At 37.0% G+C, this 72089-nt stretch overlaps 4 protein-coding genes across 6 annotated transcripts; 2 read left to right on the top strand and 2 right to left on the bottom strand.

Moving 5' to 3' along the window:
- Positions 1–6462: 6462 nt before the first annotated feature.
- On the top strand, positions 6463–12700 carry LOC113322210 (glucosidase 2 subunit beta-like). The gene is made up of 16 exons (XM_026570255.1): positions 6463–6722; positions 6829–6942; positions 7153–7248; positions 7864–8103; positions 8418–8596; positions 9498–9572; positions 9669–9767; positions 9900–10221; positions 10343–10447; positions 10533–10634; positions 10750–10807; positions 10912–10980; positions 11210–11297; positions 12093–12154; positions 12237–12288; positions 12383–12700. Exons 1-16 carry the CDS (start codon positions 6599–6601, stop codon positions 12443–12445), a joined length of 1848 nt encoding a protein of 615 aa, XP_026426040.1. The 5' UTR covers positions 6463–6598; the 3' UTR covers positions 12446–12700.
- Positions 12701–14233: 1533 nt separating this feature from the next.
- On the top strand, positions 14234–15269 carry LOC113324448 (probable serine/threonine-protein kinase At1g54610). Its single transcript, XM_026572769.1, has 4 exons — positions 14234–14365; positions 14450–14707; positions 14880–15034; positions 15215–15269. The coding sequence occupies exons 1-4, from the start codon at positions 14234–14236 to the stop codon at positions 15267–15269; spliced, it is 600 nt and encodes a 199-aa protein (XP_026428554.1).
- A 5908-nt stretch (positions 15270–21177) lies between these two features.
- Positions 21178–23426, bottom strand: LOC113323015 (E3 ubiquitin-protein ligase SIRP1-like). Of its 2 annotated transcripts, XM_026571245.1 has the most exons (3): positions 23284–23426; positions 22973–22999; positions 21178–22607 (listed from the first exon to the last, which is right to left on the bottom strand). In XM_026571245.1, the coding sequence occupies exon 3, from the start codon at positions 22564–22566 to the stop codon at positions 21451–21453; it is 1116 nt and encodes a 371-aa protein (XP_026427030.1). In that variant the 5' UTR covers positions 22567–22607; positions 22973–22999; positions 23284–23426; the 3' UTR covers positions 21178–21450. The 2 variants fall into 2 exon arrangements, with proteins under 2 accessions (XP_026427030.1, XP_026427031.1); XM_026571246.1 differs by lacking the exon at positions 23284–23426 and having other exon boundaries at positions 22973–23223.
- A 25805-nt stretch (positions 23427–49231) lies between these two features.
- LOC113320407 lies at positions 49232–53172 on the bottom strand. 2 transcript variants are annotated; one of them, XM_026568322.1, is made up of 5 exons: positions 52678–53172; positions 52378–52571; positions 51052–51373; positions 50704–50806; positions 49232–49576 (listed from the first exon to the last, which is right to left on the bottom strand). In XM_026568322.1, exons 1-5 carry the CDS (start codon positions 52774–52776, stop codon positions 49449–49451), a joined length of 846 nt encoding a protein of 281 aa, XP_026424107.1. In that variant the 5' UTR covers positions 52777–53172; the 3' UTR covers positions 49232–49448. The 2 variants fall into 2 exon arrangements, with proteins under 2 accessions (XP_026424107.1, XP_026424108.1); XM_026568323.1 differs by having other exon boundaries at positions 50708–50806.
- Between the last annotated feature and the right edge of the window lie 18917 nt (positions 53173–72089).

Genomic DNA, 72089 nt, shown 5'->3' with positions numbered 1-72089 from the left:
ATCCATCTGACCAACTCAGACATTTACCCCAAATGCAAAAATGATCCAGAATCCGCAAATCACTGCTACTTCACTGCCCAATAGCGGTTACATCTTGGAAGATCTTATTTCACTCAATTCACATCCACATTTGATGCAGGGCATAGTACAATTCCAGAAGATTCCGCTTAGAGGTTTGGCTTCCATGGTTTCCTAGTTTCAGTCTTTCTTATTTTTAGGATTCTTTTAGATTTCCTTTTAGTTTTCTGTTTCCTAGTTTAGTTATTCTTCAAGGCTATATAAAGGCTAGATTAAGTCTTGTAAGAGTTATCTATTACTCAATCAAATTATTAAACACAAAACTTATCTTTCTCTTCTTGCTTGAATTCTCTTCTCTTCTTGCTTATAACAATCTAGTATTGCTTTCTTTTACCTTGTTCTACATTAGTTGGTATCACCCGCTTAGTTTTAGGTTTTTCATCCTATCACTTGATCCTTTACTTCGCTTCCGCAACACCTTTTCATTCCTTTTAAGTACACAAAAAAAAAATGACTGCTCAACCAGTTACTCTAGCAGCAATCGAAGCTCTCATCAAATCTCATACCGAGATTTTGGCAAAAAACATTACTGAAACTCTTGAGAAGTCCATGGAGGAAAAATTAGGGTTAAGAGATAACAAGCTTGAAGCAATGCAGAATCAGCTTTTCAAGGTTGCAAAACACATAAATATAGATTTGGATATGCCTGAGCTTGTAGACTTAGAAGAAAACACTAAAAACGATACACTTCAGTTTTTACAGAATGATGAAGTACCTAAAGATGTATTGCGTACTTTAAACATTAAGAAACCGTATGAAGGTTTCATAGGTCATTCAAAAAAGAAGCTAGTTTCTCTTACACTCGACAGTGATGATGAAGATGAACGTGAGAACGATCTAGAGAAGAATTGGATTGAAGAACGACGTTTAAAAACTGGTCACAACCCTTACAGTTATTTACCCGAATATAAGCTAAAAGCTGATATTCCCAACTTCTCTGGAAATTTTCGTATTGAAGAACTAACTGATTGGTTCTTTGAGGTAGAAGCTTTTTTTGAATTTATGGAAGTCCCTGAAGATTCTAAGGTCAAACTTGTGACTTACAAGCTCAAAGGAGGAGCTGCAGCTTGGTGGGATAAGATCTGTGATGATCGTAGAAACGCTAACAAACCGAAAATACGTACTTGGACACGTATGAAAACTTTGATCAGGGATAAGTTCTTACCTAGAGACTTTATGCAGCAACTTTTCATCAAATTGCAGAACATTCAGCAGTGGGCACGCACTGTTGAAGAATATGTGTCAGATTTTTATAATTTGGTGACACAAAATCAACTCAAAGAATCTGAAGAACAGTTAGTTGCAAGATTCATTGAGGGGCTGAATAGATTAATACAAAATGGTATGACTCATTCAGTTTTTACTATGGTCGAAGCGGTGCAGCAAGCTATTAAGATAGAAAATCGCCTTCTTCGTTCTTTTAGGACTTATCCATCCAGACAAGGGCGTTATCAAAATAATTCCAGGGGTACCAATTCATCTCAAAACTTTTCTCCAGATACTGTTTTGACTATTCCCAGGCCTCCTTATGATGATGTTAGCCATTCACATCGACAACCTAGCCATATTGTGCCTTATACTCCACCTCTGGCTACACCTATCTTAGCCAATCCAGTTGATCTTCAGCCGGGTCAGCAGTCTCACTCTCTGCAACAAACTCCTCCTACTACAGGGAATCGGTTTCATAACAGGCAACAACAATTTCCACCGCAACAGAGAACTACTAATACTTATGCAAAATTTCGTGGAGATAAGTGCAATAAATGCCAGCAATCGGGGCACACGTCTAGTGATTGTCGGAAATTCAATGCTTTGATTGGTGAACCTCAGTTCATTAATGAAGTCACTGGTGCGCTTAATGAGTTCGAAGATGAAGACTCACCTGGTGATGACGATGAGTTTGTTGGGATGATTCGTCCATTATTTCTTACTCAACAATGCGAGTCTCAGCGACACAGTATCTTTAAATCCAGATGTTATATTGGGGGTAAAATCTGCAAGATGATAATTGATAGTGGCAGTGTGGATAATTATATTGATGATCACGTAGTTAAGAAGCTTGAACTACCAGTAACTTCTCATCCAGAACCTTACACTGTAGGATGGGTTAATGCCTCTAGCACACAGAAGATTACTCTTCAGTGTTATGTGTCATTCTCTTTTGAGGGTTATGAAGACATAGTTCTATGTGATGTCATTAATATGACGGCAACCCATCTTCTTATTGGCAGACCTTGGCAATATGATCTTCACGCAGTTCACAATGGATTCGAGAATACTTACACTTTTGTTCATAATGGGAAAACCAAGGTTCTTAGTCCATCCAATTCCACTTCAAACTCTTGTGCGCAGACTGATGCTGTCGTAGCCACTGTTATTCGTTCTTTGCACCCAAAACATTCTTTACATTCCCATGAAGATTCTAAGCCTATGATTGAGTTGCATGCAAAGGTGAAGCCCTTATTATTTCAATATAATGTTTTATTCCCAGATGAACTACCAACTGCATTACCTCCTTTACGGAATATTCAACAGTGCATCGATTTTATTCCTGGAGCCTCTTTACCAAACCAAGCACACTATCGCTTGAGTCCTGCTGAGCATGAGATATTACAGGGACAGGTAAATGATTTGCTTACAAAGGGTTTGATATGACCTAGCAACAGTCCTTGTGCCAGTCCTGCCTTCTTGGTTAGTAAAAAAGACAATGGATGGAGGATGTGTATCGATTGCAGAACATTAAATCGCATCACCATTCCTTATAGATTTCCGATCCCGCGTATTGATGATATGATTGATTTACTGTCGGGATCTATTATTTTTACTAAGTTGGATTTACGCAGTGGTTACCACTAAATACGCATTCGAGGTGGAGATGAGTGGAAAACAACATTCAAGACACGTGAAGGTTTATATGAATGGATGGTCATGCCATTTGGGTTATCTAATGCACCTAGTACTTTTATGCGACTTATGAATCAGGTTCTCCAACCCTTTCTCAGTAAATTTGTTATTGTTTATTTTGATGACATACTAATTTTTAGTCGCAGTGAGCCAGAACACCTCCAACATCTTTCACAAGTGTTTCAAGTTCTTGCTGACAACTCTTTATATGTTAATTTGAAGAAGTGTACCTTCATGGCTTCTTCAGTAACATTTTTGGGATATGTGATTTCTACTGATGGTATTCATGCCGATCCTTCTAAAGTTCAAGCAATTGAAGATTGGCCAGTTCCTACTTCTATTCGTGATGTTCGTAGTTTTCATGGTTTGGCTTCTTTCTATCGAAGATTTGTGAAGAACTTTAGCTCTATTTCTGCACCTTTGACTGACTGTCTCAAGAAGGAGAAGTTTGAGTGGACGGAAGCAATGGATAAAAGCTTTATTCTTCTTAAAGAAAAGCTTTGTACGACACCAATTCTTGCACTTCCGAATTTCAACAAGCCTTTTGAAATAGATTGTGATGCATCTCTTGTTGGTATTGGTGCAGTATTATCACAGGAGGGTCATCCAATTGCATATTACAGTGAGAAGAATTCAGATGCACAAAAGAAATGGTCTACATATGAATTAGAGTTATTGGCTCTTGTTCAATCTCTTAAGCAGTGGCATACTTATCTTATACATAGGGAATTTGTTGTCAACACTGACAACCATGCTTTGAAGTTTTTGAATACTTCTGCTAAAGTTAACAGGATGCATTATCGATGGCTTTCCACACTCAACAAATACTCCGTGAGACATAAAAGTGGCAAATTGAATCAAGTTGATGATGCCTTAAGTAGAAGAAGTCATCTATTAACAACAATTCGTAATGAGAGTTATGCATTTGACTATATCAAAGACATTTATCCAGAAGATGAAGATTTTAGCAAACTATGGGATCAATGCAGTTCTCAAACTCATGGGGTTGATGATTTTCTTATACAAGAAGGTTTTCTTTTTAAAGGGAATCGATTATGTATTCCTCAAGGGTCTTTACGTTTACATCTTATGCGAGAATTACATGGCAGTGGTCTTGGTGGTCATTTTGGGAGAGATAAAACCATTGCCCTGATTGAAGAAAGATATTTCTGGCCATCTTTAAAACGTGATGTACAAAAGTTCGTACAAAAATGCATGGTCTGTCAGAGAGCAAAGGGTACAATTCAAAATACCGGGTTGTATACTCCTTTACCAGCTCCTGATGCACCTTGGGTTGATATAAGTATGGATTTTATACTTGGTTTACCTCGTACTGCTAGAGGTAATGATTCTGTTATGGTCATAGTTGATCGTTACTCTAAAATGGCTCACTTCGTAGCTTGTAAGAAATCAACTGACGCTTCTAATGTTGCTTCTTTGTTCTTTAAAGAAGTAGTAAGATTGCATGGGGTTCCAAAGTCGATCACTTCTGACAGAGATACAAAATTTTTGAGTTATTTCTGGAAAAGTTTATGGATGCGCTTAGGCACAGTTTTACAATTCAGCACAACTTCACATCCGCAAACTGATGGACAGACTGAGGTTTTTAATAGATCACTTGAGAATTTGATTAGAGCTAAGTGCCTGGATAATAGTAAGCAGTGGGATGTGTTATTGCCACATATGGAATTCGCTTTCAACACTTCTGTGAATCGTTCTACTGGGAAAACTCCATTTTATATTGTGTACTCTAAAGTACCTAATCATACTCTTGATTTGGTAGCCTTACCCACCACACAGAGTACAAACACTGCAGCCGACTCTTTTGTAGACAAAGCAACTGAATTACATAATGAAGTAAAATCTAAACCTGAGAAGTCCAGTTATAAATATAAAGAGGATGCTGATAAACACAAGAGGTTTAAAACCTTCAAGGAAGGGGAGCTCGTGATGATACATCTAAGAAAAGAGAGATTTCCAGTGGGTACTTATAACAAAACCAAGATGAAGAAATATGGTCCTTTCAAGGTTTTAAAGAAGATCAATGATAATGCTTATGTTATTGATCTACCAAATGATTGGAATATCTCCAACACATTTAATGTTCAAGAGATTTTTACGTTTCATGGTGACAATGAACTTCTGGTTTGTTTGGAAAACTCGAGGACGAGCTTTACTCTAGAAGGGGGGACTGATGCAGGGCATACTACAATTCCAGAAGATTCCGCTTAGAGGTTTGGCTTCCATCGTTTCCTAGTTTCAGTCTTTCTTATTTTTAGGATTCTTTTAGATTTCCTTTTAGTTTTCTGTTTCCTAGTTTAGTTATTCTTCAAGCCTATATAAAGGCTAGATTAAGTCTTGTAAGAGCTATCTATTACTCAATCAAATTATTAAACACAAAACTTATCTTTCTCTTCTTGCTTGAATTCTCTTCTCTTCTTGCTTATAGCAATCTAGTATTGCTTTCTTTTACCTTGTTCTACATTAACATTAAATTTCAATTATACCCACATAATTTCTATAACACCTCAAACAACCATTTCCCAGATCTTACAATAATCAACACCAAAATCCTCCATCTCATCCTTCTGTTTTTTCTTTTGGACCTTATAATTGGCAAGGAATGAGCTAGTATATCACCAAAAGCAAACATCCTCAGATGAAATTGTGGATTGGGCTCTAAAAAACAAAAGTATTATGAGGTTCTAACAACAATACCTCCCTTAACCAGGCGACTCTCCGGTAACTAACCATCTCGGAAGCACCAAAAGAACATCGATAATCTTTGTGGGATGGTCCAAACCGAGCATAAACTGGATGAAGATCAATACAGATGGGGCTGCCAGGGTTTGCAGGTGTAGATTTCATTTGTATAGAATTACGACTGCCTTAACAGCGCTCTATTTTTGGCTTCCAGAACCGCAACAGAAAGGCTATGGCCAAAAGTTTTATTCGAGACAGATTCAGAAAGCCTCCTCGTATTCATCATCCTCACCTTCTGCTCCACCTTCGTACATCTCAGGGATGATCGACGAAATAAAGAATATAATGAGTCAGATTCCTGAAGTTGCGATCCAATACAATTATTAAAAAAAAATCGGACGACAGATGATATGGCCAATCATGCGGCAGACGGTAATCAAATGTGAAATCTCTTAACCAAAATTTAGGATCAGACAGCCCCTACATTTATTAGTTAAATTGTTTTCCATGTCCCCATGAATACCACATACCCGCCTAAAATTGTAACCTAATCATCACATTTTTTTTATACAAATTTTTTCAAGAAAAAAATTCTATCACGCTACCGCTCGGCCGTTATTTAGCCGCACTACCGCGATACGCGAATTTCTTTGGACATATGCGGTATGCCAATCCATTTTGTCCATTTGAGCAACCCGCAGTGGTTCAAGATTGGCAAATTTGCTAAACGGTGCAGCCCATAATAAGACTTGCCAAGTTGCCCTTACGAATTTAAAACATAAAACAAAAACGAGGAAAATCAATTGAAGAAAAAGATAGAAAAAGAAATTAATCTACTTTGTAATGTAATTTGGTTTTGAGTAGCAACAACAGTCTATTGAGAATTTCATAATTCTGGTTTTATCAGAAGAGAATGAAACTCTATCAATTTCTTCACCTCTTCCTTCTCTTTGGGCTCTTTTGTTTGCTTTCAATCCCTAGATCATATTCTTCTTCTCCTTCTCCCTCTAGAGAATCACTTGGAATCTCTCCTGAAAGTACACATTTTTTTTGGTGTACTTTTCCTTTGTTTTCTGTAAAGATCTCTTAACTTGAAATTGATCGAGTAACTTTTTTTTCTTTTTTGCTTCTTATTTCACTCAGATGCGAACTACGTCAAGTCGGATATTATAAAATGTAAAGATGGATCTAAGAAATTTGCTAAAGCTCAGCTCAATGATGATTTCTGTGATTGCGCAGACGGAACTGATGAACCAGGTCTGCTTTCTATTTAGGGTTTCTATTTTATACTCATTTCCATGGCTCGATGTTTTACTTTACCCTTTTCTAATTTTGATAAGTAGACGAGAGAGAGATTAATGCATATTGTCTCGTGTGTTCGGTTTGCTTTTGTTGATAGATTTATCTCATGCAGAAACATAATGGTTAATGCCGCATGTTGATGTCTTTACCTTCTGTTTATTGCAGGAACATCAGCTTGCTCCAGGGGAAAGTTCTACTGTAAGAATACTGGACATGTTGCTCTTTCATTATTCTCTTCCAGAGTGAATGACGGTATTTGTGGTAAGTAATCTTTAACAACTAATGATACTATAATTTGATTGGGGTAATTGTATGGCATATGTCTGCAGTTCCCCTTCTCTTGAAGGATAGTTGGTTTACGAAAGTTAAAACTTAGGCTCTAATGCTATCGAACAAAGTAAACAAACACCCACAGAATGCCAATAATTGTGAACTGTGTTGTTTCTTGTTGACATGTTGGTTTATATCAGGATAACAAAGATGGGGTTTTAGCTGTGTTCTCGTTTTGTGTTTAAATCTGTGTCTGTGTCTGTGCTGTTTTGGTGTTTTTGCATAAAAACCGTGACTGATAGTTTACACCCGACCTGACCATCAATCTTGTTGTTCAATAATCCTTGACCTGTAGCAAGACTGACGTCACTGCTGTGTGTTCTTTTGGTATGTTCATTTTAGGCATAGAGTTACTGCTGGACCTAAATTGTCAATTTGCTTTTCTAAAGATTATACTTCACCTCTTGGTACTTCCATAGACTTCCAAACTTTGGGAACTTGACTCTTCTATTGAACTATACTAGCTTCTTTTCAAGAATTTTTCATAGCTAGCCATCTCGATAATTCCATTTTCGTTTTCTTAATTTTGATGGACAATGTGGGCAGATTGCTGTGATGGTAGTGATGAATATGATGGTAAGGTGAAGTGTCCAAACACATGTTGGGAGTCTGGCAAAGTGGCTAGAGACAAATTGCAGAAGAAGATTGCAACGTATAAGGAGGGTGTCACTATACGGAACCAGGAAATTGAACTAGCAAAACAAGGTATATCAAAAGGTGAAGCAGAATTGTCAAAGCTCAAGAGTGAAGAAAAGATACTCAAAGGGCTTGTTCAACAACTAAAAGGTGGTGTTCTGCCCCTGCATTCTTTTTTATTCTTCAAAAACTATCCCTAATGAGGTGTCTGGCTTTATATGCAAAATTTATTCATTCGACTAAAAGCCAGGGACTGGGTATTCCAGCATATGTCTTCTCTCAGCTTGCACTAAATGGTTGGCTTGCGGAGTTTTGCTTTAAATAATGTAAACAGTGTGTTCTCTGGATTTAAATAGCTAACAGACTTTTATGTGGGTTTTGAAACATTGTACTTATTTTGCATAATCAGTTGGTGATATGAATACATGTCCTAACTGACAATTCTTCCTTGGTTATCAATATAGATCGCAAGGAACAAATTGATAAAGCAGAGGAGAAAGAGCGCTTAGAAAAGGAAAAGGAAAAGGAAGAAAAGAAGAAAAAGGAATCTGAGGAGAAAACAGATGGAGAAGAAAAGGATTCCAAGGAAACACAACATGAGGAAGGTCAGAGTGGGACTTCGGATGAACCTTCATCAGAACAGGTTTGAGTTGTTTCTTCAGTGTTATGATCTTTGTTGACAATTTTATGTTACTTTTCTACTTCTATATGTATCTACTTTTATGTACACAAACTAATACTCATTGCCTTTGTCATCTTGCGCTCCATCTATTTAGCGGTGTTATGCTACATTCAATACTGAGTGATAATATGACGTTGCCGGTTTCACTGCACATGCATGCCAACCTGGTGTATGAGAATTTTCTGATTGTTCAATTCATGTCTAACATTGTTTATGTTTGAGACAATTATGTACATCAAGTAAATATAAGCGGTAAGAATATTACGTGATATTATGAAGCATGTTGTCTTGGGATATGGTCCATTTTCAACTATTTTACACCTAAGAGAGTATTCTGACTAGTGAATCTAATTGCAAAATGCCAAAGTTTCTTTGACTTCAATACTGATGGGAACTGAAGCTGTTTAACATCCTTCGAAATTTTGAATAACGAAATCAACCTTGAAAAACTTTTAACCTTGACGGTGATGAATGTAGTTTGTTATCTGCTGCTTTTGTAATTAGCTCTTATGTGGTTCCTTTCTCCATATCATTGACGATTTGCGTTAGACATGATGTCAAGCTTTGGTAAATTCATGTCCAACAACTCAGGCAATTAGGAAGAGAGATATGTGTTCAATGAGGGCCTACATGTTACATCTTGGTCCTCTTCACAGTGTCACTTCATTGCCAGTGTGCTTTTTCTAATCTAATCCTGGAACTTGGATTCTTGAAGGGATACCAACTATACTGTACGCGATGTATTTTTGGATGTAGTGCAAGTTCGTCAGCCACGAGCTCTATCAGTGTTTAATGTTATTTTAGTCTCAGTTTAATACTTTGGAAATGGATTCTATTTCTCACATTTGTAGTTTTATGATAGGATGTGTCAGAATTTAATCCCAATGATGCTGTTGGAGCTGAAAATGAAGCATCTCACAGTGACGGGGTAGAGCAGGTACATGGAAAATTGCTATGTTTGGGTGTTTCTGACTTCAATAGTAAAATCAATTTGAATCATAATCTCATAATGGCATGTAATTGTTTGCTGCAGGATGCAGCAGCTGATAAGAAAACAACAGTTGAAACTGGAAGTGTTCATGGGGATCATGATGTTGAAAGTAACGAATCTCAGGATGAAGCAGCTGAACAGGTATCATTTCCTGTTAAATGTGTTTTGGACATTGAGAAGTAAATTGCATGCTTTTAACGTCTAAATTGCTTAGTTCCATTGTTTACGCACATGTGAATATGTGACTCAGTTACATCTTATATTAAATATCAGGAGAAACATGGGTCAGAAAATACAGAAGGATTGTCAAAGGAAGAGTTGGGTCGACTTGTTGCGTCACGTTGGACGGGGGAAAATTCAGGAGAGAAAAATAGGGAAGTAGATGATGCGAAAAAGGAGGAAAAGATAGGGAAGTCAGAGACACAAGAGAATGAACATAATGAGGATGATGACGGGTATAATTCATCAGAAGATAACTATAAATATGATGAGGATTCTCCTGAGGAAGATATCGATGACGACTTTGAAGAAGATGATCACCATAACGCTGATGCCTCGTACAAATCTGACTCAGAAGACCAAACCGACTATTCAGGTTTGCTAACTTTAAGCTCACCTCTTGACGTATGGTTTTTCTCGTTTTTTGAATACAGCCTACCTTTCACGACTAAGAAATGTATTTGAAGTTGGTCCTGCTGATTTTGCTACACTTACAGATATATCAACCACAACAAGCCCATCATGGTTGGAGAAGATACAACAAACTGTTCGAAACATTCTGCAGGCAGTTAACTTGTTCCAGAGCCCGATAGATAAATCAGGTAAGCAGTATAATATTAAAAGAGCTGCAGCATAAAATTTTAAGTGCCTGTGAATGACTTATATTTGCGATTTCAACTTCTCCAGAGGCTGCTCACATTCGAAAGGAATATGACGATGCCAGCTCAAAGTTGTCTAAAATACAGTCACGAATATCGAGTCTGACTAAGAAGCTTGAAAGTGATTTTGGTATGTATAAGGGCAAGATGGTTTAAAAAATGTTGGACCATTTCCGTGTGGCTTGAATTAGCAATAGTCGTTTGCATTGTTATTTATCTAATTGGTCTTTGTTCTTCAACTCTAGGGCCAGAGAAGGAGTTCTATACTTTTTATGACCGTTGTTTCGAAAACAAACAGAAGAAGTAAGTGTACGTTTCAAATATTGTCTGGTTTGACTTAGTGCTCTTTCTACTTTCCCTTCAGTGATGTTGGGTACTTGAATAGTCTTCTTTGCTTTCTGCTCCAGATATGTTTACAAAGTATGCGCATACAAACAAGCTTCCCAGGTGGAAGGCCACAGTTCAACTCAGTTGGGGTATGTTTTCATGACTAATCTTTCGTTGGAATACATGTCTTATACGTGTTCTTAGTGTCAGTTGCTACACTCAAACTTTACATGGTTTGTATCTCCTAATTTGTGGCGGGTGAAAAGTGGTTTAAGCTTTGTTTGATGTTGCTTACACGCACAGTTCAAAAAGCACCATGAATTGAGAGAGGTCCATAATGGTTGAATCTATGCTAATTTCTGTACATTTTGAGTACAGGCATTGGGAGAAATTTGAGGACTCATATCGAACAATGTTGTTCTCAAATGGTGATAAATGCTGGAACGGCCCTGATAGAAGTTTGAAGGTACTGGAAAAATTTCTCGAAAAGCTTAAATTGTAGATTTCTGTTATTTTGACAGCATTCCACATTCAGTGTGTTTTGCTGGGTAAACTCATTGATATACACCTTCTCATAAACATGTGAAGGCGCAAGTGCAATTTCCTGGATATTTAATCCTTAAAATTCACTTGCAATCAGGCAAAGCGAGGTATCAGGAGATTGTATTCTCAATGCTCAATGAAAGCATTGTCACCTTCATTTTCCCTTTCCTAGAAGATTGCAGTATTCTCAATGCTCAATAACTGCATTGTTACCTTCACTTTAACAGCATTCTCAATCCTAGAAGACTGTATTCTCAATGCTCAATGAAAGCATTGTCACCTTCGTTTTCCCTTTCCTAGAATATTGCAGTATTCTCAATGCTCAATAGCAGCATTGTTACCTTTCTACTGTCCAAAGCCGGTGGGATAGGGTTCTGTAATTCAAGAGCTGGCTAATAGCTTTGATACACCAGTTGGATTCTCCATACAGAAATAGTAGCATAGGTTTAGAGGTGGCAACTAGGCGAACAGGTTACCAAGTAATGGCCCGATGTTCAGCCCTCCCAATAGTTGTGTGGGTCTTGTAGGTTAGTCATGTATCCCGACGACCCATACCTGAGGAAGCCTGTCTCTAATGCGACCTCCTCTACCTGGGTACTAAAAAATGTTTGTGCATTTGCATATGAGACCCAACTAAGGTGCTGAAGCACTCTAATTTAGGGGATCCCAGTTGCAACATGATTGCCCTTCAAGGTGCTAATTCATATTGCTTTTACAGGTGAAGCTTAGGTGTGGACTGAATAACGAACTGACCGATGTTGATGAGCCGAGTCGTTGCGAGTAAGAATCCATCTCGCTCACTCCTCTCCTTCAGTCTCAAGCCCTATGTTTTACTATATAATTTATATGTTTATCATTGCAGATATGTGGCAATATTATCAACCCCTGCTCTATGCCTAGAAGAAAAGCTCAAGGTACATACATATCACTGAAATGCCATTTATGTCATCTTTCTAAGTACTGAAACTATTATTACTGATGGATACTTGGAAACTTTGAATGTTGCAGGAACTACAACGAAAATTAGATTTAATGAACATGGAACAACCGCAGAGTCATGATGAACTCTAAAATCTTATCCTTCTCAAGATTATCTTGGGTACAGTTAATTTAATCATACATACCTCACAAGAGATTCAATTAGGTAGAGCTGTTTGAAAAACGGCCAGTTCGACGGTCTTGTCCTAAAGTTATCAGTCTTCAAAGGTTGTCCTACCAAATTTTTTGTTCTTCTTGAGCTATGATATTTGTAACCTTGATCCTGATATATTAGAGAACGAGCTGAAGTAAACAGTAAACTTCCTTCAATTCATCTTTTTCAACCTAGGTATGTTCTCTGACTTTGTAGTCAACAACACATGGATGTCAAAAGATTATAAGCCGCATTTCAGGAGAAAAAAAAAAGGATCTGTTTGTATTAAGCGCAACCCCTCAAAAAAAAAGCATTGAATTAAAAGCATTCGCCTCAATGTATTTTATTCCGGATTACGGTGTAGATGGAAGTATATAAGACGTGTGGTAGTGCGTTCAACTGAAATCAAGTCGAACTCGGAACCAAGGAAATTTAGAACTGATTTTATTTGGGTAGGCTCCACACCGGTTGCATATGCATTCATGATTTTGTCGGATCACATTTTGTATCTTTTAACAAAACTAGTGACAAAACCTCTAGGTGAACAAACTAGTGATAAGAAAAAACCGGTCATATTATTTCTACCAAATAAAAACCGTTTCAAATAAAACTGGGACAAAAATCCCAAGTCAAATGATAATGAGCAAATTTAACTTTTTTTATTTTAAAAAAACCCAAATGTACCCTTTTATCTTTTCTTCTTCTTCTTCTTCTCTGATTTCTTCTTTCTTCCGTCTCCTTCTCCCACCACCTTCATCACCAGCAGCAACAATGGATCTCCACGAGAAGAACGACGCTGATTCAAGAGATGAAGAATTCGAGAGACGTTTTCTCTCAATCATTAGTTCATTCATTTCCCTAAAACTGAGAAAAGAAAGAGAAAGCAGCAGCCGTTGCTGTTAAATCCGAGAGACCAGATCGAGACGCTGATTGAGAAATTGAGAAGGAAATAAGATTTGAGATGATGTTCATAGAGCGTAGAGAGGAAGAATCAGCAAAAAACTGTTGCTAGAATTTATTGAGATCGAGAAACAATGAAGAAATTAGGGTTTATGTTTTGATGCTGAGCCGTGGCTGCATTTGATTCAAGAATACAGATAAAGACAGATGGAGAGTTTGGTTTGGTGCTGTTTAAGAAGACCTGTTGCTGTTAATCTCAGAGATGAAGAAGAAATTGATGAAATCAGGGTTTCGATTTGAATCTCCAAACGAAGAACAGGAAGGGAATTGGGTCTGTCGATAAGAGCAGAATCAAACAAGAAATTGGTGATGTTAATCTCAGAAGACCTGTTGGGTTTGGTGAACAAGTTGTTGCTGGTTGGCCTTATTGGCTTAGTGTTGTTGCTCGTGAAGCTATTCATGGTTGGATTCCTCTTCGTGCTGAAAGTTTCGAGAAATTGGAAAAGGTAAGGGTTTTTTCTTCTTCTTTTGTTATTTTGCTACGATTTTTTATTGTTCTTGAATTTCTCATTTCTGGTCTAATTTGTGTCGTTATACATCGGAATGTTGAAGTGGATTAGTACGTCGACAAGGTATTTTTGTATTTGTTCATGTGCTGCAATTATGTGAATACTGCAATTTTCTGACTGTATCTTTAGATTGGACAAGGTACATACAACAGTGTTTTCTGAGCACGAGAGCTTGCAACTGGGAGGATGCTTGCCTTAAAGAAAGTTCGGTTCAATAACTTTGAGCCAGAAAGTGTGAGATTTATGTCGCGGGAAATAATGATTCTCCGCAAACTGGAGGGACTAATTACTTATAGACTGTCAACTAGTGTATATCTTGTTTTCGAGTACACGGAACATGATATTGCTGGTTTATCATCTTGTCCTGACATCAAGTTCAGTGAATCACAGGTCGTATATATGGAACTCTGGATGTGTGTTCTAGTATTCGGGAATTACCAATGTTAAAGGGTTTGATTTGTTCATGTTGTGTAGGTTAAATGCTATATGTATCAACTACTATCTGGCCTTGAACACTGTCATTCAAGAGGTATAATGCACAGAGATATCAAGGGATCCAACCTTCTTGTTAGTGATGATGGAGCTCTGAAGATAGCTGATTTTGGCCTGGAAAATTTTGTTAGTGTCGGGCACATTCAACCATTAACTAGTCGAGTTGTTACTTTATGGTATCGGCCTCCTGAACTTTTGCTTGGATCCACCAGTTATGGGCAATCTGTTGATCTATGGAGTGTTGGTTGTTTATTCTGTTGATATGTTGTGTGTTTGACTCAAAGGGTTCAGGTTGCTGATGTGGTTGATTGGGTCTGTGGTGTTCAATACCAACTCGCAGATGGAAGGAAATGGAGTATGATAGGAGCAGTTGTTGTTGCTTAAATGAAAGGTTTGCAGGAAGTGGTTTTAGGATGATCTCGGAAGCCGAGGAAGGACAGAATTTGCTGGAGAAGGCAGTAAAAAAGTGCAGCAGAAGTTACAGGAAAGTATGAGAGGCAGTGCTGCTGTTGTTGCAACAGAAGTGCAATGCAGGGAAAGAGGTTCAGGTGATGGCAGTGATTGCAGGTCAGCTGAATGAGTTGGCGTTGCTGCCATGTAGAGAAGGAATGAAGCTGGTGATATGCTGTTGTTGTAGAGAATGTGCAAGAAGTCGAGCTGAATTTGCAGAGAAGCTTATGCTGTAAGCAATGATAATGGCAGTTACATCATTGGTCTGTGATTGGGGTTTTGTCGCATACTGTTCAGGCCAGATTATAAGGAGAAACGAGGGTTTCCGCTACAGATTAGTGAAATTCAGTGAAAGAGCTGGACATGGGAAGAGTTAAGATCTCTCTGAGCTGAGATGCAAGATGGATGGTTTGATTTGGGTTCAGCTGATTAACGGAAGGATCAACAAGGGAGTAGATGCATGTGCAGTGACTGGTGCAAGTGGTGTTAGCTCAAGTGCAGGATTGTGCAGTTGCAGCATTGGTGGTGACTGAGCTAGCCGTGTTACAGGTGGTTGTGGTCATGATAACAAGATAAAGATGGTGATGTGTTGGGGTTGCTTGAAATTGAGATTTTGATTACAAGACTGAGCCATGAAAGAAGAAAACAAGGTCGTGTGCTGGTGGAATTGTAAAGGCAGGGAAGCTAATATGATGCTGGTGGAATTTTTGCTGGTGTCTGAGCATCAAGGAAGCAGTATTGTTGTTACCGAGCTGCTGTAACGCAGCAAGACTCTGCAATGTAATGAAGGTGTTGCAGGTAAGAACTGATGGTGCTGATGAGTTCGTGCTGAAGAGAATGGAAGATTGCGGTTGCGGATGTTGCACCTAGAAGACAGAGAAGTTGGTTTGTTGGTGGCAATGGATTGAAGAGGATATGGAGCAATAGTGCACATTTGCACCTGAACTGAAGGGAGATGCCGCTATTGCCGAGAGAAAATGAAGTTGCAGGAACTGAAATAACAGCTGTTAGTGTGATGAAACCAATTATGGTTTCATCTTATTTATGATGAAACCAAAATCGGTTTCATCACACTAACAGCTGTTATTTCAGTTCCTGCAACTTCATTTTCTCTCGGCAATAGCGGCATCTCCCTTCATTTTCTCTCGGCAATAGCGGCTGTTAGTGTGATGAAACCAATTATGGTTTCATCTTATTTACGATGAAACCAAAATCGGTTTCATCGTATTTCAACGATGTATTTCTATCCATGAACATGTATAATACCTCTTATAATTCTTCTTGCAGGTGAATTCTCACGAAACCAAGATGAAACCAAAATCGGTTTCATCGTATTTATGATGAAACCAAAATCGGTTTCATCTAATTTTTTGGGTGGTGGTGGGCAGTCGTGGTGCTAGTGGCGGTGCGGCGGGTGTTGGCGGTGGTGCTGACTGGTAGCGGTGGTGCTGACTGGTAGCGGTGGTGATGCAATTGCTCAGTATCGGTGGCGGCGGTAGTCGGAGACGGCGGCGGCGGTGGTGGTCAAAGGTGGCGACGGCGGCGGCGGTTGTCGGCGGTGGTGGTGGTGTGCAACGGCGGAGGTGGTCGACGGTGGTGGTGGCGGAGGTGGTCGACGGTGGTGGTTGACGGCGGTGGTCGGCAGTGGTGGTCGGCGACGGCGGTGGTCGACGACGGTGGCGGTGGTCGGCGGTGGTGCAATGGTAGTTGGCGGCAGTGGTGGCGGCGGCGGCCGCCGCGGTGGTGGGTGACGACGGTGGTGGTTGACGGCGGTGGCTCTGTTGCTGGTGGTTTGTTGTTGTTGGTGGTGATAGTATATTTAAAAATGGGGTTGATTTTTATTTTTGTTGGGGTGATTTAAATACTATAAGCGTAGTTTAGACAGTTTATGATATTTGGGGTTTTTGTATCACTTTTGTTTGGATGGGTTTTTTGTGATGGGTTATAACCCCTTTGGGGTTATAACCCGCGGATTTAAAGTATTTCCAACAAGGTTTTCCTAAAGGAAAATTTCTTGTTTGGTCCTAGGCCCATATAGTTATTTATAATAGGGTCCAACCGGATTTTTTTTTTATCCGGAGGTCCAAAATTAATTAAAACATGGAAATGTCCATAATACCCATTACTACCAAACGTGTGTGTCTACACTGCTTAGAAATTTGAGTACATATCTGGTACACTGCTTAAAAATTTGATTACATATTTGCTACACTGTTTACAAATTTGAGTACATATCTGTCGCACTGTTTAGAAATCTGAGTACATATCTGTCGTACTGCTTACAAATCCGATTATATATCTGAATGCTTACAAATTCGAGTACATATTTGCTGCACTGCTTCTAGGTAGAGTACAAATCTGTAAGAATCAATGATAAATATTTTGCATACCTCTTGTGGTACGTCAGGCTTCAAATAATACCTAAAGAAATGATATTGTGCATCCTTATTGGGGTACCTACATCAAAACCACATAAGCAACAATTAAGCACATTTTTTCAGAATTCCACTTAGAGTGAAGAGGAACTGATGTAATAAGAAAAACTTACAAGCTATAGTCACAATCAAAGCCTGCATATTCATTGAAGTGGTTTCCAATATCATAGCCTCTGTAGATGTAAGACCCGTACTCGAAATCAATGAAATAAAGCTTTTCTAGACGTCCAACAAAAATGGTTGCAGAAACGTAAATGTTAGTATGAGCTTACTATGCATCAACACTACATATCTTTTCCTACATCACTCTTCCAAGAACACCACAAACAAAATGGTTGCCTATTTATCTGCTTAGACAAATAGGCTAGAAGACACAAACAAACAAAAACCATCTAGCATCATTGTTCACCAAGGAAAGATAAATAAATTAACAATACTGGTTTGACCCAGAGAAATGCAAAAGGATTCAGAAGAGTGAAAACACTACTAGACAAAGAGAGCAAACTAAATTAGAGAAAAATAAAAACTGAAACTCTGATAAGAAAATGATTACCTATGCAAATTGGTAGCACCTTATTGTCTAGAACTTCTGATGACTTTAGGGTATCAAAGAAGAAGTACAAATTGGTGATAAAGATTTTAAGTAGTCAGGTGTTGTTAACAAGGAAACTGAGCTAGTTGAGTTAACAAAGGCAGCACTGGGTAAAAACTGTTCGACACGAAACTAGATGGTTATGAATCTTATGATGAATATCTATAAACAAAGGAAAAAACCAGCCTAGAAAACACACTGACACATAAAACCAAACAGCTAAAAGTAGAGGCAACACTGTAGCACTAGATAGTAACTGTTCGACAAGACCAAGATAATAAAACAGCGCAAACCAGGCAATAAAACCAAACAGTTATTGACAAGTGCAAAATAGCTCAACAAGATTAGGCCAACCGACCTCAAAATAATGGTAAGAGATTAGACAATAAACACCGTGACTGTTTAAAACAACAGAAAAAAAGAGGGGAGGGTGATGCCACTTACCGATGCCCGAGGAGGAAAAAGATAGACAATAAGGAGATAATTGACCTTGCATGGGAATTAAAAAACAGAGCAAACAAAGTTGCTCAGAAACTAGAACATACAAGATAGGATCAGAAAAGAAACAAATTCACGGTTGCAGACATCACAAGTAGGTTAGGATTAAACCATGACCTTCTATCAGACAATAAAACAGACAGTTTAAGGCCTAAGTAAGAAAACAAATCCATGTATGGAATTACAGAAACAATACTAACCAAAAAACTACAAAACTAAGATTAATAGAACTTCGAGCAGGCATTAAATCAAGCATTTTAGGGGCAAACCAGAAACCAGACCCAAGCACGAAAAGGCAGAACAAATACTTGTATAGGTATTAAGGAAAAATCACATCAAATACCAATGTGGATGGCAGCACAACGAATCTCAACGAATCTCATCATTTTAGCCACATTCTTAACTCCTATCTCAACAAATAACATATCATACAAGTGAATGTGCAATTGTGCATCACCAAGCTCCACAATGGTATTTAATCAATCAAATTAGCATTCAGTAAGAACTTTAACTAGGCATTCAAACTATATTCATCTGATAAAATCAATATAACAAATAAAGAGAACAAACATCTTAAATAATAAGATCATAAGTATCAAGTTCAAAGTAACAATAAGTTCTATTTGAATTCAACCTAGTATCTCTTCACCAACAATATAAACTAGTTGAATTCCCTCAAAATATGTACCACCACCATCAGTTACCACCTAATTTACTTATATATATTCACATCTCCACCAACAACAAAATTCCCCCCAAAATCTATATCATTTCCAGGGTTTACTATACCATTCCCAGGCTAAAATCTGTGTCAGATTTTCAAAATATTAATACTAAACCTAATTGATTAAGTGTTCATGTCATCAGTGTTTCAAATAAGATTAACATCACCTTTTAACCGACCCTCTCCTCCCGAGTCAGTGCAGAACTTCCAGCCACAAATTCATCTTCATCAATTTCGATTTCTCTCTCAATCACCTCTACTTCAGTGAATTCTCCATCCTTTCAGCTTCGACTTCTTCAAATACCTTTGATTTTTTTAACTTTTTTGGTGGAGACGGACTGAATTTCTTCATAACTTGTTTATACACCAAATAACTTATTCCTACACCAAATAGCTCCTGCACTGAACACAACATTTTGAATCATGTTTTGAATTGGGATCATTATGGTTGGATCATTAACAACATATTTACCTAACGATCTGAGGAAACCAGAAAACAAGTTTTTGATTAAGATTTTTCCATCTGAAACACGGCCACAGAAAAATTTGACAACAGGTAGGTTTACGGGCACCATTGTCTAGGTTACGGCAGAGATGAATGTCTGAAAGGAAAAGATAGAACGATAACTATTCCTCTGATAAGGTCTAAACCTTCGAATAAACATTACGAGAAGAAGATTAATAAGGAAAATCAACTTACCAAAGGCTAGAATTGATTTGGGTTCTTGAATCGATCAAGATGTTCTAAAAATCTTCGTACTCATGGATCGAACCCAAAAACAATGACAAAACTCTGAATATAACCGAATCAAAGCACATATTTCAGTATTACACATACGTACTCATGGATCGAACCCAAAACCAATGACAAAACTCTGAATATAACCGAATCAAAGAAGATATTTCAGTATTACATATACGTACTCATGGATCGAACCCAAAAATCAATTAAAAAACGCGGTGCAACACAAATACACTCATGGATCGAATCCAAAAACAATGACAAAACTCTGAATATAACCGAATCAAAGCAGATATTTTAGTATTACACATACGTACTCATGGATCGAACCCAAAAACAATGACAAAACTCTGAATATAACCGAATCAAAGAAGATATTTCAGTATTACATATACGTACTCATGGATCGAACCCAAAAACAATGACAAAACTCTGAATATAACCGAATCAAAGAAGATATTTCAGTATTACACATACGTACTCATGGATCGAACCCAAAAACAATGACAAAACTCTGAATATAACCGAATCAAAGAAGATATTTCAGTATTACATATACGTACTCATGGATCGAACCCAAAAATCAATTAAAAAACGCGGTGCAACACAAACACACTCAGAGATCATACCAAATCGACGAAAGTAAACTCTTCCAGTTTACTATCAACATCAGATCTAATACCTAAACATTAGATTTTGCTATAAACATGAAAATTTCTCTAATCCGAGAAGAAAAAAACCTAAATTAAAATAAGCTTTTGAAGAAGAAAGGAAAAATGAAAACCTAAACTATACCAACAGTAAGGAAGTGAACCTACCGATTAATCTTAGTTTGAGTTCACGAATTGATCAACACCTCAGAAGATCTTCATAGCCGGAGCTCTTCACCGAACCACATATGAGAAAATTAAGAAGAAGAAGAATAGATCGAGAAAATGAAGAAGAAATGGATTTGGTTACTGCTTTTATATACTTGAGGGTGTTTTCGGTATTTAAAAATACGTCCCCATATGTTCCACATGTGTGCAGGACCAGGGCTTAAAAAATTGGGTCCATTTTTCTGTTTTCTTTTTATTATGGACCTCCGATTACTGGGCTTTAGTGGGTGGACCTGCCACTAAGTAGGAACACTATAATAGGACCTATAGGTAATTCCTAGTTTCCTAAATTCTTAAAAACGAAATTGCTCAAAACAACAACAAATCTTGTGAAAATCTGATCTTTTTGTGGTGATTGAAGAAACACCCTTTTATGTGCACAATAGTGTTCTTAAATGACTTTGTTGAAAGCCTAAAGAAATCCATATTAACATACACGAATATCAAATTTTATGGTGCTGCTGCACAATCTGACGTAAAAACCAAGTATTCTTTATACAGAAGTAACTCTTCAAGCAAAAACAGGGCAAGACAATCTCTTAGAATTCACCAAAGGGAAGTAATGTTCCCCAGGATCCAGAATTTAGTAAACCAGAAAAATATATACACTGGAAAAACAAGAGTAGATAAAGAACAAGGTAAGGCTGCAAAAGCATCATCTTCTTCAATTCTCATCAGCGCTGTTGTTATTATTATTATTAGCTCCAGATGCTGACGTAGCTGATTCTGATGCAGAAGAAAGGGAATTTCCAACATTCGGGGTTCCTGATAAAGAAAACAAGCCACTAAAAGGCCACGGAATCGGAAGCCAAGACCTCCCATTTTCATCTCCTTCACCTCTCTCTCCTCCTGCAGCATTACTATCTGTTCTATTCCCAGACGCGTCTTCTACATCAACTTTAGGTCCATCCTCAGCACCAGGTATCTGGCACCTGCAAACTGGACAAGAACTGTGAAGCTCTAACCATGGTAAAATACACCCTTCATGAAACTTATGCTTACAAGGCATCTCCTTGGCTCCAGAACCTATCTCAAAATCTTCTAAACATACTGAACATTGTAAATTCTCCCCAATTGTGACAGTGGGCATTGCTTCCACTGCTTCCTTCTTAGCTGGTGGGGTTCCGTACCTATTTGGGTCATTTTCTGCTAAATGCTGGAGAAGTAACTCTAAACCAGGACCAACTAGGTAATCCCCCAAAGTTCCAGGGATGCTTTGGTTCTGATTCTGGCTCTGAGATTGCCCAATTGACCCTTGAAGAATTATAGCTTGATTAAACGGGTTAATCAAGATAACACGTTCCTGATTATGGTCTCTTTCTCTTTCCCTTTCACTTTCATTTCCAGAATTCTCTATTTCAGACATGATCCATGATCTAAGGCTATGAAGCAACTGAAGAATTGCAGCTGAATTTCTTCTCCTCCTCCTTAGAATTGATTCAAGCTCCCCATCTTGTTCGGATTCTCCTCTTTGTGGTTCTTCATTTTCTTCTTCTTCATCTCCTCCTCCTGATTCTCTTCTAGATAATCTGTGACGAGTACCATCGCCTCCGCCGCCCATCATGCTAAGCAAAATGGGAGCCCAAAGAGACAAGGCTCTGTCTGATCCTAATCCTATATCAGTTTCAGTTTCGGTTTCATGATTCTCACCGGTAGCAGTATACATTTCTTCCACAAACCCACTTTGACAAAATGGGCATTTCATTTCCACTTCTATCAATGGATTTACGATTTGTGAACACATATGGCACCAATATCTAGAAACCATAGCTTCATCCATCTTTCACTCTACCAATCAATCCAAATTCTATCTCTCTATCTCTGCAAATATAAAACGATACACGTAAATAAATACATAAACACCTCAGAAAATTCAGTAAAATAGACAAAAACTATCCGCATTCCTCAACCCCATGAACAAAAAGGAACCACAATTTGAAGTTTTTCCAAGCCCACAAATCATCAGGACAAAAAAGTGTCAACAAAATCAAATAACCCAAACATAGATCACCCAGAAAAACAAACAAGTGTAGTTGTAGATCATATAAAGCGAAAATAAAAAGCAAGATATTGTTAACTGAAGAATCTTGATTATTGGTAGTCTATTAGAAACGAAATAAAGGAGAAACAAACCACAACTAAAAAATTTGTTTATATTGATCAAAAAGTGAAGGAAAGAATCTTACCCGGGAGCAGATGATCACAAAACCCTCCTGAAGAAATTACAATCCAAAAACAAAAAACCACTAATCAAAAACAAATGAAAGGATATTGTCTTTATATTAAACAGAGAATATTTGATATATAAAAATAGGGTAAACAGAAAAGAAAGTTAGGTAAAACAATTAAATGCTACCCAGTAATGAAGAAGATTCTAGAACAGCGATAATTGTTGTTAAGTTGACATAGAAGAAATACTTAATTACTGCCTTGAAAATGCAAATTTCAAAAAATTTAAAAGAAGAAGATTATGGAACTGTAAAATAAATGCTTTTACCTTTTCAAGCGATGAAGAATTTGGTCCTGCTAGAATTTTTAAATTTAATTTTTTCCTTTTTCTTTTTTTTTTTAGTGGAAGAAAATCAAACGGGAGAAGAAGTTGCAAAGAAAACAACAAATAAACCAACCAACGCGTCTTCTTCCGTTCACTGTCGTTTCTTTTTTATTATTTTTTTCAAGGGACTGATTGGATAGCCTCACAAATTTGATTTCGAGATAATTATTTTCATGGCCCTTAAGAAAATAATAATACGGGTCTTACTTAAATTACTCTGGGACCGATTCACGATTGCTAATGGGGTGCCAAATAATTGGGGTTGGTACCAAAATATATAAGAGTCTTTGGGTTTTGGTACTTTCCATGGTACCCCTATTAACACCATGCGATTCACTGGTTATATACCAAAAGAAACCAGCCTTCCAGTTAGGGGTGTGCAACGGACGGACGGTTGCGGATTAGGAGTCACCCGCAACCAAAGCGTCAAAGTTGCGGATTTGAAAAATTGAATCGTAACCGGTCCAATCATCCGCGGATTTGACATCTACGGATTAGCGGGTGATGCGGACCGGATGCGGATTAACTGCGGATTTAGAATCTTTTTTTAAGAAAAAAAAAAGTCTGCCTATCTGTGAAAATTCCTTCGTATGGGTAATTGATCTCTCTATTTATGTTAACTCACTGTCTCACTCCCATGATAATAAATTAATAACAATGAAGCAATTGCCAAAGTTTTGTTGCACAACATTATGAGTACAATATATACTTATTAGATAGTAATCTTAATTAACACTGCAACTGATAAGTGTATTGATCTTTAATCATTTGATGTAGCACCTTGTTTTTGAAAACGAATTTAATTTCCTCTATGAATTGACAAACAGCAAGATAAATTTCCTGGATTAGTGCTTTAGCAGGATTCTTGTCCACATTAGACCACCTTTGGCGATAATTAACTACTATCTTGTTTTGTGTTTATATTCAGTATCAAGAGGAGGGCACAACTTCTTTTTCCAGTGGTTCTCACAACGCAGGGAGTGGATCACATGCAAGCATCGAGAAGCTTCAAAACCTTCAGTTTCTTCAAGAAGATTATGCAGATCTTGAAATGTTCTCTGAAGAGGACGAACCTCATATTCCTAGTAAATTAAATTAGAGATATCTAATCTAATCTAAAATCTAAAACTCAATTTTTGCGGGGCGGGTGAATCCGTTTATTTCAAAGTCCAACCGCAACCAAACCGCTAAACCTTGCGGATTTGAAAACTCAACCGTGTCCGATCCATAGACTATTGCGGATTGGTTTTCACCCGCAATTTTGCAGACGGTTGCGGGTGAAAACCGCGGTTTCGGTTTTTTTGCACACCCCTACTTCCAGTGTAAAAATCAAGGGAGATTTCAAGACTGGTCCAAAAATACACCTAGTACTTAACCTAGGGTCCAGTAGGAAAAATCATTTAACTGGATGTCCAAAAAATGGTTGAGAAAATAAAATTATCAACTTTTGAACGTGTGAACAAAATCACGTTGTCCTTAACTACTAGGTGTCTTCTGAAACTAAAATCAAAAAATTGTTCTCTATTGAAACTGCTCTCTTCAAAAAACTGAAATAAAAACAACCATTAGATCATCGTATTCTTAAATCGTCAGACAAGAATCCAAAGTCAAAGTCATCAAACAAAAATCTAAAAATCAAAATCATAAGAAAAAAAAACCGATACCGAAAATAAAAATCATCAATAAACATATATGAAGAAAAAAAAGAGAGAGAAAGGTTACCACAAGAAAGATCAACATAAGAGAAGTAATCGAAGAACAAAGTACTCATTCACAAAAATCAAAAAGGAAAAAACCCACTGTTACTCCCGAACCAACAACAAAAAGCAAGAAAATCATTGTTTCCTAACAAAGAACAATTATACCCGAAACAGGTACAATTAAAAACTTCATTTCTAATTTTGCAACAGATATCAGTAAATAATCTTGACATTTTTTTCTTCTTCCACCCCGTATCAATATGTACTAGATAAAAAACCTAATTTATGTATGAACAAGTATCAATATATACCAATATGAACTGTATGATACTTAAATTACTGTTGTATATGTGGTTTTTACGAAATCACTACATGTCAATATGTAGCAGGCAAAAACCTAATTTATGCTTGAATAAGCATTAATATATGTCGATATGTATTTTTGGATACTTAGATTAGTTTGTCTTAGGTACACAACAAATGTACTACCCTGCAAAAGGAAAAAAAAATGTTTTTAACAGTACATATCAATACGTATTGTATAAACCCCTGGTTTATACTTTAATATGATCCTACAGTACATATTGATATGTACTTATGAATTCATTAATGCACTACATATCAAAGGTTCAGTATGTACTGCATGAACCCCTGGTATGAACAAATATGTATCATTATTATGATCCCGCACTTATACACCTGTATACTGGGTGAAAGCAGTAGATACCGATATGTACTGGATGAAAGCAGTGGATATCTCCCATGTACTGCAGATTTAATTATCTAGTCATCAGTGGATAGATATACTATTTTGTTTTTGACAATAGCTTAGCATTATCTATTTAATTGAACTGATAATAAACTTGTTCACCGGAAAATAAGTTTGAATTCAAGCAATGAAGAACCAATTACACGGTAGATATTCATATATACTGAAAGTAGATATTGATATGCAGTTATGTACTGGGTAATTGGGTTAGGTTATAGTTGGAAGTACATAAAAGTTTTGGAATTTAAGATGTTAAAATGTAAACGATGAATTATGTTCATGTATCAGGATATCTTATTAAAAAATAGATTGTAATTAGTCTTTTGATTTGCAAACATCATGCTTTTGCTCTAGTTGTTAGTTTTTTATTTGCAGTGTTGTACTCCTTCCGTCCTAGTTTACTTGCCAAAATTGATTTTTTTTAATAAAAGTGTACCAAAAAATTACTATATTTCTCACTAAAATTATCTAATTTAATTATCAAGAAAGAAATAAAAACTAGGATACAAAACTAGTATATTAAACAAATAATTTGAAAGATTGATGGTGTATGTGGAAGTAATTTGAATTTGTTTCAAGTTTTTGCAAAAATCTATTTTGGCAAGTAAATTAGGACGGAGGGAGTATTATTTTTCTATACTGCTTATTTACATTTAAAGTAATGCAACATACTAGTCAGTATTAGGACTAAAAAAGAGTATAAAACCTTAAATACATGCATTGCATATCTGCGTGTAGTATAAAACCTGTAGCACATAAGAAAAGTGGAACTTCAACTTAGATTTTTTTTAGCACAAACAGGTCTGCATAGAAAACTGAATATGCTTTAATACTTCTTATAATACTGCTACATATTATTGGTAAGAACTTAGTATAAAAGACTAAGAAGAGTATGAAGCCTTAAATACTAGTAGTATAGAACCTGACGCTCAAAAGAAATTGAAACTTTGAACTCAAAAATATTTTTATCGAAAAGGGTCTAATAACAAAACATAAGAATAATCAGTAAAAATGTTTAATGAGTACATAGCCTTATATGTCCCTAGAAAACAACACTACTTATCTTCCCGCACCGTAAAAATGAGTACATAACCTTATGTGTCCCTAGAAAACAACATTACATATAGATACATAATTACCGAAGCGGACAATTAGGAGCTCGTGATGTGTACATAAACTATTCTGATTCTCAAGGAAGAGGATATATAAAAAACAGAATGAAATGAAGTTGCAGAATACACACCCAAAGCGTCTAATTGAATATTTATATGCAGGTAACAAGACTTGTGTAAAAATGCCAGCCTCAACGACTCCAACAACTCACTGTTAAGCAACATTCATTGATTGTCTGAAATAAAGAGCAAATATGTACAGAATAATCACATCATGCAACTTCAGGGAGAATATGTACCGCAAAATCGCTACCGATAAGTACAAAATCTAAACGGTGTTCCTCCTAAAAACTAGTTTTCAGTTGGCAAATAGAATATAGAGCACACAATTACAAACCACTTAGCAAGGATGTGAATTATACAACCTTGGTAATTAAAATCTCAATGATAAATTAACAAAATCAAAACTAAACATATACATCACAAATCAAAAGCACCAAACAACAATATTTTTAGATTCGATCTCATCTAATTAATGAATTAGATTTAAAATCCCTAAATATCTCAAACAAGCACTATGATTCTTCAACAATATCTTAACATTCGTAATACAATTTTGGATCTATAATTTCAAAGACCGTCAACGAATATCATATCTGAAAATAAATTTGATTCTACAATCAAATCAGTGAAACCTACTTCTACACATCAAAGAAAAAGCAAAAACTCCATAAATTAAAATATCACTGCATCTAATCGTCACCTCTTAAACCCTAGATGTACGAAACTAGATATGGAAAAAAAAGGAACATTTACCATATTGTTACCTCTGATTTTGTCTTGTTTTAGTTTTTACAAAGAGTTTGATTTTGAATATATATAGTTCTCTATCAATCACCATATATAGTTTGATACCTAGTGTATTATCATATATGAAGGTGTTTTAGGTATTTCAAAAATATATTTTCTAAGTCTCACATGTGTATACACCTGGAAATATGTTTTTAGGTCCTAAAACATTAAAAAAGACCACCATTTAAGATCATTTTAAAGGGTGGACCATCCATTAAACGGGTACATAAAACTGGATTAACCAATAATTCCTGGAAAAATCGAAGCACATAAAACTCCAAGAATGAAATCGATCGAAAATAATTTTGTTTTTCAAATCAATTCAGCACAATACAAAATACAACTGACATTATTTAAAAAAATCATCAGATTTCATTCAAATTCGAGTCAAGCTGAGTCAACCAGAGTTGGTTGATTCAATTCTTAATCCGACTAAGTTAAGCCTAAGTCAGACATTATACCCTTTTAAACAGTACCAACCAACTAAGTTTACAGCATACAGTCTTGGTTTCACCTAATCAGTTGAAACCAAACCTAGTTCCAATATAAAAAAACTTTTTGTATCACCAACAACATTAATTTCGTCGATAAAACTTGAAAAAATGACTCGAAACCTAACCTGGTTTTTACATAAACTCATGATATCATCAAGAACATTGATTTCGAGGATATAATTAAACAATATCAATTGAAACAAACCTATATCTATTACGAACTTACCATAGCACTAACAACATTGGCTTTGTAGATAAAATCTGTCAAAATCAAATATGGTTTTACCATAAACTTATATCACTGCATTAAATTGACGATTATAGGCAGTAGTCGACAAAACCAGTCGAAACCGAACTTGGTTCCAACATAAAATCGTTGTATCACTAACAATAATGTGTTCAACGACAACAAAACCATTTGAAAGCAAACCTGGTTTTAAAATCAACTTAACATGTCACCAACAATATTAGTTTCGACGATAAAAACTAGCTCCACCAAATTAATCAAAACCAATCGTGATTTCAACATACGTTTAACGTGTCACCAACAACATTTGTTTAACAAATTAGAGAAAATTAGTTGAAATCTAACCTGACGGAAACATAAATTTACCACATCATTCAATGTCATTAAAGCTAAGATTCAGGATCATATATGTTAATTTTCATTATAAAGGTATCGATATTGAAGAATTACAAAAAAATCAAAGCTTAAGTGTAAAATTTTATATCGAGTTATCAACCACTATGATGAACAAAAGCAAAAGGTAATTTCCAAGAACAGGAGATGGTAATAACTCTTAGAGAAACCACCATGTAACGAACCAGTTTGATATAGTTTTAGTTATTTGAGATATGAGTAGTACTGCTTGCTTGTTGTAGCAACCACACACCATAATTTACACTTGATAATCCAAATAAATGTTGTTTAGGGTAGCCAGCAGGACCATGTTTGTAAATGCTTAGTAAATGTCCAAGTCTATGAGGCATAAAAACATCAGCTATTTTTTCAATCATCATCATTTTAGCAACATCACCATAAACAAAATTACGACTATCTTCGGATGAAGATATTAAAATAATATGATGAATAACAATAAAAAAAGTGCCAAATAAGGATTCGCTACCCTTAAGAGGCTAGATAATAGTTTTACTGTTATTCTCCAAGTATGAGACGTTAATGTCGAAAGTGTGCAATCATATGGCTAGAAAATCATGATAAAGTTAATCATTACATATACTACAAAAAGCTGATGAGGACCAAAACCATGACCATATTTTCATCCATATTTTCTCATCGAGATTTCCATTTTTCCTATGTAATTACTACATAATATATATACTCTTTTTTTTTTCTTAATCATGAAATTTTATACTAAAAGATAATCCAAAAGTTTACAAAATAAGCCAGAGCTAAGTCTCAGCTATGATGACAGAAAACATAAAAGCTAAAAAGACCACCACAGCAAAGTAAAAATGAACATTTTGTTACACATACTTTTGAGCTCTCAATCAGCAAAATATGAAGTATAAATCATCTTCACACTCCAATCTTCCAAAAAAAACTAGGTTTTGCTTCATGGAAGAGTACCACACCTCTCTCCAACAATACCCCTTTTTTTGCTAGTGCATCTGCAGAGAAGTTTATTTCTCTGTATGAGTGTCTGAATGTGATTGGGGTGATACACTGTTGGATTTTCTTCCATCTGTTTTCCACAATCCAGAGTATTTTGCCACTGTTAAAAGCTACTAAAACAGCCTTAGAATCAAGGCTAAAACATACCTCTATAAACTGCTGCCTCACGACCCATTCCCCTGCAATAATCGGTGCAATCACTTCGGCTAGATAATTAGTTGTTATCCCCAGACCTCCTGATGCAGCTCCCAAACAATCACCAATAGCATTTTTGTCTATAAAACCAAGACCTGCTTTCCTGGATTACCTTTAGATGCTCCATCACAACAAATGAGTATCTGATTCCTAGTAGGTAGCTTAAAGAATCATTGTTTCACTTCAATAGTTTGAGCTTTGATCCCCGTAATTCCAAAGAATAAAAGAATATGTAAATCATAAAAATTTCCCCCACATCTTCCCTTTCATTCTGGCACTACACTCTTTAGTGAAGCTTACAATTCTCTGTTTAAATCTTGCATCATCCGGTTTTTCCATAATATATATGCTCATAGTACTTGAAATGACAAGGGTACCAAGTACACCACAGTCTTTCCGATATCAACCTATATGACCAATACCTTGTGTGATCTAACATAGACAAAGACTGTCAAGAAGATAGCAAACACAAGGTATACACTTAGTGTACAATAAAAGTCTGGAACCTAACTATAAGGATCAACCCAAGTGTTTGATTAACGTACAAGTGCAATTATTTATAACTAAACGATAATTATAATGCGGAAAGTCAAGTAAAAGCACACAACAAGATTTTGTTAACAAGGAACCCGTAAATGCAGAAAAACCCATGGACCTAGTCCAGTTTTTAATACTCTCAGAATTAAGCCGCTACAGAAAGACCACTACCAACTTCATATAGTTGAAACCAAGCAATCTACCCATAATACCTAGTTTCCTCAGTACCCCTGCGCCCACAACCAATCCGGCCAACACATGTGTATTCTAAGATAAAGTCCACTATCTTAAGTTTCTTCAGCCGCTATGAAGACTTCAAGCACTCAACTCCTTTGGATCATCTTCTAAAATAGTAAAGGACTAGTCTGTTTGGTAACCGCTCTGTCAACCTGAAGAAGTAAATCAAAGATTATTGTTGAGTTCAACAAAGGATCTTCCGTTCAATCTAATAAACTCCTTTGTTCGGTTTAGATCAACCACGATCTAAATTATCAAAATAACCAGATCTAGGTTTAAAAACTACCATATTCGGATGTTGAAGAATACCAATAAATGATAGTTTGCCAATCTATACAACTAGAAATCAGTTGTCTATCAAAGATAAGAAAATTGTAGCCGGGAAGAATTTACATTGGGAAAAATGATGGTCTCATGCAGAAAATTGGGATGGCAGTTCATACTTCTGCAATTGGTGGCCATTCACGGTCTCAAGCTAGCTATCAAAGAGAAAAAACTGTATTTTTATTGGATTGGGATGAACCAGCAGATTCCGCAATATGTATAAGAGTGTGATACTTGTTAGCAGAATAAAGAGACCAACACTTCACCTGCTGGGCTTTTACAACCATTGCCAATTCTATGCAGCATGGATTTCATCATTGGATTGCCAAAGTCTGGAGGAAGATAAGCGATTTTGGTGGTATTTACAACTATTTCCTATCTCTCAGTCATCCCTATACAACTTCCTCACTGGCTAAGGTATTCTATGAAACTACGTTTAAACTGCATGGACTGCCTAAATCCATTGTCTGACAGAGAGAGTATATTTTTGAGTAATTTTTGGCAAGCTCTATTTGCAAAAATGGGTACCTTACTGCACATGAGTTCTGCGCACCATCCACAAACTGATGGTCAAACAGAAAGAGTAAATGCAATGTTTGAAAACTTACTTCAGGTGTATGACTAGCTACCATCCTTGAAAATGAGTCACTTGGATGCCATTGTCTGAATGATGGTACAAAACCTCTTATGATATCAGTTTGAAGTTAACTCCATTTGAATCCTTGTATGGGTTTGTGTAATACCCCAATATTCGGCTGTGGTTATCTGAATGGAATATAAGTAATGGCTTGTCCTTTCCTAATAACAAGGCCTCATGGGTTCACTTGACTGAGTTGTGGGAAAAACTTCTCAGTTAAGCGTGCTCGGACAAGAGTAGTTACAAGATGGGTGACCTCTCGGGAAGCTGTTGTTGGATGACCACAGTAGTGCCGTTAGAAATCCTACGATGCTGGATAACCACAGTGGGTAAGTGGGAATAATATCGGTGTTAGTTGGGATACAACAAGGGACGGTTTGCTTGTGCTCAGGAGGGAGAGTATGTTGGGATGTTATGCCAGATACTAGTCTCACAAGAGGAAAAAAAACGTCTACATTATACCAAGTCTTTTTCAGCACAGTTATCTCCAAAGTTGGCAGAAAATTCTGCGGTTAAGCGTGCTCGGGCGGGAGTAATCCAGGGATGGGTGACCATCCGGGAAATTTCTGTTGGATTACCACAGCGGTGCCTGATAATCGCTGCGGTAATCGGAATGTGTAAGTGAGGACAATATCGGTGGAGGGTCGAGTCATTACAAATGGTATCAGAGCCGACGATGGGTCATCTGCCGAGGATGGGAAGGTATGCTGGCAGGGTTAGTCCAGGTGCTTCTCATGATGGGCAGAGTCATTACAAATGGTATCAGAGCCGACGACGGGTCATCAGCCGAGGGTGGGAAGGTATGCTGGACGGGGTTAGTCCAGGTGATTCTCATGATGGGAATGAAACGTCAGAGATCTAGGCTTGTGTACATTCCGGAGCCGAGGACATCTCCAATTTGAGGTGGTGGTATTATAATACCCTGATATTCGACAGTGATTGGACGAATGGAATATAAGTAACGGTTTGTCCTTTCAAACACCTAGGCTTGATGGGTTCACTTGACTGAGTTGTGGGAAAAACTTCTCAGTTAAGCGTGCTCGGTTGAGAGTAGTTACATGATGGGTGATCTCTCGGGAAGTTGCTGCCAGATGATCGCGGTAGTGACGTTAAAAATCCTACACTGTTGGACAACCACAGTGGGTAAGTGGGAATAATATCAGTGTTAGTTGGGATACAACAAGGCACGGTTTGCTTGTTCTCGGGAGGGAAAGTATGCTGGGATGTTATGCCAAATACTAGTGTCACAAGAGGCAAGGAACGTCTACATTATACCGAGGCCTTTTTAGCACAATTAGCTCCAAAGCTGGCATAAAACTTTGTAGTTAAGCGTTCTCGGGCGGGAGTAATCCAGGGATGGGTGACCATCCGGAAAGTTTCTGTTGGATTACCGCAGTGATGCCCGTTCAAAATCTCGTACTGTCGGGTAACCGCAGTGTCTAAGGGACAGTATCGATGGAGGGTCGGGTCACTACAAATAGTATCAGAGCCAACGACGGGTCACCTGCCGAGGATGGAAAGGTACGTTGGACGGGGTTAGTCCAGATGCTTCTCATGATGGGTAGGGAACGTCGGAGATCTGGACTTGTATATATTCTGGAGCCGAGGACGGCTCCAATTTGAGGTGGTGGTATTGTAATACCCCGATATTCACCAGTAGTTGTCTTGAATGAAATATAAGTAATGGGTTGTCCTTTTTTAACACAGAGGCCTAATGGGTTCACTTCACTGAGTTGTGGGAAAAATTTCTCAGTTAAGCGTGCTCGGAAGAGAGTAGTTACAGGATGGGTGACCTCTCGGCTGCAGGATGACCGCAGTAGTGCCGTTAAAAATCCGACATTGCTGGATAAATGCAGTGAATAAATGGGAACAATATTGATGTTAGTTGGTATACAACAAGGGACGGTTTTCTTGTACTCAGGAGAGAGAGTATGATGGGTTGTTATGCCAGATACTAGTCTCACAAGAGGAAAGGAACATCTACATTATACCGAGGCCTTTTCAGCACATTTAGCTTCAAAGTTGGCAGAAAACTCTGCAGTTAAGCGTGCTCGGGAGGGAGTAATCCAATGATGAGTGGCCATCCGGAAAGTTTCTGCCGCATTACCGCAGCGATGCCTGTTCAAAACCTCACACTGCCGGATAACCTTAATGGCTAATTGGAGACAATATCGGTGGAGGGTCGGGTCATTAGAGTTTGCATCACCTTAATTTGGAAATCATCTCAAGCTGAATTCCATGTTGTAGCTGAAGACTATCTGCAGCAAAGGAAGACGATAAGTCAAATGTTGAATGGAACATTCGAGATGGCATAACACAGGATTAAACAACAAACTAATAAAAGAGGTATAAGAAATCTTTTAAAGTAGGAGATTAGGTTTAGTTGAGGATGTAACCTTATATACAGACTTCAATTCAGCTGGGAGGAATTTAAAGCTAGCCGCCAAATTCTATGGACCATATCAAATCTTGGCCAAGGTTGGAGATGTAGCTTACAATTTATTATTACCTGATAGTTCTAAAATTCAATATAACTTCCATGTTTCTCAACTCAAACCAAAGCCGGAAAAAAGGCTTGTACCACAAACTAAGCTGCCTGCAACAAATTCATATGGTAATTTGAAGTTTACGCCATTCTGGAAATTATATGAATTAAGAAGAATTAACAAGAGGTTGAGAAGGTATTGGTTCAATGGTAGGGAATGACAGGAAAAAAAGCTACTTGCCATGTCTCTGCTAAATGCTGCCATTTTCCATAGAGGGCTACCTGAGTTATGGATGTACTAGTTGTTATTTAATTTTAATTTTTAATTAGTTGTTAATAATAGTTACTAGACGCTATTAATTATGGTTAGCAGTGCGTGTGCGTGTGTGAATAGCAGACATGCACACCAACCCTATCCTTTATATTCTCTTATGTTTTGTTAAACTGTTATCGAATTGTTAATCTAAAACTCCTCGTTTTTTATTACTTCTTTGTGAGACATATTTGTGTTTTTATTGAGTCATTTCATCGTAGATTACTACAGAAACATATTTGGATACCTACTACGAATGTTTCACCTAGTTCTATAATATTTTCTAGAGAGATGCAAACTGTGAATCAACTGATAGAAAAAGAAAATAAAACCTGAAAGTTAGACACTTTAAAGGTCTTGTTTGATTATGTCACTGCTAAAAGTATGATTCAGATTAGAATACCAATACAGGGAGAGGATATGATAAGGTGGAACATGACTCATAATGGTTTGTTTATGGAGAAAGCAACTTATAGTGATTCTAAATTATTTATATGATTTTAGTACTATGCACAATACATCATTTCGATGGAATAGCTTCAGAAGATTAAGTTTCCCCCGAAAATTCTGATATTCTAATGGAAACGCACTCATGGGTGTTTTCTTGGTAGAGAAAAACTTGCCAGATTTTTGTTGAATGCTGATCAGGTTTGTCCTTTCTACAATAGACAAACTGAATCCATTCAACGTGTTTTATTTCAATGTGATTTTTCTAAAAGCATGTGGATGTTGATTGATTCTAACATTTTAAACATAATTCAGAATTTAGGTTTCGATGGTTGTCTTAATGACTGCTTAACTAACCTAGTTGATTCTGTTTTACAAAGACAGAAGTTTATTCAACGTATAGGTATTTCTCTTTGGAATCTTTAAAAATGTAGGTGTGAGCTAGCTCATTTTCGAAGGGAACAATATCAATATGACTATACTTGTAACTAAGATAATCCAATATATTGTTGATTGGCAGAAATCTCAAGAGAACGAAGTCTGTCTTCTCATGTAGACAGGAATGTGGGATGGTGCAAATCCGTTGCACCATTTGAGAATCTTAACTTTTGATGTTATTTACCATTATTTGAATAAATCTGAAGGTGTGAGTCTGATTATTCGTTCTTTTATAGGTGAATGCAAAGGGAATGGATACATCCTAGTAGCAGCGGCAAATGAAGAACAAGAGGTAAAGCTATAGGTGTATTGCAGGAAATTTTGTGTGCTAAGGAAATGAGTATCACTCATATGCACTTAGAAGGAGATAATAGGAACGTGGTAGACGCAATAAACGTAAAGGCTACAGTGGTGAAATGGATAATCAATGCCGTTATTTTGGATTGCATAAGTTTACTTACGAATTTTGAAAATTGGAAGTGCTTCTTTGTACCAAGGGAAGCAAAAAACGTACCCGACCTTCTAGCTAAAAAAGATTATACCAATACTTCTTGTTTATTTAGATTCAGATTTGATAATTTTTCTTATTGGTTATAAGGATCATTAGAGGAAGACTTTATAAATTACATCGATGCTTATTTAATTTTCTTTCATATTTTTTTTTAAATCATCAATTAAAACATTGTATTTTAATAAATTAAAGTTAAATAAAAAACATAGTAATATCAGGACATTATTTTAAGAAATTTGATGTTTTCTAAGGAACAAAGTATTTTCTTGAAGCAATAAATGAACAAAGTGTATCCAAGATTGTTAAAGGTTCTGATTCCACTAATTACTTATATGGTTTTTATGGTATTTGAGGAACCGTCAGATGGCCCAAGCCTGGATGCTCGGTCCACAAACTAAAACATATGCATTATCTTTACGAACACTATATATTGCAGCAACTTGTTTTTGGGTGCTACATCGCAACCTCCATATATATTTTTTTTGGGGTAAAAATTCATTCTTATAGAAATGGTAAATTTGGGTGTGGCGCCGAGAAACGAATATAAACTCTAAACAAATGCACTTCACGTGAGTATTTTAGATTCGAGAGATCAATCTGTACAATTCTGGTCTAAACCAATAAATGGTCGTTCCAGTCTTGCTTCGGTCACAAAATGAAGAATAAGGGTTGATCTTAGGGAGGGAAGCGAAGAAGGTGTTGAGATCAGAATGGTTAACTCTGAAGGTGTGGCTATTTTATGACTTGTATCAGAATATGAAAATGACTTGCGGAATGTAAGTTATCAGTTCTTTGGTGTTTACTTCTGGATATTGTGTTGATAACCAAAATTGTTGTTGTTGGTCAAAATAGGTCGAAACCTATTTATATCAGTCATAGTTGCACGCACCCTGATCTCATAGGAAGTGGGAGTACTTGAGTAATGGAGAAGTGGGGTCGTGTGAAAATGTAGAAAGCCACGTTTTACTATGAGGGAAGATGAGTCAGTTTACACCCACTACTTCTCTGCTGCCACTAATTGTCCGCCTTTCCTATCAATTTCTCATAATGGGCGTGTTGCGCGCCGCATGCTGTAAACCGCCAGACCAATACCCTGATGAACATCCCCTAGTTTGTGACATGTTTGGTGTTTCGAGTATTTTATAGAAAATATGTAGCAAGTTGTTGAGTGGGTCTTGCCTAATTATTATGATCAATCACGCGCAAGCTAGGTGGCGGGTAGTCATGTGTGACGAGCCAAGTCATGAGACTTGCCGCAAAGAATAGCATGTGATGCCATAACTAAGTTATTTGTGAAGCGGATACTCATAAAATATCGTATGTATTTGATGCATGTAAAGCATCGCTTTTAAACAAGCAACTCAAAATAATCGATGCATGTGAAGAATCTTTATATTGAGCATGTCATGGTTAGTCGCGGAACCTAGTGTCTTAAAGAGAGCATGGCCGGCCACTTTCAGGAAGTTGCTGGGAACTATTTATGCATGCCAAAGGTAGGCCGGTCGGTCCCTATTGGAGAGTGATGGCTGGTAGCCATTTTGACATCCTATGGTCGGCCCAAGTTAAATCTAGACCGGTTAAATTGGATGGATGAGATGATTTGCGGTAGTTATTGGTTGTCGTTAATTTATTTAAGACTCCTATAAGAAGCGCGGCCAACCATCTTTGGGAGATCGTTTAGGAGCAATATGGGAAAGCCGCGGCGTGGCCGATTTTTCCTTATGGAAGGGAGATGACCGATGATCATGGCCACATGTTGTTGGGTGCCTAAAATAGGATTTAGGACGGACGATTCGACATGAAGTCGGGCGTCCGAGATGATTTGCGGAAGTTAATGGCTGTCGTTGATTCAATTTAGGTTTCAAAGGCCGTGTGGCCAACCCATTTTCGGCCAACGGTTTTTTGGTGTTGGCAGCATGCTATAGACTATTTGACCGGCCAGTGCTATAGTCGCGCCACCAGTGCGCGTATCCACGCCTTGTCCGTCGATCAGAATTGAATCTAGGCCGTCCAATTCGGCTGGCGAAGTTGGACGGCCGAGATCGCTTTGCGGCAGCAATGTAATGCTGCTTAACAGAAATTAGGGTTTCGCAAGTCGCGCGACTATCTAACATTGAACAATCGGTTAGTGGCTCTGTTGGCGATTTGGAAGGGCTTCGATTGGTCGAAGTATTAGTGGGCTCACCAGTGTGCCTGATGATGCTTGTCCGGTCGCGTTCGGGAGCGGCTAAGCTTGATAAATCATCCGTCCAAAATGTACAGCCGTGATAATTTTAATACTGACATGGGCATCCTATATTAAATTCCTTAAGGAATTTAGGCGTGTCGACCAACCTACTTCCAACTTTATTAAAAGTGTGTGTGGCGCATTTAAAGCGATCTGATTGGTCGATGGGAAAGGGGGCCGGCAAGCGGCAACATGGAGTGTGGCCTACCGGACACGGGTGGCGCCTGATGGAGCAGATCGGTCGGCTAAATGGCGTGGACACGCATCCCTTTGTTGCTACTTTTACTTGTCGTAGTTCCTCTTTATTTCTTTGTTTTCTGCTTTTTAGTAGAATCTTGCTCTTACTGGCTCCATGATGGATTAATTTCATAGCTTGCCTAGGTTTAGTTTCGACCAATAGGGTTCGAGATATTGCGCAGGCCGCAAAAAACGTAAGTTTTGTAAATTAATTGGGTTAAAATTTGAATTTTGCGAGCTGTCACAATATTGGTCAAATTTGGTGAATTCTCTGTTGACACAAAATTCTTAATTTTATTCTAAGAGAGCAGTCAGCGCGTCTTCTGACTGAGTTCTTTCATGTAGACCTTATACTTGATACTTCGGAAAATTCATGCTACTCAGCTGCGAGTGAACACTAATTGTCATGTCATATCAATATTAAGAGTTCAGTCGGGAAACATAGCATAGGAAAATACTCAATAAGCCATACATTAATGAATAATGCAGGCGAGAGGTTAAAATTTATAGAATATTTGGGATTGTTGCTACATGCACCATTTTAGCTAAATTTCATATTAATATACTGAATTGCTTAATATGTGCGTAATTAAAGAGGCCTGGGCACTCATCACTTTTAAGTGGATCCATCTCTTTGCAGAATGACGGCACATTAAATACAGGGTTTTATAATTTTAGCCCTGAACAGAAAGCCACCATCAACATTAAGTCTCATGCTTAGTACGTAACAATGGCATTGTTGCGGGGTAAGCAATAAATGGTGACAAATAAATATAAAACTTATGAGGCGAGGAAGACAGATATTACCAGGATAGAGGTCGGCTCGGTCTTTGAGAAAGACACGTTTATTGAAGTATCCAAGCACGCGATGATCGTCCCCCTATCATACGTCAATTGTCTCCATGTAGATAAGCATCTAATCGGTTGATATCCCGCATATAAAGCCTTTATACACGACAAGTAGAGAGTCCTTTCTTTCTCGGATCTTACCAATTTGCGAAATATAAAAAGGAGCACTTGAGTCTTTCTTTTCATACCGATCATCACAGAGTTGCGATCATCTTCTTTCCAGGTGTTGCTTCATATTCTCTTGTAGTTTTTTTTACTACGTCGATTGTTGATATAACCACAACGCTTTTCAGCGGTATTTGATGGGAACTCCTGGTGATGATTATTCTTCCAATTCTCCGGAAAAGAGTTTTGAAGTCGACAAACCCAGGGTTACCGCATTCGAGGAGGTATTAGATAAAATAGATCCTCCGTTTCGTGAAGCTGGTCGCGCTATACATGGTATGCCTCTCGCACATTTTCGTATCGTTCGAGAGCGTGTTCAAGCTTTCCTAGCTTCGGTTAGCATGGAAAAAAGTGGAGGCGCGATGAAGCGTCCCAACCAACGAGTGTCAAGGCTAAAAGATTCGCGGATCGGCTAAAGCGACGAAGGATTGAGCATAAGCAGCCTCTGGGCGGGAATAAGCTTGATTACCCTATCCATAACGGCGTCATAATTTTCAATTCTGACGTGGACGAACCAGAACATCTTCAAAATCTTCAGAAGGCTGTTGGGGAAGTTTCTGAAAAGGATGTCGGGGCAGAAGAGCATATAATACCGGCCTATGAAGGAGATGTTAAAGTGGCTTCCGAAGTGGATGTTGGTGGAACTTCCAAGGGAGATGTTGAAGCGGCTTCTGGAGAGGATGTTGTGGCGTCTTCTGGAGAGGATTTCGAAGCAGCTTCCAAAGATAACTCCAGTGAAGGCGCCGTTGATCCCTGTGTTGATGCTGATAAATAGATTTCCCACTTTGTTATTTCCTTTTACATATGAGTATGTTTTTTGTAGCTTGCGGATGCTCCTTTGTCATTTAGTAGTTTCCTATGTCATGCGACTGGAGCCAGGGATTCATCAAATATAATCTTTCATTCGTGTTGCTTTGATGGTTTTATGTTTCCAGTTAAATGAATGAATGAAACCTCCCGACTAAGAAATCCAAATCCTTAGAAAATTTCAGAATATCTTGTACCGCTCTTCGGTAGGGTTACAGTAGAGCCACGCGTAGTACCTTGATCGCAAAATATGGGTCCTTCCCATTCTTCTGTTTGATAATCCCCGGTGCAGACTACATGCTTCTTGAATATTTCTGGCGTGCCGGCTAGGTATGGAGAAGCATGGGCGCGTTGCCACAAACTAAGAAATCCAAAAGCCATGTATGTAGAAGCATGGATGCATTGCTTGTCAAGTGAGGAGGCTTCATCTCCAATTAATGGCGTATTTAATGTGATTCGACGCGCCGTTTCTAAAGAAGTGGTTGCAACCGGGGAATATCACGTGCGCTTGATAGACAAATTTTTGTGACCGAATTGTCCTCAATTTTCAGTATTGTTGGTACTCGATTTTCTACTTATTATGGTGTTTTATGTGTTTGTAGGTATTTTTGGAAATAAACATTTTTGGAAAATTCGGCTCGAAAAGTTGGTATAGGCACCCGGAGGACACATGTTATTCGGACTCTCAGTTTTGGATAAGGGGCACCTAACTGATAAGGGGCACCCCGGGGAGACAATTGCTAATCGCACCCCGTTACTGATTAAGGGGGCTCCATCTTCTTCCTTGATTTGAAAAGAAAAATTGGAGGGAAATTTGGTTTCAACGGTAAAGGATTTATTATCTTTAAGATAAGAATACCTTCTTTCCTTACAAACATGAAGTTTTGAAGAAAAAGGAAGTTATCTTGTATTAAACAAGAAAGATATCCTTAGAAGATTTTATCTTGGATTTTATTCTGCGAATTAAAGAAGATATGGGTTTAGTAAAGACATATATAGAATAAAGAGAAGGAAAAATTCATGAAGATATGAATTTTTAATTAAAAAGAAGAAGATTTTGGAGTTATGGAAGAATATATTTGAGTGACATGTATTTGTGTGTATAAATAGAGAGCTAGAGAGCACATTTGGGGGGAGTTTGGGAGAGAAAAGAAAATCACTGCTTTAATAATTTTCTCATATTTTCATCATTTGTAAACCACTTTTTGAGCCATGAATAAATATTTTAAGTGTGTTTTCGACGTGATGAGCTAATCCCCAACACTGGGACGACGGAGGAAGACGAGTGTCATACATGGGTAAAATTATTTAATTCTTTTTAAGACTTTTGCATTAATTTTAATTGAAATATGATTTGAATTAATTGGTTGTCATTTAATTTGATGAAGTATGCTTAGCTTAAATGTTTTGATATATCATGTTTAGGATTTACAATTAATCTTTTGAGAATCTACCTTGGCAAAATCAGAGTCCATGTTAATTTTATTTATTGAGCTTTAATTGTTGAGAATAAATAAATCGAACCCTATGTTATGAATTCGAAGAAATCCTACATTAATGAATAATGCAGGCGAAAGGTTAAAATTTATAGAATATTTGGGATTGTTGCTACATGCACCATTCTAGATAAATTTCATATAAATATACTGAATTGCTCAATACATGTGTAAGTAAAGAGGCTTGGGCACTCATCACTTTTAAGTGGCTCCGTCTCTTTGCAGAATGAAGGCACATTAAATACAGAGTTCTACAATTTTAGACCTGAACCGAAAACCACCATCAACAATATTAGAGAAATATTTATCGTGGGAGAATTTCATTTTTCAAGTTCTATCACACCTCAACACTCGGAATCGATCATGTAAGTTCAAGCCTAATGGTGGAAGGTAAAATAGATTCCAAAATCGACAATTTGATCAATTCGGAATGGCTTTAAGCTCAATTTGGATTAGCGTTTTAGTTTAGATTTCAGGCTATTTTCCATGAAACCTTGAAATATATCTTGGAAAAGATGTGGATAGCCCAATTTAGAAGCCAATATTTTTGACATTCCAAACTTTTTCAAGTTTAGAATAACTTGGTTCCACCTATAGACCTTTATAAACTTGGATTCCAACGCTAGACCGACTCTTAAAAACTTGTTTTAGCCATGTACATTCTTATAATCCCAAATGGTTTCTCAGTGAATAGTTTTCCTCCAAAATAATCGCATTTAGGAAAAAATATTCTTCCTCAAGGGATTTTGGATAACCCGTAAGAAGTAACTTTCAAATGGTACCAAGCAGGCTCTTCCAGTTTTTACAAACAAAAAGTTCAAGTTGAACTTCAGCCGGGTGCATTATTGTTAAAATCTCTGATATCCATTTCTCGAGAAGATTCGAGTTTCAGCTACTTTGACATTTTGTTCTTTGCTTTGGTCCACTTATTTGGCTCAAAAGGTATGTTTCCACTTATTTATTAACAAAATCACATTTTCCGATTATGGAGCGAAAGTTAGGTTATATAGAGTTACATCCACGGAACTCTTTAAGGAAGCCAACCGAAGCTAGTAACGGGTTTTAGAAGAGAGAAACCCTCATAATTGAGAGGTCGATAGTTCAAAATAAAAATGGAAGGGTTATATTTCGAGAAAGTTCGCAACTTTCCCGTCGCTTTGCCAGCCATTTCAACTTGCTAGTATTAGCTAATGAGATTAGCAAACGGGTTTACGGTTTCCACTACTAGATTACTATAACAGGCATGGCTAGTCAAACGCAAAGGTTGCACATTACAGCATAGCCAGCCAAGTCAGTGATCAGCCAAGATGGCGCGATACTGCATAGACTGTCAAGCGCTAAGATAGCGAGACCCTGTAGGTCCAGTAAAGCGTCAAGGCGGCGCCATACTGAAAAGTAATTGGCCAAGTAATGAAGCTTATTGGATGATATAATGAAGATTCATTGAGGGAAAGGCAAGACAAGGCCAAGTTGACAAATGCAACATGCGATGTTGGCATTGATGCATATCCATGGAATTGAGTTGGATCAAACTCAAGGAGATGCAAGAGTGTAGAATAGGCAAAGAGCTGACCTATGCATTAGTCCAAGGATGGCCAAAGTTTGGACAGTGAAGACAAGCTAGTAATGCGAGAGTGAACATTACTATTGTCAAGCAAGTTGGCCAAGTGAAGCATAGGACACATGAGTAACTAAAATGAGCTAAGGATATGGCCGAGATGATTAGCGCCAAGTTAGATGTGCATTGTCTTAGGAAAATACAAATGCAGTGCTACATTGGTCGTGTATTGGATTAAGTCCAAGTTCAGTAAAGCGCAACAGTTGCGAGTTAGCGCGTTATAGCTCAAGTGACGGTTACAAGTTGGCTATTGGATTTGCGAGCATGCGAATGATGCGAGACAAGATGAAACGGTTATGAAATGAGTTTATTACCTTATTAAAGTTTCCACAACCGTTTGGGACAAGTGCAACAACAATTGGATGGACAACACAAAAGTTAACAGTTGAAAAACATTGTAGGTGGTTATGGAAACTACCTCTTGGACACTTGGTTGTACAAGGCTTGTGCATTCAGTTATGCACGGTTTTTGGTTATGTAACTAATGTATATATGGTGTGAGAGGCATTGTAAATCAGTAGGAATGAAAGTCTGGAAAGGTTAGGCCTTGAGAGAGTTAAGTCCTCAATGATGAGGCAATTGTAGTCCATGTGATGGACAAGTTTTGTTTATCTTCCTTATGCAATAAAATGGGTTTATTGTGTTATATATTTGTGTTCATTGTATTGTTGATCTTGTGAGATTTTCAAATGGGTTGATGCATGGAAAACCTCTTATGCTATAGAGCATAAAGAGTTAGCGAGAAACAAGAAAGGCTTCCGTTGCGTATTGCCTTAAGAGTGTAGGCATATGCATACTTTGATGCAATTGTGAAAGTATGAGTACTTGTGGGTGAAGTTGATTCACTAAAATATAGAGTATTTACAGTCATGTCCATGGAAAATTTAGGCCGTTAAATGGGCATGTGACAGCTGGTATCAGAGTTGTGTTTGGGGACACAGTTCTTGATTTTTCTCTCTTTTACTCAAGTTGGTGTCATTTGTTTGTCAAATTCAGTAATGAATTGTTTGAGTTTCGTTAGTATTCAGACTATAAGAAGTTGGTCTTGTGTGTAAAGATCAATTGGAATGAACTTTGAAGCTTGAGGTAGCAATAGGCCATGAAAGTTCAAGACAAAGGTGTCTGAATTCCTACCCAAAGTATTAGAAGAACATGCGTGAATCATTGAAAACCGGTGTTAGAGAGATGCTCGGTCGAACTCGCAAGCGTTGCTATCTCAAGCTTGTTTGTCAAGTTTAGTTGTCAAAACTATAAGTCTTGATTTCTAGTCTACTTATAGTTATGTCTCGGACTAGGATAAAATGTGTAGTCGAGCTTTAGAAATCAAGCGTTTATCGATTGAAGACGAAGAACTACTAATGGGAGCTTGTGGAAATTCATCAACAAAAGGTATGTTGATACTTGAATTCATCTATCACTTAGAATTCTATTCTATTCTATCTCCTATTGAGACAAAGTTGTATAGCTATATAGACTTCACATTATACACATTTGATATTTCGAGCTGAATTTAACTCGCTTATATCTTTCTCGAAATATGTGTTGGAAAGCTTTTTTGCTTTAACTACGTTCATCATTATTCTTGACGAAAGTCAAAAGATGATCATGTGAAAATCACCTGGTAACATCTTACATGATTTGTGTGAGACAGTCATTTGATGTAGGTTCGGAATGTTTAATATTGATCATTCGATCACTTGAAAATTGCTTATAAGCTAATAGTTTGTGTGAGACAACTATTGTCGTCTTCTAAGAATGTTTCAATTATTGAAATGGGGGTTAATAGCTAAAACCCATGTTTAGATACATTACGGTTTGTGTACTTAGTGTACGAACTGTTTTGATGGAATTCAGGACCGGAAGTTTGCATACTCGTTCGCAAACTTATTCAACTGTTTAAGTCAGGGTACTTAAGTTTGCATACCCGTTTACAAAATGATTTAACTGTTGAAGTATGGGAACCAAGTTTGCGTACCCGTTCGCAAACGTAATCAACTGAGTCCGGTCCGGAGCTAAAGTTTGCGTACCCGTTTGCAAACTTAAGTGTTTCAAGTTATAAAATCGGTTAAGTATTATTTCATACTCATGAACAAGTACATTTATAAATTAAGGAATGCAATCTTTGCAAACCGTGTCTAAAATGTTCATGAACTGATTCTTTTGAATCAATCTGATTTTGTTTCAATTGTGTCTTGTATATATATACTTCTATGAGAATATAAACAATTGAACAACTCTATAAGTAATACAATTAAATTCATTTGATTAACAATTGATCTAGAAGTGTTAAGATGAACAAGGTTAAGAGAAAAATGTTCATATGGCTAACTTCGGTTAACTGTTATTAAGTCAACTCAATATACACGTTTAGGTACGGTTACCGATATCTAAATTAAGGTATATTTCATTTGTGTGTAACAAGCTAAATACCATCTAACAGTGGAAAGATATTAGCTTGAATCTTGAATCAGGTTTCATCTAACGGTGAATATTTATTGTTTTGTTCAAAAGTTATCAAACCCTGATTTGTAGACTGTATAAGGGAGAACTCTAGCAACTGGGAAACCTAATTCCCACACATCTTGTGTGATACTAGTTGCGACTAGAGTCGATTCTCCTTTAACCTAGGTTTTTCCTAAACCATTATAGGTTAACGACTTAAAGACTTCATTGGGATTCTGAAGCCAGACCCAACTATTTTCTCTGTAGTTGCGTGTTCTGATCTTACCTTCTTCTATCGTATTGAGTATTGTATTCTCTAATATTTTCTCGAGATTTATCTTCGATAGGTAAGATACAAAAAGTAGTCACAAAGCTCTTCGTTTCATTCTTTGTGATTCCACAATAACTTGTTCTACTACCATATAGTTAAGTTACTGTGAGGTGATTGATATTTCTAGGCTGTTCTTCGGGAATATAAGACCGGATTATCAATTGGTTCCTGTTCACCTTGATTTATCAAAAGACTGAACAAACTTCGTAGGTATTTCTGTGGGAGACAGATTTATCTATTAAAATATACTTTTCCGTGGGAGACAGATGTGTTTATCAGGTCTTCGACTTTGGATGTAGAAACTCTTAGTTGTGGGTGAGATCAGTGAAGGGAATCAAGTGCGTAGAGTCCTGCTGGGATTCAGAGGCGTAAGGAACGCGACTGTACCTTAATCAGTGTGAGATTGGTTATGGCTCAACTACATTCGAGTCCGAAGTTAACTTGTAGTAGGCTAGAGTCTGTAGCGGCTTAATACAGTGTGGTGTTCAAAACTGGACTAGGTCCCGGGGTTTTTTTGCATTTGAAGGTTTCCTCGTTAACAAAACTTCTGGTGTATGTGTTATTTATTTTCCGCATTATATTTTTATATAATTGAAATATCACAGATTGTGCGTAGTTCAATCAATTGGTAAATCCAACCTTTGGTTGTTGATTGAAATTGTTTGACGCCTGGATATTGGTCTTTGGTACCATCCAAGTTATTTCTCATATTGATCCGTCTCACAGATTTCTATCTGTTAGATTGCAGATTGATTTGATAAATCAAGATATAAGTCTTGGATATATTTTCCTTGATTGAGTCTGACTGTCTAATTGATTCTCTTGGAATTATATTGGAGTTAGTCCATACAGATTGCCTAAACGAAATATTTTTTGTGTGGTTGTTAGACCCCCGCTTTTTCAATCGGGTTTTCAAGTGATTGCATGAAAAAACTAAAGAGTATGTTGACTTATATGGTGGAAGTCAGGTGTTAAAGTCCATGTTTCTCACAAGTATCCGCAGATTATGCATTTGGAATGAATCTCTTCGTAGTGTTATCAGTACCGTATACATTACAAGTTGTAATGGGAATTTTGCAAAAATTCATGAACTCAAAGATGATGTTGGCATTTGCAGTGGAAAACAAGATGAGAACCTGTCTATGCGATAGAATTAGAGGTGTCTCATTGTATGCAGTTTGATTGAGATTAAAATTATCTCTCTCGATGCATATACCTTGGTGGTAATGTGAAGTCTGGTTGTGAACAAGCATTTTTATCGCAATGTGATTCCATGAAAGAATAATTGGATGGCAAATTCTTATCTAGCATAAAGCTTATGGAAAGGATGGAAGAAAAAAAACGTAAGTTAGGAAAAACCGATACACCATGGTCTTGCGTTTGCATAGTGTTCTTCGTTGATGCTAGGTGTGCACAGGGAGTGTACTTTCACCTGGTTTATGAAAGTGGGATCGATATGCTTGGAAAAGGGTGTCCAAATACCTGCATTCGATCATAACCACAAGCAGATGTTCTTGTCGACTGCAAATCAACAATCGTTAATTGCTACTAACGCTGATTTCGGAGAAGGGGAAAGACAAGAGAAACCATGTGTGCATGAACAGTAAAATAAGTTCTAAGTTTGAAGAAGAACACGATAATCTTACTTCATATAACGTACGCAAAGGGTGCCTCATTTACAAGGATTGCTTGCCTTGTTTGAAACTTTCCAAGTTAGGGTAATCTTACTTCATATAACAGGCATGGCTAGTGAAGCGCAAAGGTTGCGCGTTACAGCATAGCCACCAAGTCGGTGATCAGTCAAGATGGCGCCACACTGCATAGACTGTCAGGCGCTAAGATAGCGAGACCCTGCAGGGTCAGTAAAGCGCCAAGGTGGCGTCATACTGAAAAGTCATTGGCCAAGCAATGAAGCTTGTTGGCCGACACAATGAAGCTTCATTGAGGGAAAGGCAAGACAAGGCCAAGTTGACAAATGCAACATGCGATGTTGGCGTTGATGCATATCCATGGATTGAGTTGGTACAAACTCAAGGATGATGCAAGAGTGTGGAATAGGCCAAGAGTTGGCCTATGCATTAGTCCAAGGCTGTCTAAAGCTTGGAAAGTGCAAGCAAGCTAGTAATGTGAGAGTGCACATCACTATTGTCAAGGAAGTTGGCCAAGTGAAACATATGACACATGAGTAACTAAAATGAGCTATGGAGATGACCGAGATGATAGCTATCAATGTTAGTGGGTCTACCCCTAAGCCCTAAGCCAAGACAATTGCAGTGCTATGTTGGTTGTGTATTGGATTATGGCCAAGTTCAGTAAAGTGCAACAGTTGCGCATTATAGCTCAAGTGACGGTTACAAGGCTATTGGCTTTGCGAGCATGCCAATGATGCGAGACAAGCTGGAACGGTTATGAAATGAGTTTATAACCTTATTAGAGTGTCCACAACCGTTGGGACCAGCGCAACATTAATTGGCTGGATAACACAAAAGTTAGCAGTTGAAAAACATTGTAGGAGGTTATGGAAACTACCCCTGGGACACTTGGCTGTCCAAGGCTTGTGCATTCAGTAATGCACGGTTTTTGGCTATGTAACTATTGTATATATAGTGTGAGAGGCATTGTAAATCAGTAGGGGATGAGAGGCTAGCAAAGGCTAAACCTTGATAGACTTAAGTCCTCAAACAGTGAGGCAACTGTAGTCCATGTGATGGACAAGTTTTGTTTATCTTCCTTAATGCAATAAAATGAATTTATTATGTTATATCTTTGTGTTCATTGTGTTGATGATCTAGTGAGATTGTCAAATGAGTTGATGCATGGAAAACCTCTTATGCTTATGGGGCATAAAGAGTTAGAGAGAAGGAAGAAAGACTTCCATTACGTATTGCCTTATGGGGCATAAAGAGTTGGCAGATAAATATTTTGATGCAAATGTGCAAGGCTGATTACTTTGGGTGAAGTTGACTCACTCAACCATAGAGCATTCCCGGAAAATCTTATGCCGTTAAATGGGCATGTGACAACTACCATCATCAGGAGTACAAAAAAGAATGATCATTTTTAGGATAATTGATTTTTTAATACAAACCAGGACTAATGTTGGCAACAGTTTCTCTTGCCCATTTGCAAATGGTATGAATACCCCATATGATTGTGGAAAAAGAATGGCTAAAATTTGGCTAACTGTACAAATCCCGCTTCTGTACATTACTACCTTGGTCTGGCCTAACCTGGCCTGACACCCCCAATTTAAATCTCAGAGTAATTGAGAAAAGTGAGTGAAGATTTTGCAGTGGATGTCAGACGCACAATCACCACACAAACTGAAGACCCGGTGGAGATCATTGCCTTCTCTTTTCTTATTCTTCTCAGCACTCCTGCATCAGTCAGAAAGTTTTCATTTCCTTTAAGCGTTACCGATGAAAACACATGCATCATAACTAACAACGATAAAGCTTGAACACCTAAAATTTTAATATCTCATAACTAGTTTTGTAATAAGTCAAGTCTTCCTTCTTCCATCGCCAACCACAGGATAAAATAGATAAGGAGTCTTCATACTTCAATCATCAACCACAAAACAAAGTAGATGCACTTAAAATATGGATGGACTACGGAATTATATGCAAAATACCCAAACAAGAAAGAGGAATCCTTTGCTAAAGAAATCTAGGTACATTGTCTAAAACATAACTATGGAGAGGAGTAAGAACAAGAAATTTTCTAAAAATGATATATCTTGGCATCGGAGAAAGTGGCTAAATAGCACAAAGAAACCATCGTCCCTGAACAAGTTGGAATTTCTTAACCTGCCTACAATATGCAAAGCGAAGTTCTGCAATTCGTTGTAATTGCCAAGCAAGCTAGGTTACAACGACAACAATAACAACAAAAAAGACCTAGAGGAAGGATAAGAGAAAATTCTTGATGTCATGTGGTCTCAAGATTCTTAGAACCGGCAAAGCTTTGGAATGGTCTACTTTGCGAAGCAAAAGTTTTTACCAAATTAGAGGACTTTGTTTTAAAATTTTAGGAAGTAACACAAAAGACTGAACATAAAGCAGAAAGAATTTAACAAGTGATAAAACTCTCCGCTGCAGTTTTCAAGTAGAATGATAGGCATCGAGAAAGTATAGAGATCAAGAGTTACATAGTGATTAGTATTTGTTTTGTATAGCCTAAAGCCGTAAACTCTGTTGGGATTATGCCTATGACAGTTGACAATCATTGGTTTAAATTGCTTAAAACTCTAGAGTTGACTAATTTACGAAAAGCTACACACTTGCTATAAAGTAAAACTATCATATAACACTTTTTTCTTTTTTTGTTGATATTCTTAGCAGTCGCAGTGACTTTAGTTAAAGCAAGCAGCAGATAACTCGTCTGTGAAACACTATTTTGTACTGGGATATTGAGAGATAATAATTTTCAGTATTGGTTGTAAACATCACAATGAACAACAGAAAAATAAATAAAAAAGTGCCGAATGATAATAGCATGTTACCTACATGGACTACTTGAAAAGATCTGCTAAAGCAGGACTTCAGCTGGGGCGTTTCAGCATTACGGGTAGACCCACTAACATTGACAGCAGCATGTGAGTTTCCCTGCAAATATGACACAAACATATCCACTTACGATATCAATCCACTGAAGACAAATATAGATTCTCACAATTCAAGAAGACTGCTACATCTGAAGAATCGACAATTAGATATAATATTACCGTGCACAGTGCAAATGTGCCACCGGCTATATCAATAGATCTTTGTCAGTGACGCTGTTATTATAGATAAAATAAAACTGGCAATTAAAAATAAAATTTATTTTTTAGGGTGCAGGAAAACCTTACCCCATATTCAAAACCATCATCTTGAGATGTATCTCCAAAAAGGGATGAATAGTATGTCGGGTCATAAATGGAACCTCCTATAATTTCAGAATCAGAGTTCTGACTCACTACTCCAGGAGCTATAGGATTCAAGAAACTCTCTCTTATATCAAAATCTGCATCTCGAGAGGCCGTCGTATCCACATAAGAAACCCCCAACCTATACATCTGAATCCATAATAACGAAGATGCCAATCTTATTGAAGAGCCAAGAATTTGCATCAAGAAAGCAAGCCTTAATGAAAATATAAGATACGGACTGTACTTCTCAGAAGAAATGTTCCTGATCAAACAAATATGAGTGTGTATTTTAGAATAAGACATGTAAATGGATTAGGTGAGTAACAAGAGGAAAGCAGTTTGTCTATAGTGTCTAGTAGAAAAACAAAAATCAGTGATCTCAAAATGCCGCTTTCATAGATTTAACATATTTTTAGGAAATGCCATCAGAAGATATAGATGCTCCAACAAATTACAGGACACAGCCAACAATATTCAATCTAGGTAACCAAACCTAGCAGGGCACGTGCTCCAACAAAATCTACAAATTCTTCCTGCAGAGAACTAGAATTATTCTAACTAGTTACAATTGTAACCACACACAGGCATCTAATAGGCCGTCTCTTAAGCTGTCGAATCCATCATACAATATGCTTACCTCTGCTCAATGTGAGTGCAAAATCTAAGAAATTCTTTCGTTGGCCAAGTAGAGACCAATCCAGTAGTATGGGGAATTATGAGAACCAAAACCAAGAATGTCCAGCTTGGTGTATCAAACATAACTTTCTTGGCCTTTAGTTCTTTTTCTTTCTCACACTAGATACTAGACCATGTTTATATCAACTATCTTTAAGAGAGAGTTCCGACACAGTACATAATTTGAATAAATAAAGTAGAGATTCTATTTGATAATAAAGCACATTATATATTACAGTTATTTTCTTTCAAGCTGTTATTTGTTAGCAGACCATCATCATACCAAGTGCAAAGAAACGACTCTTGGTTGAATATCAGTAGTATTGTCAGTGAAAACCATTACCAACAGACTCAAGCAAATCAAATAGCTTCTTTTTAACCCATAACTTGGCTATGAGAATTTTCGTTCTAAACTTCAAGCAACATATCCTATAACATTCCATCAAGATCTCCTTGACTAGAATCCGTGTTTCCCATATCTCCCATCGACTCCAATAAAGAAACTCCACAATCACACACGATGTCATTATAATAATAAGATAAAATGGAAAACAAAAGGTGAAACGAATTAGAAATTTCAAATATGCTTACCAAATTTGATGAGAGAAAAGAATGAACCAAGAGATATCCACAATTATTGCACAGAAAAGAAGAACAGCATAAGTACGACCAAGCCTCTGACTACTACTCTCAATCGCAACAAGTGCAAACAACGCTATAGCCAAATTAATAAGCAATACACCGTTAAACAATGCCCCAAGAGATCCAACCAAAGCACAACCGATCTGTAAGCAAAATTAATAATAAAATTAATTGAAACAAACCCTAAAACCAAAATCTAAACCCTAACTGACATATGAAGAAGGGAAAAAAGAAAGAAAGAAATTATACTTGAATGTATATGAGAATTACAGCAGACGATTGAAGCTGATCGTAATCCCGAAGCCATGTATGAATCCGATTTCGTAGTAATGGACAACAGAGCATCATGAATTGCTATAAATTTCGATGCCCTAAATGGAAACCTAGACTACATTGAACATGAAATGAGAGATTTCATCAACAACAGACCAGGTCCCCAGTTTCTTTCTTTGACAAAGAGAAGAACAAAAGAAAGAAAGACGGACAGAAAAGAGACAGAGTGTGAGAGCGAAAAGAAGCGTTTAATTTTCTTTCCTTAATTTTCTATTTTTGTAGGTGTTTTCAGAACTTGTTCTTCTTGTTTCGGATCCGTAATTCAAATCTAGAAAGGTTGTCTGAAAATATATAAATTATTTTCTTTTCTTTTTCTGTTTCTCATATCACACAGTTCAAAGTCCAAGCCCCTCCTCAATCATCAACAACAACAAGAATGACGCGAAGACTGAAAACGTGAAAGGTTTTGGTTGCAACTGTTATTCGTACATTTTCACGAGTTTTCAGTGTCTTTAATGTGCACCATCTGTCGGTCTGGCTACCAGCATTCTCATTTGAGTCGTGCCACCACGGCACGAGTTTATTGGGCTTTTCAAATCAATAGAGTTGCTTCTTCGTATTTTTCAGGTGCGTCCCATGGAATATAAAATGTCCAAAATACCCTTTCATCTATTATCTAATCAATTGTAAATCAAAATCATTTCACTTCTTCTTCCTTTTTATCTTTTCATCTAGTTTTGGGCTTCTCGAATGAGCACTTGTTTAGAGATGTAGAATAAACAAAAGAATCGAGTATTTTTTACTAACCTTTAATGAAGCTCTCCGTAGATGTCTTCGTGAGTCTTCAATCTTCAGTCGTCAAGGATAACTTTGATTTTATATTCTACTTCTTAAACCTAATCTAATCCGAAACTGAATTTAGGATACTAAATCAAGAATGTGTTTTGTCATATAATTTTCACAACTAACTTGACATACCAATGTCAATTAAAAATACTCTTCAGATATCTATCTCGAGAAATCACAAAGTCTGAGACGAAGAGAAGCTTGTGATTTCTATCTATCTTGCCTGAAGAGATTACGAAAACCTCGATAACAGAAAAGGAAGATCATGATACACGAATTATCATGGTAAATATAGTCGGACCTGGCTTCACGAATCTCCAAGCGAAGTTTTTAAGTCGTAGACCAAATTATGTTTCTCAAGGGAAACATAGGTCAATAGAGGACGGCTCTAGCAGTAAACTAAGACACAAAGTGTCAGGGAATGAATTTCCCGATTGAATATGTGTCTTTATTTATAGATATTCGAGACTAAGGGTTGCTTAGAGTTCAAGATGAAATAACTTGAGATTCAAGCAAACACTTTCTCTGTTTAGATGAAACTCTAATTAGGATTTCAAGTAAGCATGTCAGAAGTTTGTCTTCTTGAAATCACATAAAAGAATATACACAGTGGTCAGGGTACGTGAACCATGTACAATGATATTTCTTGGCAAATATGCCTTTCGAAATAATAAGAGATATCGTGTTCATTGAAACATTTACTTTAATCAAAATGCACATATGCAAAGTGTCTTAATAATCATAGATGTCTTAGAGGTGTTTATGAGAGTCATAGCAATGGTAAACATATTTTAAAAATAAGTCTTTGAGCATCTATTAAATATTCATTGGGACCCCTGGTGAAACGGTTCGTGAACTGTTAGGCAGTTCACAAATTCAGGGCGCTACGGTTCGTGAACCGTTCAACGACTTGTGAACTCAGATGACAGCATTTTGTGAACTAGTTCCGCCAACCGTTAGCCTTCTCACCAAATTCAGATCACCATGGTTTGTGAACCGGGTTGGTGAAGTGTCTCATTATGAACTTTACGATTTGCAAACTGGTTCACCAACCTTCATGTATTCCAGAAACTCATAGTTCTGAATATCTTTCTTGATGTTTGAAATTTTCACATTTGTCATATATATAAGTATCATTGCTTGGGCAGTTTTCAAATGATCCAAAACATTAGTTCTTGAACAATAAATTGTTTTGAACTAAGTTTCCAAATGAACAATTAACATTCATTTCTTGAATCATATTTCGAGATATCTAACAAGACAAGCTTGACTCAAAATTTCTTATTTTCAATAAATCTACTACAAGTCATACAATGTAGTCTCGAATAAATAAAATGGTAAAGCTTGTGAGTAAATGGAATGGTCCAGTCTTCACATACCTTGTTGATGAATTTCTCCAAATGTCTTCTTCGATCTTCGAATTTCGAGGGTGATGTCTGATACTCAACTACCAACTTTTATACCTAGTCCGAGACTTGACTTAGTAGACTAGAAATCAAGATATAGTTATCTAATATTTACAACAAGCTTAAGATAACAAAACTTATGAGTTCGACCGAGCAATGCTCTAACATTATGCTTGAGCATTTCGGTTCGCTATATCTTAATTATAGCGAAATCCAACTACTACGGCCAATCACTTCGCTTTAATGTGGCGATATAGATGAGATGCACTCAACATGAGGCACGAAAATTCCTCTGTGAAAACTAAGTTTCCTTTTGGTAATTAATATTTGTGTGACCTTTTCTTTACACTCCTGTCACACCTAATTTTAACCATCCATTGTTTTCAACGGGTTTATTTTCTCCACCATCCTACCTCAACAAATATTTTTTCAAAAAATTGGCAAAAATATCTATAAGTAGAAACTGATTTTTCTTCTCAAATCACTCCAAATCATATTCCTACGACTTGATTTTTCTACTCATGTCTCTCAAATTATCTTCTTAACTTAAAAGTTTCTTCATTTTTTCTTGTTCATATGTTTTGTTTGCAGACAATAATGTCGTAACCTCAAACGTCGAAACCTAAACTGAGAAAAAGTTCAAATTCATTGTTCAGGAAGACAAGCATATTGTTACTATGTATTGTGTTGTAGAAAATGAAGAGAGTTGTGCGGATAAGAGTAAGTTTCATGAACTTTTTTTTAAAAGATTCGTAAAGCTTATGTGGAAATCCATATAATTGTATTGTATTAGAAATTCGTTATCATTATCAAAACAGAAGTGGATAAATTTTCTAAATGTATTACAACAGTTGACGCAGGTAATCCGAACTTGGATTCTAATAACCGGGTATGTTATCTAAACATTTTCACAACACTTTTTATATTTTTTGTTTGGGTATATTTTTATTTATGTATATCTTATGCTTTGTTCATATTGATGTTGGGTATAATGGCAAGATCTTAATTTTTCAAGATATGTAATAAAACCTTTAGTCGTGATGATGAATTTGAGTTGCTTAAAGACATTAGAAATATAATAGAAGATGAAGATATGGATCAAGATAAGTCAATACCCTAGTCAATCCCCAAATTCTCAAAATCCATCTCCCAGCCAATTTGCTCAAACCCTATTTGAAAATCAATTTTCATATCCATTTTCAACAAGGATATCCTCTAAGTACCAACTATTATACAACGCCTGGATCGTCAATTTGGCAATCCTAACAATATAGCCGATAAACACAAGTCAAAAGATGCACTTAGGAAGACCAAAGCAAGTAAAAAAGTCTCTCAAACAAGCACATCGGCTACACCCTCATCGCAAAAATCTCAAACGAGCGATGCAGGCACTAAAATTGTTGATTAATTATCTAAAAAAATCCCGAATGACAATCGCACCTCATCAACAACAACAAAACGAAATTATGCAAACTTTGTTAGCAACTACACAAAAAAAACTTGATATGAATTTAGCAAGGGATGAAAGTCTTGTAATGGAAAAGGATCCAGTACGTTGGCCCCAAATGCAATATTATACTTTGAACAATAACATAAAGCCATTTTGGCTAAGCACCTCGATTATAATGAACCTCATCCACTATCATCTTCATCACGACAACACTCGTACGAGTTCTAGTTGTAAATTTGTTGGTATTAAGTTATTGAGGTTAGATTTGAGTTATAAAAAAAAAATATCATTGTTTTTATTTAAGTAGTGTTGTATTTTAGTTTCTACTTTTTTTTCAAATTCAAATTTAAAAGCAATGATTCTCCATCGACTATTTTTATACGGATACTTTAAAATTGTTCAACTATAAATTGACTTGCTAAACACAAACAACACACGTTGTTAGAGCACTGCTCGGTCGAACTCGCAAGCGTTTCTATCTCAATCTTGTTTGTCAAGTTTAGTTGCCAAAACTATAAGTCTTGATTTCTAGTCTACTTATATCTAAGTTTCGGACTAGGATAGAAAGTGTAGTTGAGCTCTAGATTCCACGACGTTCATCATGCAAAGACGAAGAACTACTCAAGGAACTGGTGGAACTTCATCGACTAAAAGGTATGTGGAGACTTGAACTTATCTATCACTCAAAAGTCTATCTACTCTATCTCCTATCTTGAGACAAAAGTCATATTGCTATATAGACTTCGATTATACAAATTTGTTATTTCAAGCCGAGTCTATCTCGCTTATCTATATCTCGAAATATCTGTTGGTAAGATTTCGTTTTGGCCAAGTTCATCTTTACAAGTGACGAAAGTCATATTGATTATTTCAATATCTTGAAAATCGCTTTGATGAAGAATAGTGTGTGAATAACCTCTATTTAACATCCTCTAAGAATGTTTCAATGATTGAAATGAGAGTTTAGAATATATAACCTTGAATGGATATAAACATTGTATGTGAATTCATACTTGTGTAAGTCCAAAATCCTTGAACTAAAGTATGCGTACTTTAATGGTTCAGGGTGTCCGGAAGCTAAGTCCGCATACCCGTACGTGTACTGCCGGAAGTCCACATCCAGTGAATTTATGCTTGAGTTTGTGTACTGAAAACAAACTCAATCCGGGTACTTAAGTATGCGTACCGGTATGCATACTTGAGTGGGTTATTTTCTAAAACACGGTTTATTCATGAACTAAGACATATATAAACTAAGGAATGCATATTTGCAAACCGTGGCTATAATGTTCATGAATCGATTCGAGTGAATCAAAATCATTTTTGTTTCGATTGTGTCTTATATACTTCTATGAGATCTAAGAAATTGAACAACTCTCTAACTAGTTCGTATGAGTCATTTGAACTAGTTATGGTGAAGATGAATAAGATTTAAGTGAAAGTGCTCATATGGCTAACCATTGGTTAACTACTGTTGAAGCAACTAGGTGTACACGTTTAGGTACGGTTACACAAACCTAAATAAACGTGCATTTCATTTGTGTATAACAAGCTAAGTTCGATCTAACAGTTGAAAGATATTAGCTTGAATCTAATCAGGTTTTCATCTAACAATAAATATTGAATGTTTTGTTACCAAGGTGACTTAGATTGCAAACCCTGATTTGGAGACTATATAAAGGAGAACTCTAGCAACTAGGAAACCTAATCCCCGCACCTCATGTGTGATACTAGTGGTATAAGCTAGAGTTGATTCTCCTTTAACCTTAGGTTTCTACCGAAACCCTGTAGGTTAACGATTTGAAGACTTCATTGGGATTGTGAAGCCAGACTCAACTATTTTATCTGTAGTTGCGTGATCTGATATTGTTGTTTATATCGTGATTGGGTGCAATCGTAAGATTGGCTTGAGATTAATTTATCCGATATGCAGGATAGAAAAGTAGTCACAAACATCTTCGTCTCGTCGTTTGTGATTCCACAATATCTTGTTTCTTTATTCGATTAAGATTATTGTGAGGTGAATGATATTTTTAGGCTGTTCTTCGGGAATATAAGTCCGGTATATCAATTGGTTCTTGTTCACCTTGATTTATCAAAAGACAGAATAAAACTCGTAGGTATTTCTATGGGAGACAGATTTATCTATTCTTGTATACTTTTCTGTGTGATACAGATTTTTTTATTAATGTCTTCGACTTTGGGTCGTAGCAACTCTTATTTGTGGGTGAGATCAGCTAAGGACATCAAGTGTGTAGTATCCTGCTAGGATCAGAGACGTAAGAAGCGCAACTGTACCTTGGATCAGTGTGAGATTGATTGGGGTTCAACTACAGTCCAGACCGAAGTTAGTTTGTAGTAGGCTAGTGTCTGTAGCGGCTTAATACAGTGTGTGTTCAATCTGGACTAGGTCCCGGGGTTTTTATGCATTTGAAGGTTTCCTCGTTAACAAAACTTCTGGTGTATGTGTTATTATTTCCGCATTATATTTTGTATACAATTGAAATATCACAGATTGTGCGTAGTTCAATCAATTGGAATTTCATCAACAAAAGGTATGTGGAGACTTGGACTCATCTATCACTCCTAAGTCTTTTCTATTATATCTCCTATTGAGACAAAAGTCGTATAGCTATATAGACTTTACATTATACACATTTGATATTTCGAGTTGAGTTTAATTCGCTTATATGTTTCTCGAAATATGTGTTAGTAAGATTTTTGCTTTAACCACGTTCATCATTATTTTTGACGAAAATCAAAAGATGATCATGTGAAAATCACCTGGTAACATCTTACATGATTTGTGTGAGACAGTCATTTGATATAGGCTCGGAATGTTTCGTATTGATCATTCGATCACTTGAAAATTGCTTATAAGATAATAGTTTGTGTGAGACAGCTATTGTCGTCTTCTAAGAATGTGTTAATGATTGAAATGAGAGTTAAGATACAAAACCCATGTCTGGATACATTACGGTTTGTGTACTTAGTGTACGAACTGTTTTTGACGGAATTCAGGACCGCAAGTTTGCATACCCGTTCACAAACTTATTCAACTTTTTAAGTCAGGGTACTTAAGTTCAAGGATGCTAACGGGGGGTACCATTTTTCTTGGGGGTGTACCAACCCAAAGGAAAATGCTTTTTTGTCTTATATGCATATTGCTACACCCCCAAGCAAAAATGTACCCCCCATTAGCAGTCTTGCTTAAGTTTGCATACCCGTTCGCAAACTGATTTAACTATTGATGTTAGGGAACCAAGTTTGCGTACCAGTTCGCAAACGGTTTCAACTAAATTAGGTCCGGAGCTAAAGTTTGCATACCCGTTTGCAAACTGTCGGCTTTTGACCAATGTTTGGAACTTAAGTTCACGTACGCGTTTGCAAACTTAAGTGGTTCAAGTTCTTAAGTCAGTTATGTATGATTTCATACTCATAAACAAATACATTTATAAATTAAGGAATGTAATCTTTGCGAACCGTGGCTAAAATGTTCATAAACTGATTCTTTTGAATCAATCCAATTTTGCTTCAATTGTGTCTTGTATACTTCTTTGATAATATAAACAATTGAACAACTCTACGAGTAACACAATTAGATTCATTTGATTATCAATTGATCTAGAAGTATTAAGATGAACAAGGTTAAGAGAAAAGTGTTCATATGGCTAACTTCGGTTAACTGTTATTGAGCCAACTCAATATACACGTTTAGGTAGGGTTACCTATATCTAAATGAAGGTATATTTTATTTGTGTGTAATAAGCTAAAGACCATCTAACAGCAGAAAGATATTAGTTTGATTCTTAAATCAGGTTTTATCTAACGGTGAATATTGAATGCTTTGTTACCAAGGTAATATTGATTGCAAACCCTGATTTGAAGACTATGTAAGGGAGAACTCTAGCAACTAGGAAATCTAATCCCCACACCTCATGTGTGATACTAGTTGCGACTAAAGTCGATTCTCCTTTAACCTAGGTTTTTCCGAAAACCATTATAGGTTAACGACTTAAAGACTTTATTGGGATTCTGAAGCCAGACCCAACTAATTTCTCTGTAGTTGCGTGTTCTGATCTTACTTTGTTATATCGTACTGAGTACTATCTTCTCTAATATTTGCTCGAGATTTATCTACGATAGGTAAGATATAAAAAGTAATCACAAAGCTCTTCGTCTCATTCTTTGTGATTCCACAATAACTTGTTCTACTACCATATAGTTAAGTTATTGTGAGTTGATTGATATTTCTAGGTTGTTCTTCGGGAATATAAGACCGGATTATCAATTGGCTCATGTTCACCTTGATTTATCAAAAGATGGAACAAAAATTCGTAGGTATTTCTGTGGGAGACAAATTTATCTATTCTAATAAACTTTTTTATGTGAGACAAATTTGTTTATCAAGTCTTCTACTTTGGGTCGTAGCAACTCTTAGTTGTGGGTGAGATCAGATAAGGGAATCAAATGCATAGAGTCCTTCTAGGATTCAGAAACGTAAATAACGCGACTGTACCTTAATCAGTGTGAGATTGGTTACGGCTCAATTACATTCGAGTCTGAAGTTAACTTGTAGTAGGCTAGAGTCTGTAGCGTCTTAATACAGTATGATGTTCAAATCTGGACTAGGTCCCGAGGTTTTTCTGCATTTCCGGTTTCCTCGTTAACAAAACTTCTGGTGTGTGTTATTTCTTAACCGCATTATATTTTGTTATATAATTGAAATATCACAGGTTGTGCGTTGAATTGATCAATTGGTAAATCAAACCTTTGGTTGTTGATTGAATTTGATTGATCCTTGAACATTGGTATTTGGTACTGTTCAAGTTAATTTCTCTTGTATTCAATTGGACTCGTATATTTCTATTTTCTTGAGTAAGTATTGAATCGATAAATTGAGATATAACTCTTTGATATACTTTTTATTAAGATTGAGTCTAACTGTCTAGTTGATTCTCTTAAAAGTATAATGGAGTTAGTCCATACAGATTGCTAAGCGAAATATTGGGTGAGGTTGTTGTACCCCCACTTTTTCAATTGGTATCATAGCATGCAAACACGTTTAAAGACCTTATAAGTCTGTGTTTGTGGCGATCTGACTCTATGAACATAAATTCTATCTCCATAAACGTACCGCCAGTCTTCGATGGCTCAAACTACTTGTGGTGGAAAATTTCTATGCGTGCTTTTCTTCAAGCTCGTGATTTTCAAACATGGGGACGTGTTGTTAATGGCTATACTCCTCCGGTTGAAACAGAATGTGAAAAAGTTGGGGTCTAACAACACCACCCAATATTTCGCTTAGCCATCTGTATGGACAAACTCGAATATACTTTTAAGAGAATCAACAAGACTCAATCAATTAAAAGTATATCAACGAGTTTATATCTCTCTTCTTGATTTGATTTACTCAAGCAAGAACTGCGAGTTCTAATCAAATACAAGGAATAACTTGGATGGTCCCAAAGACCAATATCCAAGGATCAATCAATGACAATCAACAATCAAAGGTTGGATTACTCTAATTGATGATCTAAACGCACAACCTTTATTATTTCAATTATAAAGATAAAAAAATATAATGCGGAAATTGAAATAACACAGACACCAGAAATTTTGTTAACGAGGAAACCGCAAATGCGGAAAAACCCTGGGACCTAGTCCAGATTGAACACACACTGTATTAAGCCGCTACAGACACTAGCCTACTCCAAGCTAACTTCGGACTGGAATGTAGTTGAACCCCAATCAGTCTTCCACTGATCCAAGGTACAGTTGTACTCCATACGCCTCTGATCCCAGCAGGATACTGCGCACTTGATTCCCTTAGCTGATCTCACCCACAACTAAGAGTTGCTACGACCCAAAATCGCAGGCTTTGACAATAAACAAACCTATCTCACACATACAAGTCTATCAAAGGATCAATCTGTCTCCCACAGATGAACCCTAAAAGGTTTTGTTCCGTCTTTTGATAATAATCAAGGTGAACATGAACCAATTGATAATCCGGTCTTATATTCCCGAATAACAGCCTAGAGTTATCAATCACCTCACAACAATCTTAATCGTATGGTAGCGAAACAAGATGTTGCGGAATCACAAACAATGAGACGAAGATGTTTTTGATTACTTTTTATATCTTGCCTATCGTAGATATCAATCACAATCCAATCAATCTGATTGTACTCGTACGATAGAAGATGCAAGATCAGATCACACAACCACGATAAAAGTAGTATCGGTCTGGCTTCACAATCCCAATTAAGTCTTTAAGTCGTTAACCTGGTTTTAGAAGAAGAAAAACAAAGGTTAAAAGAGAACCGACTCTAGTATGCAAACTAGTATCACACGTGAGGTGTGGGGATTAGTTTTGCACAGATTCTAGAGTTCCCCTCATATAGTCTTTCAAATCAGGGTTTGCAATTAAGTTACCTTGGTAATAAAGCAATCAATATCCACCGTTAGATGAAAACCTGATTTAAATTCAAACTAATATTTCTCAACCGTTATACCGAAAACTTAGCTTGTTATATGATGGTATTTTTATAGTGGTTGTAGAAGTGGTAAGTAATGGTTCGTTCAAGACTTGTGAAAGCATCTTTTTTACACTTAATTTTTATAAATAAAAATAACAAACTCAAATAAAGAGTGTTGTCATAATTATGAAGAGACTGAGGCTAGGATTCCGTTATTTACCAATTCCAAAGTGATACTAATTATAACCATGCAATTCCACACGTTCAAATTGATCGTCAACTATTGCAAAAGTAGATTTTTAGAAACAACAAATGTTAATCCAACGCATGAGACATCAAAACCCTGGGCTAAGCATTTTCCATCAAAAGAAAATACAATTGTTTAACAAAAATCATAAAATTTATTTTCAATCTAGGCAAATAATCATAAATAAAAATTGCACAAATTAAATAATTAATAATTACCACTTTTTCATTGGAAAGATAGCTTCCTCAGTCGCCCCAGGGGTTTGGTTTAGCTCATCGTCATGGAAACACACTCAAAAGTTAATTTCATTGCTCAATAGGTGCTTACAAAGATGAGTAGAGTGAAAACAACAATTTGTAACGCTTATAATTGTTGCAATTGTCACTGTTACAGAGGAGATACAAATTATATGTCACTGACACTGTAGCTAAACGACAGTTCTGATGCATATTATGTTCTTCGTGTTCTTCAGTGCACCAGCAGAAAACAGTTTTCCTGCAACTTGATTTTCATCTCTGTTGAAGCTCTAAACTATCCCCCCCAAACTCTTCCTATTTTTTAATAACCCTCACCACCCTTTATATACTCTCCAGAATCAAAAATACTCGCCAATAACTCCGGATAATCTTCATTACTCAATAATATTCTTCACTACCAGTCACGGGATTTCTTCCCTTTTTACAGCTTCTCACGCGTCTGTATCCATCCAACATACTATTATTTATCTTCCACACGTTTCTGCTCCAGTTTAGCACACTCCAAACACGTCTAGTTCTTGTGCAATCCCGTGATAACCTCTTCGGAGAATAAACTCCCCTGTTTTGTCGGGTGTCCAAATATAGCTTGATTCTGTTGATTCTAAAGATCATGACTCCTTCGATCAGTTATAACAGGCCCATATTAATGGAACTCCATGAAAGAGTCACCAAAAATCATGTCCAAACATGCCCTGAAAATCACACAGCTTTGTTCTTATTTTTCCCGCATTTTTTCATTTTCAAACGAAGAAGGTGAGGTGCCCCCTAACCAAACTGGGGTTCGAATAGCAATGGGTGCTAAGTAGTAAAGAACGTGCCGCTTAACCAGCAGTAAGAGTCCGAATAACGCGTTCCTCCAGGTGCTTTAGACAACTTTTCGTGCTGATTTTTCCAAAAATGTTTATTTCCAAAAAATACCTAAAAAGACATAAAAACACATTATTAGTACAAAAATCGAATTCTAACAATACAGATATCGAGGACAAATCAGACACAAAAATGTGTCTATCAAAATACCCCCAAAGTTATTATTTTCTAGTCCTCGAGCAAATCTAATCTAGAAAAATAAAATCCTGACTCACTAGGTGGCCCTAGTGACCGAGTTAATCTCTAGAGGGTTTCCCATAGGTGTACCCACAAAACCTTTACTCCAGACCCTGGCTATTTACGCAGAACCTTGGAAGGCACTAAAGAATCTCCTTGGTTGGCATACAATCATTGACTATAGGAAGAAGTACCCTGATGCGAAATTCCAATTGATGTACACGAGTTTGACTCAAGCATACTAAAATTCATATATAAATGACAGAGCTCTACTCAGATAGTTTCTGGACATCATAACCGGAGTCAACCAATGACATGGAAAGATTAAGAAGATGGATGTATAGAAAAACGTAGATGGTTTTGAGTGAATGATGTTTCCCATATATGTCTGAAGGCCTCTGCCAAGATGAACCTATCCTAATGGACTGAACTGGCATATACAAGGGGACCAGTGGTCGATAAACCTAACTCTAGGTCAACACAACTGGCATATACAAGGGCACCTGTGGTCGACTTTATTGAATTTATTCCGGTTGGTCTGATGGTCCAGTCTCTTTCTTTTTTTTTTGTATCTCAATCACACTAATTCACCCTAGCAATGGTAACAACTTAAATCGTGTGCCCCACCAAATCATTTAAAAAATAAAAACAGATGGATTAGGATTCAACGAGATATGGCGGGAAACTACAATGTTTTTTTTTAATTCTAACACCTGAGCTCGGTGCTTTTATGAATAGACTCTTTAGATGTTTCCATCTAATCAGATTGGTTCCTCAACTCCTATAAACCAAGATGTTCCCATCCACTTAGATTGGTTAGTGCCAACCTTAATAAACATAAATTTATAGGCTCTGGAGTTTATTTATTATAACTAAAAGCTAACAAAAGTTTCTTCCCCACCCCCAAACTTAAATCTAACATTGTCCTCAAGGTTCTAAAGATGAAATTAAAAGCATGAACAAGGAGAAACTGTTACCACTTGGTGGATGGAAAAAGAAATAAGGAAGGATATTACCGTAAGCATGAGTGTGGGTGCCTCCCAGAAAATGATAAATTTAAAGTCTTTAGATGGATATCAAATACCTCAAAAAGGATTGTCACCTTCCAAAGTCATATACCAATAGCCGAAATAGTTGCAGGTCCTCAGAACCAAATAGAGCAGACACAAAAGAAAGACTACCATCTTGGATTAAAAAAAATGAGCTGACGGAGCATAACTTGATCTAGGGCTTTCATCAAGGAAACTAGATTTATCTGGGGTGTCTCTTTGGGCTATACAAGTGTCTAGAAAATCAGGTTCAACCGACTGACATGTCTCTAAGAATTGGGTTTCTTCATGGACAGTATCTGGAGGATCGGGTAGCAGAGTTTTAAGAAACTCAAGTAGTATCTTAGACGCACAAAGCTCGAGTCCCAAGTTTGGGACTTCAATTAGGGATACGTGACGATCACTAGAGTCATCATTACCCCCAAACTTAGGGTGAACAATATCCTCAAATGGACCAAAATCTATGGGATGGGTTCTAGGTTCCATAAAGTCAGCACAAATACTAGCTTCTTTTGGGGAATGTTCATCTAAACAAACAACATCCTCATATAATGGATTATCAAAGAAAATATCTAGCATAGGCTCATCAACTAAGGTGTTCTCCATGGTTACATCCTCCGAAGCACTGAAAGGTTCATCAAATAATGGATTATCAAACATAGTGCAGGCTAAAGGATCAGGAACTAGAGTGCTAATCATGTTCACCACTTCTAAATCATCTATCTAAGAAGACTTAATGACATTAAAGACATTTATCTCAGTAGTCATATTACCAAAAGATATGTTCATAAGTCCGGCTCTACAATTTATGACAACATTAGATGTGGCTAAGAATGGGCGACCTAAAATCACCGGTATTTGAGCACTTGGGTCCTGAACATGCTGGGTATCTAGAACAACAAAATCTACTGAGTATATGAACCTATAAACCTCAATAAGAACATATTCTATGACACCACGATGCACTTTGAAAGACCTATCAGCTAATCGAAGTGTCATTTTGGTCGGTTTCAACTTACCAAGTCCTAGCTGTATATACACATGGTATGGGAGTAAGTTAACACTAGCTCCTAAGTCAAGCACTGCCTTATCAACTACATGATTACCAATCACACAAGATATGGTGGGGCATCCAGGGTCCTTATACTTATGGGGTGTTTGGTTCAGAAGAATTGAACTTACTTGACCAGCTAAAAAGGCTTTCTTATGGACATTCAGCTTACGCTTTTATGTACAAATATCTTTAAGGAACTTGGCATAAGCGGGCATCTGCTTAATTGCTTCTAATAATGGAATGTTGATGTTCACCTGCTTAAATATTTCCATTATCTCGTTGAAAGCCGACTCCTTCTTTGTTGGGGCTAACAAATGTGGATATGGGGCTCTAGGCACATAGGTAGTCCTATCAGGAATTTCTTGGGACTCTTTAGAAATTGTTTCAGTTTCCTCAGCTATGGGATCCTCTTCGGAAGTAGAAGGTGGAACTGCATTATGTCCACTAGGCATGGCTACCTTATTGTCTACCGTTTTACCGCTCCTAAGGGTTGTTATTGCATTAACATGATTTGATGATTTCTCACCAACTAAAGATATTTGATGAACTCCTCTAGGATTGGGTTGTGATTGACTATGGAAACTTCTGTTATCTCTTTCAGTTAGAGTCTTAGCTATTTGACTAACTTGAAGTTCTAACTTAGAAAGAGTCTGATTAGTAGTTTGAAAATTTTGTTCGGTTTCCTGTTGAAAACTAACCTGGCTCTTTACTAACATTTCCTGGCTCTTTGCTAACATATATTGGCTTTTTGTAAATATACTAAGAGATTCCTCTAAGCTAGTAATTTTACTCTCATAAGGGTTCTGAAACTGGGTTTGACCTGAAAAGTTCTTAGTACATCCAAAATCTGTGGGAGGCTGAGATCTACTAGACTGAACTTGATTCTGGCCCTTAGACCAAGAAAAATTAGGATGGTTTCTCCAACCAGGGTTGTAGGTATCTGAGTATGGGTCAAAATTCTGACGGTTTTCAAACCTAGAGTTGTTATAGACAACATGGGCTTGCTCTTCACTAACCTACCTTTCCAAAATGATTTATCGGGTTCTACTCCACAACTAGAGACTTGAGAGTCTCTATTCCTAGCATCAGGTTCAACAAGAGACCTATGTTTAGACTGATTCAATTCAAAGCTTCTAACCTTCAAGACAAAGCAGCAAACTTTGCATCTGACGCAGAACTCGTATCTACCACATTGGTGCTACTTCTATTAACCAAGAGTCTTTTAGGGGTTTCAACACATGGCTCCCATTGTTGGGATTTTTCAGCAACAACTCCTAAGAAGGTAAAAGCATCATCGGCATTTTTACTAGTGAACTCACCAGCGTACATAGACTCGACCATGGCTTTGGTAGAGTAGTCTAAACCATCATAAATAATCTCTACTAGTTTCATCTTCTCAAATCCATGGTGAGGACATTAGGATAGGAGATCATTAAATCTCTCTAAAAACATATAAAGAGATTCTCCCTCTTGTTCCATACTGGAACTAATTTTCTGCCTAACAGCTGCAGTTTTATGCTTAGGGTAGAATTTCAAATAGAAAGCAGCAATAAGTTCCTGCCATGTTTCTATGGATTCAGATGGTAGGTTGTTAAGCCAGGTCTTGGCTTTATCTCTCAAGGAAAAGCGGAACATCCTAAGTTTCAAGTCTTCATCAGTAAGGTCCTTAATCTTAATTGTTCCACAAATTTCTTCAAAGTCCCTGGTGTGATTTGTAGATAGTGGTAAAAAGAGTGTCGTTTCTCAGACTTGTGAAGGATTTTTTTAGACTTAAATTCAAAACTTAAATGGAAAACACAATAAAAATTATAGCAAACTCAAACAAAGATGATATCAATATTAAAAGAAACACTGAGGCTAAGATTCCACTATTTTCCAAGTTCAGAGTGATTAAACCAATACTTATATTTATGTAATTTTCTCGTTTAATTTAATTCTAAAATATTGCAACATGTAGATTTTCAAAAGTAGTAATTGTAAATACCAAGTATGAAGCGTCAAAAGTCTTAAAACTAAGCATACTCCATCAAAATAGATCATAATCACTCAAATAAAAATCATATTCAATAATAGTTCAAGGCAAATAATCATATAATTATTGCAAATAAAAAGATAAAATAGAATATACCCCTTTTTGTTGGAAAATAGCTTCCTCTATCGCCTCAACAATGGGGTTTAGCTCCTCAGATTAATCATGGTCTCAAAATATGTGTTTGTTGCTCAAAAGATGATTAAAAGAGTGAAAAGTAATAACACAGACTGTTTGCAATAGTGTATCTGAGTTACAAAACAGCTGTTACAATGGAACCGCTACAGAAAACTGTTGTAAATACTGTTTCTTTGTCGGTGATTTTAAGACCCCAGAAACGACTGTCTTCAATGGCCTTTTGTTCTTCGTGTTCTTCCTTGTGCACCAGCAGAAACGATTTCCTGCAACTCTTGATTTCGTTCTCTGTTCTTCTCTAAACTTCCCCCAACTCTCGATTACCATGTTATGACTCCTTCTCAACCTATACATAGGAAACAGGACCAAAAATACTCGATAAAAACTCCCCTGCCTTTCACCAAAAGTTACGGAGTTATCTTTTTTTATTTTCTGCCAAGTAACGATAATAACTCTGCCACCTCAGTTAACGCGTCTTTTGATGGTTATGAACTTCCCAAATCTGGAAGATACGAATCCATGAAGATTATACCTTCTCCCATTGCACGTTACTGCCAAAGATAAATCAAAACAATGCCGAGAATATCTTTCCTGACTTGTCGACAACTCCTATTTTCTCTCAATTCTAGCACGCGTAGAAATCCTGTTGTGTTGTTACAACTAGTACCAAATCCAACAGTTGAGAAAATCCAACAAAACATCGACCAAATCTTTCCATGTTTCCGTAAATAGTTTTCTCCACTGTTTTGTTTCCGATCGATACCTAGCCCAATTTCACCGAATCCATTAACTATACCTTTCCTGTTAAGCCAAAACAGGCCCATACAAGAAGTTTTTGCGATTGAATCTCTCTATAACCTCTCCAAAAATCAAACCCCAAAACTGAACTTCGCTGCAACAAGATTCCCGCCAAAAAGCAAAAATTCAAATATAGAAGATGACGCCCCTTATCCTGCTGCTGGGTGCCTTTAACACTTAGGGTGTCCTGGGTATAAATATCAAGTGGGTGCCCCTTAGTAATTGAGGTGCCCCTTATCCAAATGAGGGGTGTCTTTAGTGATTTTCTCCCACGAGCGCAAATACCACTTTTTGAGCCAATTTTGCCGCAAAAGCTTATTTCTCCAAAAAACACCTAGAAAAACATAAAATAATCAAATAAGTACAAAATCGAGCACTAATAATACACATAATTGAGAACAAAATATACACATAAATGCGTCTATCAAATACCCCCAAACTTATTATTTTCTAGTCCTCGAGCAAATCAAATCTAAAAAAAATAAAATCCTAACTCACTGTCGCAGGCATCGTCGATTGCATTTAGCGTATGCAATAAGCCTTTAAACCCCTAGGTGTCTCTAGTGGCGGAGTGTTGTCTCCGGAGGGCATACTAGAGGTATACCCACAAAACTTTTATACTCCAGACCATAGCTATCTACACAGAACCTTGGAAGGCACTAAAGAATCTCCTTGGTTGGCATACTTATTGACTACAGGAGGAAGTACCTGATGCGAAATTCCAATTGTTGTACACGAGTTTGCACTCAAGCATACTAAAATTCATATATAAGTGACAGAGCTCTACTCAGATAGTTGAACTATGGACATTAATATCCGGAGTCGAAACTAATCACATGGATAGATCAAGAAGATGGATATAGAGAAAAACATAGATGGTTTTGATGTTTACTAGGTGAACGGTGTTTCTCATATCTGTCTGAAGGCCTCCGCCAAAATGAACCTATCTTAATGGACTGAGATACTAGTCTGACTAATATCAACACACTGGCATATACAAGGGTAGCAGTGGTCGATAATCCTAACTCTAGGTCAACACAACTGGCATATACAAGGGTTCCAGTGGTCGAGTTTATTGAATTTATTCCAGTTGGTCTGATAGTCTGGTCTCAATATTTTTTTTTTTTTTTTTGTATCTCAATCACTCTAATTCACCCTAGCATTGGTAACAACTTGAATCGTGAGCCCCACCTAATCACTTAGATAAACATAGTTTAAAAACAAAACAAAATAAAAACATAAGTGAAAAGGACTCAATGAGATATAGTGAAACTATCATGTTATTTCTAACACCTGAGCTCTGTGCTTTTATGAATAGACTCTTTAGATGTTGCCATCTAGTCAGATTGGTTCCTCAACTCCTAAAAACAAAATGCTTCCATCCACTTAGATTGGTTAGTGCCATCCTTAATAGGGATAATTTTCTAGGCTCTGGAGTTTATTTATTGCAACGAAAAGGTAACAAAAAATTTTACCCCACCCCCAAACTTAAATCTAACATTGTCCTCAATGTTTCTAATTAAAGAACAGTACCAAAAATATAAGTAACATGAGGAAATAGTAAAGAGAGAAGTCGGAAAGATAGTACCTGGGTGAAGTGTAACCAAAAACCTACAAAAATATTATACAACATAAAAAATCGCCTCGATGGTCAATCAAGGTAAACAGGGTCCTCCATAAGGACCTCCTCAGCATCACCTGTAGGAAAAGGATCTAAAAAGGGATTCAATTGCTGACCGTTAACCTTCGAAGAACTACTACCATCTGGTGTCTCGATCTCAACAACGCCATGAGGAAAAACAGTACGGACCACAAAAGGACCGGTCCACCGAGAGCGCAACTTCCCGAGGATAGATGCAAACGAGTGTCATACAGAAGAACTTTTTGACCTGGATAAAATGACTTTCGTAAAATATTCTTATCATGTACAAGTTTCATTTTGTTCTTATACTCCTTAGCACTATCGTATGCATCTCTACGAATCTCGTCCAACTCATTGAGCTGGAGCTTTCTTTGAGCTCATGCCTTGTCAAGTGAAAAGTTTAAGTTCTTAATAGCCCAATAGGATCGATGCTCTAACTCAACAGGTTGGTGACATGCCTTTCCAAACACTAAACGATAAGGTGACATTACAATGGGTGTCTTAAACGCAATACGGTAAGCCCATAAGGCATCAGTAAGCCTCGACGACCAGTCTTTCCTGTTTGGATTAACTGTTTTCTCTAGAATACGCTTAATTTCCCTATTGGAGACCTCTACCTGACCACTAGTCTGTGGGTGATATAGGGTAGCTACTTTGTGGGTAATACCATATTGTTTCATTAAAAGTGCAAACGGTCTATTACAAAAGTGTGAACCACCATCACTAATTATATCTCGCGGCGTACCAAGGCGTGTAAGTATATTCTCTTTCAAAAACTGGACTACGACCCTGTGGTCATTCGTTTTACACGGAACCGCCTCAACCCACTTAGACACATAGTCTACAGCGACAAGTATGTAAAGATAACCAAACAAAATAGAAAATGGACCCATAAAATCAATGCCCCACACATCAAAGACCTCAATCACTAAAATAGGGTTCAAAGGCA

Source organism: Papaver somniferum, chromosome 11 (genome assembly GCF_003573695.1).
Source record: "Papaver somniferum cultivar HN1 chromosome 11, ASM357369v1, whole genome shotgun sequence".
NCBI classification, from domain to species: Eukaryota; Viridiplantae; Streptophyta; class Magnoliopsida; order Ranunculales; family Papaveraceae; genus Papaver; species Papaver somniferum.
This window is presented reverse-complemented; position numbering and strand designations above follow the sequence as displayed.

Coding starts and splice junctions, on each gene's coding strand:
- LOC113322210 (XM_026570255.1), top strand. CDS start 6,599: ATGAAACTCTATCAATTTCTTCACCTCTTCCTTCTCTTTGGGCTCTTT. Junction 10,222..10,342: donor AGACCAAACCGACTATTCAG/GTTTGCTAACTT, acceptor CTACACTTACAG/ATATATCAACCACAACAAGC. Junction 10,808..10,911: donor TTCGAAAACAAACAGAAGAA/GTAAGTGTACGT, acceptor TTTCTGCTCCAG/ATATGTTTACAAAGTATGCG.
- LOC113324448 (XM_026572769.1), top strand. CDS start 14,234: ATGATTCTCCGCAAACTGGAGGGACTAATTACTTATAGACTGTCAACT. Junction 14,708..14,879: donor AATCTGTTGATCTATGGAGT/GTTGGTTGTTTA, acceptor AAGTGGTTTTAG/GATGATCTCGGAAGCCGAGG. Junction 15,035..15,214: donor GGTGATGGCAGTGATTGCAG/GTCAGCTGAATG, acceptor CATACTGTTCAG/GCCAGATTATAAGGAGAAAC.
- LOC113323015 (XM_026571245.1), bottom strand. CDS start 22,566: ATGGATGAAGCTATGGTTTCTAGATATTGGTGCCATATGTGTTCACAA.
- LOC113320407 (XM_026568322.1), bottom strand. CDS start 52,776: ATGATGCTCTGTTGTCCATTACTACGAAATCGGATTCATACATGGCTT. Junction 52,572..52,677: donor TAATTCTCATATACATTCAA/GTATAATTTCTT, acceptor TTTTGCTTACAG/ATCGGTTGTGCTTTGGTTGG. Junction 49,577..50,703: donor TTTTCAAGTAGTCCATGTAG/GTAACATGCTAT, acceptor TGACTGATGCAG/GAGTGCTGAGAAGAATAAGA.